This window comes from Rhinoderma darwinii, chromosome 3 (genome assembly GCF_050947455.1).
Source record: "Rhinoderma darwinii isolate aRhiDar2 chromosome 3, aRhiDar2.hap1, whole genome shotgun sequence".
Lineage (NCBI taxonomy): Eukaryota > Metazoa > Chordata > Amphibia > Anura > Rhinodermatidae > Rhinoderma > Rhinoderma darwinii.
The window spans coordinates 377,996,855-378,068,943 of NC_134689.1; the positions used below are offsets into that span (position 1 = coordinate 377,996,855).

Consider the following 72,089-nt stretch of genomic DNA (forward strand, 5'->3'; position numbering starts at 1 on the left):
TGGAAAGTTTTATAAGCTGTATTCCCATGTTGATAGATGTCTTTGGCATAACTTAGAACATAAGTAGTTCTGTCATGGAGATTGGTGGGAAAGACACTTTGTATCCAGTCTTACTATAAGGGTATGTTCACACAGAGCTGAGCTTTTTGCAGGCAGAAAATTCTGCCTGTAAAAATCAGCTCCGTTTTTTTTAAGTGGTTTTGCGCCACAGGCGCTTGACACGTTTTTTTTGTTTGTTTTTTTATTTCTTTCTTCAATAGGCAAAGGAAAAAAACTTGAGCGGTTTCTGCCATAAAACGCTTAAAAAAATGCGTCGGTCGTTCGAGGCGTTTTTCTCCGTCTCCCATTGATTTGAGTGGGGTTTTTGAGGCTGAAAACGCCTCAAGATAGGGCATTTCTTTTTTTACCTGCGAGCGATTTTTTCCGCTTGCGGGAAAAAAAACACCTCTACCTCCCATTGAAATCAATGGGAGGCAATTTCTGCCCCGTGTTTTTTGCCGTGGTTTCCGCATTATAAAACGTGTCAAAAAGCTCTGTGTGAACAGGATGTTTTTTGACCATCTTGTATCCTTTTTAAGCTACAGTGGAACAATTCCCAATCGTACCCAAAGCTTAACAGAAAGATAATGGGATAATATCTAAGCCATCTGTAAAAACTTCTATTTGAAACACATAAGCGGTCACCTGTGAATTGATGGTTGTTCAGAAAAGACTACGGTGGGAGATTTATTATGTGATTTGTGCCAAATTTGCAGCAAAATAAAGGTCAATTTTGCCACACAAGTTTTGCAATTAATTTTTTTTTCAATTTTATGACAGTCTTGCCAATTTGCAGATTGATTTTTAGTTTGAGGAGCATAAACAGCCCAAATGCATCAAATGTATTTAATTCCCTTCTAAGCTTTTACCGCATGTTGGAGAAGCGAAACTTCGGGGTGCCCAGATGGTGTTTTGGGCACCCACTGAGCTTTGGGTGAATGCCAATTATTCATACCCAAGTAGCAAAAGTAGGCTATGGGGCTACGCATTGCATGTTGTTAAACCATATAATCCTCGAACCTAGACTCGATTTTTAAAAAATGAGATGTATATTGGGTACATGGCGAACACATACATGGGGTTAATAGCCCAGTGGTAGTTGCTTCATCTTTGCCTTGATGTGTTGTATCAGCGCTTAATCATCGCTGACATACTTGGCAGCTCTCGTCCTTGCTCCCGCTGGCCTCCAGTAAATGATGTTGTGTTCTTATCTGTGTCATTACAGCAAGCATCCTTCAGAGCAGAGGATTTAAACAGCGTTCTGGATCCTGCCCAACCATACATATCCGATATTCACAGCGAAAACAGATCCAGTCTACCTAACTGATCACTGGTAATACAAAGAGCCTGACCAACAGAAGTGGACTTTGGAAATCTTGACCATCAACAGACCATATCAAGATTAGAAAACCTCAGCTACAGAATCTAGAGAGTAACTTCACCTATATTGACCAGCAACCCAATTCTCTTCTAAGACATGTTACCTGCCACCTTCAAACTCTGTGCTGGGATATCATACAGACATCTTCGTAACATGACAGGTGAGCTTTTATAGTAACCTATGGATGGGTTTAGGGGATCTATGTTTTTATTTGTGACAGATCTACATATTAGGGTATGGTACAAAGTTTTAAGGGGTACATCTACATCCACATGTAAAAATAACGTAATAAATAACATTGCTGAGTAAACACATTTTTGGGAACTCTTGACAATACTTAAAATATTAAGAGTAAAAAAAAAAAAAGGTAAAAAATATATAAAAAAAGTACAACTTCTTGTCCTGTTATCGTTCTACACTAAGGCAAAAATTTTGACAACCACCTCATATAAGGAAGAAGTCTATAATGTAATAAAACTGAGGATGGTGATGGAGGGGCAGTCTACATAATCTGTTTCTGCACGTATGTCCTTTATTAGAATGATCCCCTAGTTGTGTGTTTAGATTTACCTTTACATATTTCTTAGATAGATTTTGTTACCCAAAATTTGGACATTTTTTAGGGTACTGTGTATTTTTTTTTTTATTTAGAGGTGTTTTCGCAGCTTTATAGAAAATTATAAATCTTTACAATTGCGAAAATGGTTTATTGTGTTGCTTGTAGTTAGCACATACTTTAAAGTAGGGGTTCCCTAGGATGAAAAAAATCAGGGGTTTACTCATGGCAAAAAGGTCTACCAGCACGTCATAAATTAAAGTTTTTAAAGTAGAAAACGAGAACCGTATGTATAATACAAATAACTGTCCATAAATTACAATTCTCCGCTTAAATTTATGTTGTTTTCTAGTTATTTACGCTGTTTTATCTATAACTCAATATCTTATTTGAATGGATTTTTACAAGGCAAAAGCAGTGATTACCACTGTCCTACCAGGGGATCCTCCAGAAGGCCCTGATACATAAATGGGACTCTGGATCTAGTCAGTTGCATTGAAGAGTTAAATTATTTATGGGTTAATTCACAACTAATCCCTTTGTCCCCATAGGTATATTGTGCGTGTATAATAACAGCAGATCTTGCGAGACAGTTAGGGCCCCAAGCACACGAACGTGTTTTTGCGGCCACAATTCACCTGCAAATCTGCGGGTGAATTGCGGTCCCATTGCTTTCTATTGACCCATGCATAAGACCGTGGTTTCCACAGTCCGTGCATTTCCCGGGAGCCTGGACCGCAAAAAGATAGGACAAGTCTTATTACCGCATTTTGCGGTCCAGGCTTATTGAAATAAATGTACACGTCCATGTTCACGGCCCGTGATTTACGGGCGTCCCGCAGGTGATACTCCAACCGAGCAGCAAATCACGGATCATGCACACCACTACGGTTGTGTGATTGACCCCTTTAAGTGGACATGCTCTGGTTCCGTATAGCTGGAGACTAATCTCCTCTGGTGGGTTTAAAGGAACCCAGTTCGACACTGATGACAATGATTCAGCCCCCCTTTAAATGTATACAGTGGGCCACTCATATGTACATTTTCTTTATGCCGAGATGCATAGCTCTGTCTACTTGGAGCGGTATTATATAAGTTTATTTTCCAGATTATTGTAGATTATTGTGCGGAATTATAATATTAGGTGATGGAATCGTAAAAATAATCTGAAAAGTGACAACCATTTTTCTCAACCAGTTGACACTTTACTCCCCCCACACTCTTCTTGGTATCTTATCTATAGTAGATTACCCAGCAGGGGAGATGATGGGCACAGGACGACTCCTCTCAGAGTAAAAACAAATATCTGTGCCCCATACTAGGGTATGATGGAAGTGACATTCAGATGAAAAACAAAATCATTTTAGCAATACCATTATATCTGTACCACGTAATTGTGGAAAGGTTACCGTGTCCTTTAAGGGTTTAGTCTGCATTAAAAATAGATTTTGTAATAAATATAATTCTCGGTGTAGAAAAAATATATGATAACTTCTCATAGAGTCCCAGATACAAGCAAGACTATCTTTCATAATGCGAGAACATCTAAGTTACGAAATTGCATTTCAGGCTCAAGTACATTAACGCATTACGTCCGAGTCATAATAGAGCACCCATAGAAGTCTATATGACCCTACCCTGCCGTACCTCCGAACGGCTGATTTCCTATGGATCAGAAAATTGTGGCATGCCCCTTCAGATGCCGTATTACGGAGATATTCTCCCATAGTAAGCAGGGAGTCTGTGCGCCTCCGGTACAGGGTTATGTTGTGTGTATGAGGCCTAAGACTGCAGTCTGCTACTTTGTATACTATATATTTTATTTTCGGTATATATTTAAATTTCTAGGTTATTTTATTAAGACTGAATGGATACATATCTAGTACAGCTCTGTGGAATATAAGGGCGCTATACATATAATGGGAACTAAATATGTTCTGCAGACTTTGGACTATGCGTGCACTAAGAGTCCTTTAGGCTACATGAACACATTGCGTATTTTGTTGTGGAAAATACGCACCAAAACCGCAATACGCAGGAAATTTGCAGGTAAAAACCGCACCCAATCGTGCGCTTTTCGGTGCGTTTTTATGCTGTGGATTTTAGTGCGATTTTCCTCAGCAGTAGGCATATACAATTCGCAAGCGGAATCGTAAAATAAATTGACATGCTGTGGATTTTAAAACACGCACCGCAAGTCAATGTATGTGCGGAAAAATACTGCAGCGTGTACATGAGATTACCTGGAATCTCATCGACTAGGCTGGTACTGTATTACGCTGCGGTTTTGCCACACGTAATACGCATCGTGTTCATTGACACTCAAAGGTCCAACAAGTGTGGGTGGACATACTATATGTGCAGAGGGGCCCAGCAGGAGGATTCTTTAAAATAATAATAGCACTCCCTACCGTCCATTAGATAACATGGAAGGGGCTACACTAATGACTTCCATCCATAGCTCGCAATTACGGTTTTAGAGAACCATGATGGAAGCGCTCTATGACTAAGGGTATATTCAGATGGTGCAGTTGTCGCTACGTGGCAAAAAAAACACCACAAATTGCTGCATTTCTGCAGTTAGCACAGATGAAGCTCATTAAAATCAAAAAATGTTCCTTCACTGTTCTTTGCTGCACGGCCACAATTGCACCATCTGAATATACACGAACACTCCGCTCTCGTCAAGTTGTCACTTGAAAAGATAAGGACCCAAACGCTGCAGAGGGCCCTGTGTGGTCAGCATCTGCCCCTGGCTACTTGGTTTAATTTTTTTATCTGCATCACAAAATAAAATAAGTGTGTATTCAGACATTGAGGTGCATGCGTTTTATGCGCGATCTGATACACCTTTTTATGCGGTTGCGTTTTTTTACGCATGCAGTTTTCGGATCATTTTTTTGTGATTATAACTGCAACATCTGAATTAATCCTCACACAACACTAGACCCAATAGTCTTATCTCCATTTGCTGCGCAGTTTATTGTTCCCTGTTATCACCCACTGCAGCCTAGGCAGAGGATGACTAGAAATCTGTATAGGGATTCTACAAAACCCTCCAGTGCTGAGAACCTTGAGAGACATTTACCTACAAATATATAATTCAATGCTGTATCTAACGGATAGAACTTGATGGCTTTCACAGAGGCCCATTTTGCTTTCCGTACTGCCACTGCAATCTACTCTTTCTGCTGTTTTACAGTGGATGCTTCGTGACATTTGCAGTTCATTGAGCCAGCAGCAGTACTGGGATCATTTGGAGCCATGACTGAGCCTAGACCAGTTTTACACATTAAAAACCCCCACTCCCCATAGGCAGCCTCCTTATATAAAGGCTGCTCAGCTGCAGCTTGTTACTAAGGTGGATGAAAAACCTGGGGCGGCTCTATGTGCGGCCATCTTTCTTTCCCATGTCAATATCTCATCACTGAATACTTTCCAGGTTTTAGTTGAGGAGCACTAGACCCGTTCAGTACCAAGACAGATGGTGTGAAGATTTTAATGAAACCTCTTCCAGCAATTCAGAGCTCTCCAGATACTAGACTGCTGACTGTTTGCTAAAACCGTGTATTTATAGGAGTCAGGTTTTTTTTTACACAGTTTACGTTGCTTTCTTTTGCAGCAAAAAAAATAAACATGTGATTTTTAATAGAAAGTTACGAAAAACGTGATGAAAGCCACAACTAAAAATGACTCATATAAATACTAAATAAGATTAGGTCACATCTTTTCACAGCAATTTTACACCGGCATTATGGCGCTTTGTAGTCATATGTTATCGATACTAATGTTGACCTACAGCTGGGTTCACACTGTGCATTTTTGTTTCATGTTTAGCCTGATTTTTTTTTGTTTTAATTGTTGAACTCTCATTGAGAGACATCAGGGTTTATCTACCAAAACAAAAAAAAATGCATGCAAAAATAAACGCACATGTGTTTCCGGGCTATGGGCGTTCCGTGAAATTCCATTTATTGGATTATTTAGTAAACATTTACGCTTTCACATACCCCAATAGAAGAATATTAGCAGCTATAACGTCATGCAATCTACTACGATCACAAAGGGCACTAATCGGCACACGTAAAATTGTGGTTAGGCCCTGTCCATAATAATAATCTTTATATATATATATTCCAAATGAGTTATTACATAGGGACAAACTAATAGTTCAAACAAACGAGGTGAGGGCCCTGCTCGCACGAGCTTACAATCGATATGTCCTTAGACTGAGGGCTTATTCACACGAACGTGTTATACATCCGTGATACACACGTGATTTTCCCGCACGTCGCATGGACCTATGTTAGCGAATGGGGCCGTTCAGACTGTCAGTGATTTTCACGCAGCGCATGTGCGCTGCGTAAAACTCACGACATGTCCTATACTTCTGTGTTTTTGGCGCATCACGCACCCATTGAAGTCAATGGGTGCGTGAAAATAACGCGCAGCACACAGAAGCACTTAAGTGGGCCGCGCGTGATTCGCGCTACAGTAGTAAAATAAATGAATGAAACAAGAAAAGCACCTCCTGCTTTTATGTTTGTAAACATAAAAACAGTGTCTTCACGCTGCCATATGCGCGGAAATCACGCAGGCACGCACCAAATACTCATGCCACACGGAACTTTTGCGTGAGCAAAATGCAGCGTTTTTTTGCGCGCACAAAACGGACACGTTCGTGTGAATAAGGCCTAAGGCTAGAGCTGCATGGCGACTTTGGCCGCGATATCACATTGCATCTAATGATTGTCAATGTGGTTGCATTGCGACATGACGGTCGCAAACATCCAAATCTGATGGATTTTGGGTCGCAAGTGCCTATACGACTGTGACTGGCTTGTGACATGTCTGTAATTTATTTTTATTAAGCCAAGTCGCAAGCAAGTGGCAGACAAATCACACATATTTTTCGGTTGCGCGACTTATATGAGACTTGACGTTGTGCGACGAAAGTCGCCGTGTAGCCCTAGCCTTATCTGAACAAATGAAGTGATGCCTAAAGTTATGAGTTTGATTTGGTTTTTCAATCTTTTTTTTTTTATGTAGAGGAGTTAAAAACATGGGTACAGTCAAAGAAACATTTCCTGAAAAGTTTCTTTAACAAAAATCGTAATCCTATTCCCAGCAAGACCACGACAAAATACTTATAACAACATACGTTTTTTTCGGCTTCCTTTACACATAGTCTTTCTTGCAAAAAAAGCATTAAAAAAATTGCAGCATTTTTTTTAATGTGTGTTCTTTTTTTTAATCATTACATTCATAACACATTTTTTCAGGCATTTTTCAGGGGTCTGAGACCCCCACCGATCCCTAAAACAAAGCGGAAGAAGCCACTTTGTTTCTGATCGGCTTTTTACGGAAAGCCGAGCAGTTGGTGTAATGGTCCATAGACTTTCTATTGAGTCCATACATCGTTACCTCGGCTTTCCCAGAAGAGCCGATCAGAAACCAAGCGGCTCAGCACTCACCCGAGCTCATCTGTGATCCGTGGGGATCTCTGTGTTCAGCCCCTGATCAAAACTTCTGAAATGTCACAATGACATGTCAGAAGTTTTCTGAAAGTTTAGTTACCCCTTAAGGAAGAAGTTTTTTACAGTGACTGTTTCTATGTGTAAGAATTTAAAGGGGCTGTGCACTTTGAACAATACTGTTTTGTTAAAAGAGCGCCCTGATGATAACCTGATGATAGGGTGTCTTGCTTCTGAAACCCCCAATGATCAGAATTAATCTGTGGGGGAACCAGCAAGTGTTGATTTTCCCTGCGGCACCATCACAGGAGAAATGAAGCATTACACAGTTCCCATTGAAATCAACTGACTGTCTGTACTGCATGGACAAGCCGGGTCCTTCAGACTGAGAGATGCTCTGTGTTGACCCTCTCCACTTTGGCAATTAAAGTCCTGAATAGTGGATTTAGTGAAGAAGTGTAGGACTTTGGGGAGATATGCGTGTTGTATTAATTGGAAACTCTGGCTGGCACATGTGTATACACACTGCTCTGTGTGGGCAATTCTCTTGCTGGCTCATTTGTATGACCACTATTGTAGCAGTAATTTGTATGTGGGCCTAGCTATGCGCTTGGAAGTATTTTATGGACAGTGTTATATGGCTAGCACAATATTATGGGTAAATCTGTGTTGATCTTATTATTATACTGACAGTAATATTTGGCCAACACTTCTTCATGGGCACAAGAATGGGGAATAACTCCAAGAGGGCCTCACTATGCAGGTACTATGTTGTCTTGGTGTGAAGACATTCTGCAATTTTGAAAAAAATGTGTTTTGTTATATATGTGCCACTCTGGGCTGAGAACTCAAGATAGTCTTGAGGTCATAATTCGGGTTGATATTGGAACCGAGGCAGGGATAATAAAAGGTGGGTTTAGGGTGGGAATATATCTAAATAAAGAATTGTCAAAAAAAAAAAATACGTTTAACTGATCCGTTTTTTTGTGCACGTGCGCAGACTAAAAATGAAAGGAAGAAAGATACAAAGATAAAAACTGATCCGTTAAAAACGGAGTATAACTGATGACAAACTGAAAGAAAAGTGTACGTTTTTTTGACGGATCCGGTAAACTGATCCATCAAAAACAAACATATTTTACCTTCCGTTGCATTCAGTCTGGCATCAGTCAGTCCGTCTGTTTTTTATTTTTTTATTTCAACGGATCCGCTAAAACGTATGCCTTGTGAATTGAAGGTTTTCTAAGATACACTATCCTGAATTATCTCAATGAGATTAAACATATTACTCCATATCAGCATGGGTTTATAAGGGATTCAGTCCTGCCAAACTACTCTGATCAGGTTAGTTCTAGACTGGACTGGGGTGAGTCATTGGATGTCATATATGTTGATTTTTCCACAGCATTTGATACTCTCCCGCATAGGGTTGGTTCATAAAATGAGAATGCTGGGACTGGGAGAAAATGTGTGTAAGTAACTGGCTTAGTGATAGAAAACAGAGGGTAGTTATTAACAGCACATACTCAGATTGGGTCACCGTTACTACTCGGGCACCACTAGGGTCAGTATTGGGCCCTATTCTGTTTGTTATATTTATTAATGACCTTGTAGAGGAATTGCACAGAAATATTTACATTTTTTTAAGATGATACTAAACTGTGTAAGATAATTGACAGAAAAGAGGATAGTATTATATTACAAATGGATCAGGAGAAGTTGGAGGCTTTGGCAGAGAAGTTGCAAATGAGGTTTAACACTGATAAATATAAGGTTACTGTATTCACTTTTCTCATTACTTACTAAATGGGAAAACACTGGGTAAAACAGACATGGAAAAGTTCTTAAATTGACAATAAACTTAACTGTAGTGTCAGGTAGCTGCTGCCAAGGCCAATAAGACCATTGGATGCATCAAAAAGGAAAAACATGCACAGGACGAGAACATACTTCTACCACTTTATAAATCACTAGTAAGAACGCTTATGGAATATTGTGTACATTTTTGGGCCCCAGTGCACAAGAAAGACATAGTAGAGCTTGAGCCAGTTTAAAGGTGGGCAACCAAAGTAATAAATCGAATGGGTGTACTACAGTACCCAGAAAGATTATCACAATTCGGGTTATTTAGTTGAGAAAATAGCTGCCTGATGGGTGATGTAATAACTATGTATAAATATATCAGACGTCAATATAGAGATCACTCTCATGATCTATTTATACCCAGGACTGTAACTATAACAAGGGGGCCTCCTCTAGAGCAGACGTCCCCAACCTTTTGGATCTTGTGAGCCACATTAAATAAAGTGATGGTCGCGAGCCACATTCCAAATATAGAGAAACATGTAGCGGAAGTGAAGAAAGTGGTACAAGTGGTATTGCATGTATCAAATTGTACATACAGAAGAAAATAAGTATTATATCATTCAACTTGGCACAGTTAAGAGGTTAGGATATGTCTTCAATATAGTCAATTTAGAAATCTTATTGTAGGCAATGCATATGGTCACAACTCAGGGATCCTATCGCGAGCCACACAACCGGTGGTCTTAAGTTACTGGTTCGGGACCACCGTTCTAGAGGAAAGAAGGTTTGTACACAAACATAGAAGGGGATTATTTCCTGTAAGAGCAGTGAGACTATGGAAATCTCTGGCAGAGGAATTTGTTTTGGTGAATTCAGTTCAAAAGGGGCCTGGATGTCTTTCTTGAGTGTAATAGTATTACAAGTTATGGTTACTAGATTACTGGTTACTATGAAGGAATTTTTACCTAAAATGAGGAAAATTGGCTTTTGCCTCATGGGGGTATTGCCTTCCCCTGGATTAACATTGCAGGATAATAGGCTGAACTGGATAAACATATGTATTTTTGTTGGCCTTACAAACTATTGTTAAGGGACCCTTACAGCAAGTAGTAGTGGAGAACCTCATTAACTGGTTGCCGACACAGGACGAGTATGCTCGTCCTGAGCGGCGAGCACTTCGCGCATTAGGACGAGCATACTCGTCCTGTGTGACAGCAGTCTCTGCCGTCTCTGTGTGTGCGATCGAGAGCGGGGCAACGGCTGTAATACACAGCCACTGCCCCGCTCTGACAGCGCAGAGGATAGAAACATCTTCTCTCCGCTGTTAACCCTTTGAACGCCGCGATGACAGCTGATCGCGGCGTTCAAAGAGAGGGGGCTGCACATTGATCGCGTCACAGAAAATAACTGTGACGCGATCAAAGCCCACAACTCGTATGGCCAGACAGCCCAGGGTCCAGTGAAGGACCCCAGGGCTGTCTGAACATATTTCCTGTTGTTAGGGCATACTGAGGTATGCCCTAACAACTGCCTGTGTACAATCAGTACACAGGCTAATGTACTGGCATATAGATCTATGCCAGTACATTACAGTTACAAAATAAAAATCAAAATGATAAATCCCTTTATGGGATTTAAAAAAAAAGTTAAATGAATGTAAAAAAAAAATAATGGTAAATAAATAAATAAAAAGTAAATAAAATACACAGAAACACAAATTTTTTATAATAAATAAACTTTTTAAAATATAAGTCCCAAAACATGAAATAATATAGACATATTTGGTATCGCCACGACCGTAACAACCTGTACAACAAATGTATAACATTATTTATGATGATTGGTGTATGGTGTAAAAAAAAAAATATTAAAACTGCTGCGCAACTGCTTTTTTTTCTGCATTTTAATCTAATTAAAAATGTATAGAAATTAAACGATAATGTATTTGTACCAAAAAATGGTACGTACATAAAGTACAACTCGTCCCGCAAAAAACAAAGTCTCATACAACTACGTTATGAGCGTCGGGATGCAAAGAGGGAAATGTAAAAAAAATTGCTCTGTCCTCAAGGCTAAAATTGGCCGTGTCCTTAAGGGGTTAAGCTCATGTTTATTGTACTTTTATTTATTGTCTCATGTTATGTACTTAAACCTTTTTTTCAAATGTACATTGCCCTGGAATTAATGGCGCTATAAAAATTTTTTTTAATAATACACATATATAATTTTTTATATATATGTTTGTAGGTCTCCGGAGAACGGCTGCAGTGGCTCTTTCACATGAACTGGAAAAGTTGGCTCTAGTTGGACCAGGACCTAGTCGATGGATAAACCAAGTTAGAAGAAGAAGCTCTTTACTGAGTAAGTCACCATACTAGTTCCCAGAATATCATTCCTACAATTTTGCTATATCAAATGTCTATCTCATCCAATGGGCAAATCCAAGAATGGTAGACATATATTGTTCATAAATCTTTTACTTAGGTTCAAGGCTTGATGAGAAACCCTACAATGAAGTTGAGATGTCTTACATCAAGCAAGGAGAAGAAGCACTAAAGAAGTCAATGAGCATCTTGGGAGAACAAGATGGGTGGAAAGTAGAAATTGTGGCGGTACGATCATTTCGTATTTTCTATCATACTTTACATTAGTGTAGAATTACATAAACTCATCCTTGCCAACAAATGTTAGCAGTCAAGGAGACTTGATATATTTCATCTTGTGCAGGGACAAGAGGCACGGGGTCATTTGCACTTATCTGGTCTTCATCTTGTCAGAAATGTATTTATAATTTAGGTAAACTAGAGATTTGCCTACTTGAGCATGGTTTAAGATCAGTACAGAGGAATGTCTTAGATTTATAAATTTCAATATACTTTTTTGTGATTTAATGTTAACGGGACTTTTTGTGATTTTCTATTGATGGCCTATACTTAAGATATGCGTTAACCCCTTCCCGACATTTGCCGTATAGGTACGTCATGGAAAGCATTGACTTCCCTCATCTTGCCGTACCTATACGCCAAATGCAGAAGGGGTTACCGTATCAAAAATAAAAGTTTTAAAGTAAAGATGGCTGCTGTTCATAACAGCAGGCCATCTGTACACGATGCCCAGGGGGGTGTCGCCTCCCCCCCGCATCGGCGATCGCCGCCTTTGGCCGGTCAATTCAGACCGGCCAATTGCGGCTGTTTGTGGCTTTTGCCAATCACTGTGCCACAGGGCACTGTGATATGGTGGTGATTGGTGCTGTCTGGGACAGCACCAATGACTACCATGTTCCATATAAAAAATGGCGATGATGCCAGCCTCCAGATCGCTATGGTTGGTCGGTCAGCACCGACCGACCAATCGCAGCCATGGCGGGTGTTTGAAACACCCTACACCAGCCCTGCCCACCTCATTCCGGTTAGGAACGGTGAGCAGAGCTGGTGTGACCATCTGTGAAGCCAACTTACCGAATCTGAGGCCTTCTGTGCTGCGATCCTGCTGTGACGTCTTCATCCGACTGCTTCCTGCAGAAGAGTGAACCGTCATCATCATCATCTGTGCTGCTGCTGATTATTCTTTTTTTTTTGCAGCAGCAGCACTTGTTTTTTTCCTAAACTTCTTATCCCTGTACCCTCCCCCCCCCCTCCCCCTCTTTCCCTTTTTACGTCCTGCGGCCGCCGAGTGCGGATCAGTGACCGCCATCACTGACCGCCAATTTTTGGCACAGGACTTTCTTTTTTTTTTGTATTTTTGCACCTCCCTGTGTGCGCCCTGCGGCCACTGAGTGCTGATCAGTGACCGCCATCAGTGATCAGCATCCGTGGTAATTTTTTTTATTTTTTGGCCTTTTTTATTACTGCCCCTTTTTTTTGCGTGCGCCCTGCGGCTACTGAGTGCTGAGTCTAATAATCAGCCTCAGTGGTAATTTGTTTACGCAGGTTTTTTTTTGGCCTTTTTTTCTTCATTTTATAAAACTGTAAAAAAAAAAGTGTAGCATTAGAGTAGCGGACGTTTACTGACGTCCGTTTTGTAAAAAAGATATATAGCAGAAGTTCTAGCTATATATTTTTTTATACAGTTTGAATAAATTTACTTCTTATAGTCAGCGTCCATTTAGTGACGGACATTTAGTTCGTTCACTAAATTTTTGATAGCGTAGCGACAGTTTTAGTATAAATTTACATCTTATAGTCAGCGTCCGTTTAGTGACGGGCATTCAGGTTTTTTTTAACTGAAGTTCATTCACTAAATTTTTGATAGCGTAGCGACATTAGTATAAATTTATAGCGTTATAGTCAGCGTCCGTTTAGTGACATACATTCAGTTTTTTTTAACTGAAATTTGTTCACTAAATTTTTGATAGCGTAGCGACAGTTAGTATAAATTTATAGCGTTATAGTCAGCGTCCGTTTAGTGACGGGCATTCAGTTTTTTTTAACTGAAATTTGTTCTCAGGAATACTGCCTGTGCCATGCGCATCACAGGAAAGACAGCGGGAGCTCAGGGAGTTAAATGCATGGCTGAAGTCTTGGTGTAGAGGAGAAGGATTTGGGTTCCTAGAGCACTGGGCTGACTTTTCATTGGGGTACAAACTGTATTCTGCAGATGATTTGCACCTAAATGGAAGGCGGTCCGCTGTGCTGGGGGAGAGAATTCTAGCTGGGGTGGCGGAGTATTTAAACTAGGGCTGAGGAGGGAGGTCAATGTAGAAAAAAAAGGGGTAGCCAGGTTAGAGAGGGGTCAGACTATATTGGTGGGGGGAGAAACAGAATGTGGGGAGAGGACTAGACAACAAGATAAGGAGATCCTTTCGTTACAAAACATCAGTGTAAATAAAAAGGCCCGATTAATGTCAAATCACATTTCTGATAATAAAAGTGAAAAACTGACAGGCAAGTTAAAGTGTATGTTCACAAATGCCAGAAGTCTAGCAAGCAAAATGGGGGAGCTGGAGGCCTTGATACTGGAAGAAAATATAGATATAGTTGGTGTTGCTGAAACATGGCTGGACTCTTCACATGACTGGGCTGTAAATCTACAGGGTTTTACACTTTTTCGGAAAGACAGGACAAATAGGAAAGGTGGTGGTGTATGTCTGTATGTGAGAAATGATATGAAGGCGAGTGTGAAAGAGACAATAGTGGGTGAATACTGTGAGGAGGTTGAAACCTTGTGGGTGGAACTAGAAAGGGAGGTAAACACTGAAAAAATTACTTTTGGTGTAATCTATAGACCCCCCAATATAACTGAGGAGATGGATGTTCAGCTATATAAACAGATGGAGCGGGCTGCACAGGCGGGTACTGTAGTGATAATGGGAGATTTTAATTTCCGGGATATTAATTGGTGTCATGGTTCGGCTTCAACTGCAAAGGGGAGACATTTCCTCAACCTGCTGCAGGAAAATTTTATGGGCCAGTTTGTGGAAGACCCGACTAGAGGTGAAGCTCTGTTGGATCTGGTCATTTCTAATAATGCAGATCTTGTTGGGAATGTCAATGTTCGTGAAAACCTCGGTAACAGTGATCATAATATAGTTACATTTTACCTATACTGTAAAAAACAAACGCAGGCTGGGAGGGCAAAAACATTTAATTTTAAGAAAGCCAATTTCCCCAGGATGAGGGCTGCAATTCAGGATATGGACTGGGAAGAACTAATGTCAAATAATGGAACAAATGATAAATGGGAGATTTTCAAATCTACTTTGATTTATTATAGTGCAAAATTTATTCCTATAGGTAACAAGTATAAACGACTCAAATTAAACCCCACATGGCTTACACCTTCTGTGAAAGGGGCAATACATGACAAAAAAAGGGCATTTAAAAAATACAAATCTGAGGGTACAGCTGTAGCCTTTGTAAAATATAAAGAGCTTAATAAAATCTGTAAAAATGTAATAAAATTAGCAAAAATACAAAATGAAAGGCAGGTGGCCAAGGATAGTAAAACAAATCCCAAAAAATTCTTCAAGTATATAAATGCAAAAAAGCCCAGGTCTGAACATGTAGGACCCCTAGATAATGGTAATGGGGAGTTGATCACAGGGGATCAAGAGAAGGCAGAGTTACTAAATGGGTTCTTTAGCTCTGTATATACAACAGAAGAAAGAGCAGCTGATGTAGCCGCTGCCAGTGCTGTTACTATATCAGTTGATATACTGAATTGGATGAATGTAGAGATGGTCCAAGCTAAATTAAATAAAATAAATGTGCACAAGGCCCCGGGACCAGATGGGTTACACCCTAGATTTCTTAAAGAGCTTAGTTCAGTTATTTCTGTCCCCCTTTTCATAATATTCAGAGAATCTCTAGTGACTGGTATAGTGCTAAGGGACTGGCGCAGCGCAAATGTGGTGCCTATTTTCAAAAAGGGCTCTAGGTCTTCCCCAGGTAATTATAGACCAGTAAGCTTAACATCCATCGTGGGGAAAATGTTTGAGGGGCTATTGAGGGACTATATACAGGATTATGTGACAATAAATAGCATTATAAGTGACAGCCAGCACGGTTTTACTAAGGACAGAAGTTGTCAAACTAACCTGATCTGTTTTATGAAGAGGTGAGCAGAAGTCTAGACAGAGGGGCCGCTGTGGATTTAGTGTTTTTGGACTTTGCAAAGGCATTTGACACTGTCCCCCATAGACGCCTAATGGGTAAATTAAGGACTATAGGTTTAGAAAATATAGTTTGTAATTGGATTGAGAATTGGCTCAAGGACCGTATCCAGAGAGTTGTGGTCAATGATTCCTTCTCTGAATGGTCACCGGTTATAAGTGGTGTACCCCAGGGTTCAGTGCTGGGACCCCTATTATTCAACTTATTTATTAATGATATAGAGGATGGGATTAATAGCACTATTTCTATTTTTGCAGATGACACCAAGCTATGTAATATAGTTCAGACTATGGAAGATGTTCATGAATTACAGGCAGATTTAAACAAACTAAGTGTTTGGGCGTCCACTTGGCAGATGAAGTTTAATGTAGATAAATGTAAAGTTATGCATCTGGGTACCAACAACCTGCATGCATCATATGTCCTAGGGGAGCTACACTGGCGGATTCACTTGTTGAGAAGGATCTGGGTGTACTTGTAAATCATAAACTCAATAACAGCATGCAGTGTCAATCAGCTGCTTCAAAGGCCAGCAGGATATTGTCGTGTATTAAAAGAGGCATGGACTCGCGGGACAGGGATGTAATATTACCACTTTACAAAGCATTAGTGAGGCCTCATCTAGAATATGCAGTTCAGTTCTGGGCTCCAGTTCATAGAAAGGATGCCCTGGAGTTGGAAAAAATACAAAGAAGAGCAACGAAGCTAATTAGGGGCATGGAGAATTTAAGTTATGAGGAAAGATTGAAAGAATTAAACCTATTTAGCCTTGAAAAAAGACGACTAAGGGGGGACATGATTAACTTATATAAATATATTAATGGCACATACAAAAAATATGGTGAAATCCTGTTCCTTGTAAAACCCCCTCAAAAAACAAGGGGGCACTCCCTCCGTCTGGAGAAAAAAAGGTTCAAGCTGCAGAGGCGACAAGCCTTCTTTACAGTGAGAACTGTGAATCTATGGAATAGTCACCGCAGGAGCTGTCACAGCAGGGACAGTAGATGGCTTTAAAAAAGGGTTAGATAATTTCCTAGAACAAAAAAATATTAGCTCCTATGTGTAGAAATTTTTCCTTCCCTTTTCCCTTCCCTTGGTTGAACTTGATGGACATGTGTCTTTTTTCAGCCGTACTAACTATGTAACTATGTCACTATGTATGTAACATTTTTGATAGCGTAGCGACGCAGTTGTAGCTCAGTTTTTTTTACAGTTCTATATTGAACGTTCAATAAATTTCTTTCTCCTACATTTTTCTTATTCTTCTCTTCTTTTTTTTTTTCCTATAAATTTCATATTACACGTGTAAAAGCACAACTTACAAAACCACCTCTATAAAGAGTATTACACATGTTGAAGCACTACATACCCCCCTAATAAAAATGGCCCAATCATCTCAAAGGCTCTACTCCGCTGAGGAGGCATACGCCATCCTGGCCTCTGACACTGAATTGGCCAGCGAGGGAGAAGAGGAAATTGCCCCATTCATCTTGACCTCATCATCCTCATCCAGTGATGAGGAACCCCCGCAAAGACGCCCCAGGACATCAGCTGAGGCAACCCCACAAATGAGTGATACCCTGTGGAACCCACCCCCTGATAATTATGAGCCTCACATTCCAGATTTCACAGGGAGCTCAGGAATTCGATTTGAGACTGTAGGCCTCGCAGAAATTCACTATTTAAAGCTGTTTTTCACTGAGGATTTTGTTAATGTAATGGCGGCCCAAACAAATTTATATGCCCAACAATTTTTAGCCCAAAACCCCACGTCATCATTTGCTAGGTGGACCCCCATAGAGGCAGCGGAGATGATGAAATATTGGGGCCTTGTCCTACATATGGGCCTAGTAAAAAAAACAGAGATTAGGCAATACTGGAGTGTGGACATTTTATACAGCACCCCATTATACCGCATGGCAATGACCCGGGCACGATTTGAAATTATTCTGAAATTTTTGCATTATAATGATAATGCACAGTGCCCGCCCCGTGATGACCCCACATACGACCGCCTATTCAAAATCAGGCCAATGATTGATTATTTCTGCACCAAATTTCAGGAAGTGTACACCCCCGAAAAGAACATAGCAATAGACGAGTCCCTTGTACATTTTAAGGGGAGACTAAAATTCCGCCAATACCTGCCAAGCAAGAGGGCGAGGTATGGAATTAAAATGTACAAGCTGTGCGAGAGCCGCTAAGGGGACACCTACAGGTTTCGGGTTTATGAAGGGAAGGACACCAGGATAGAAGCTCCAGAATGCCCCCCTATCCTAGGAGTTAGTGGGAAAAATAGTGTGGGATTTGATGCACCCACTGCTGGACCAGGGTTATCACTTTTACGTGGATAACTTCTATACCAGCATCCCACTATTTAAATGCCTCTCCACCAGAAGTACTGTAGCATGCGGCACCGTGCGCAAAAATCAGAGAGGCCTCTCTAAAAATCTGATTGGGCAACCCCTAAGAAAAGGAGAAAGCAGGGCACTACACAGCGATAACTTGTTGCTGGTCAAGTATAAGGACAAGAGGGACGTCCTTATGTTGACCACAATACACGGTAGTGGCAGCACCCCTGTCCCTGTCCGAGGTAGCACCACAATGACCCCCAAGCCAGACTGCATCCTCGGCTAAAATAATTTACATGGTAGGTGTTGATCTCTCTGATCAAGTACTGAAGCCGTACAGTGCCATGCGTAAAACAAAGGCGTGGTACAAAAAGCTGGCCGTGCACGTGGTACAGATGGCATTGTATAACGCTTACGTGCTATACCGATGTGCAGGCCGGACAGGGACATTCCTTCAGTTTCAAGAAGCGGTTATCAAGGCCCTTGTATTTGGGAACCAGGAAGGGGAGGGCCCCAGTACTTCTAGATGCGATGGTCCACGTATTGTACCAGGGCAACACTTTCCTGGCGAAATCCCCTCCACTGGTAAAAAGGGAAGGAGCCAAAAAAGGTGTAAAGTGTGTTACAACAGAGGGAGAAGACGAGACACAACTTATCATTGTGAAACCTGTCCCGACAAACCTGGCCTGTGTATAAAAGAGTGCTTCAAAGTTTATCACACATCCATGGATTTTAATTGAAACATTTTTTTAAATGCTCACTATACCCCTAGATAAATTCCTTGAGGGGTGTAGTTTCCCACATGGAGTCACTCTTGGGGGGTTTCCACTGTTTTGACCCCTCAGGGGCTTTGCAAATGCGACATGGCCACCGCAAACCATTCCAGTTACATTTGAACTCCAAATGGTGTTCTTTCCCTTCTGAGCCCTGCCGTGTGTCCAAACAGCCGTTTATGACCACATGTGGGGTACTGTTTTACTCGGGACAAACTGCTCTACAAATGTTGTGGTGATTTTTCTCCTTTAGTCCTTGTGGGAATGAAAAAAAAATTTGCTAAGCCTACGTTTTATTGGTTACAATTTAAATTTCCATTTTCACGGCCTACTTCCATTAAATTCTGCAAAAAGCCTGTGGGGTCAAAATGCTCACTATACCCCTAGATAATTTACTCAAGGGGTGTAGTTTCCAAAATGGGGTCACTTGTGGGGGGTTTTCACTGTTTTGTCCCCTCAGGGGCTTTGCAAATGCGACATGGCCACCACAAACCATTCCAGTTACATTTGAACTCCAAATGGTGTTCTTTCTCTTCTGAGCCCTGCCGTGTGTCCAAACAGCCGTTTATGACCACATGTGGTGTACTGTTTTACTCGGGACAAACTGCTCTACAAATGTTGTGGTGCTTTTTCTCTTTTAGTCCTTGTGGAAATGAAAAAAAAATTAGCTAAACCTACGTTTTATTGGGAAAAATATAGATTTTCATGTTCACATCCTACTTCCAATAATTTCTGCAAAAAACCTGTGGGGTCAAAATGCTCACTATACCCCTAGATAATTTCCTCAAGGGGTGTAGTTTCCAAAATGGGGTCACTTGTGGGGGGTTTCCACTGTTTTGTCCCCTCAGGGGCTTTGCAAATGCGACATGGCCTCCGCAAACCATTCCTGCTAAATTTGAGCTCCAAAAGCCAAATGGCGTTCCTTCCCTTCTGAGCCCTGCCGTGTGTCCAAACAGCCGTTTATGACCACATGTGGGGTACTGTTTTACTCGGGACAAACTGCTCTACAAATGTTGTGGTGCTTTTTCTCTTTTAGTTCTTGTGGAAATGAAAAAAAAAATTTGCTAAGCCTACGTTTTATTGGTTAAAATTTAAATTTCCATTTTCACGGCCTACTTCCAATAAATTCTGCAAAAAGCCTGTGGGGTCAAAATGCTCACTATACCCCTAGATAATTTACTCAAGGGGTGTAGTTTCCAAAATGGGGTCACTTGTGGGGGGTTTCCACTGTTTTGTCCCCTCAGGGGCTTTGCAAATGCGACATGGCCTCCGCAAACCATTCCTGCTAAATTTGAGCTCAAAAGCCAAATGGCGTTCCTTCCCTTCTAAGCCCTGCCGTGTGTCCAAACAGCAGTCTATGACCACATGTGGGGTACTGTTTTACTCGGGACAAACTGCTCTACAAATGTTGTGGTGCTTTTTCTCTTTTAGTCCTTGTGGAAATGAAAAAAAAAAATTAGCTAAACCTACGTTTTATTGGGAAAAATGTAGATTTTCATTTTCACATCCTACTTCCAATAATTTCTGCAAAAAAATGTGGGGTCAAAATGCTCACTATACCCCTAGATAATTTCCTCAAGGGGTGTAGTTTCCAAAATGGGGTCACTTGTGGGGGGTTTCCACTGTTTTGTCCCCTTAGGGGCTTTGCAAATGCGACATGGCCTCCGCAAACCATTCCTGCTAAATTTGAGCTCCAAAAGCCAAATGGCGTTCCTTCCCTTCTAAGCCCTGCCGTGTGTCCAAACAGCAGTCTATGACCACATGTGGGGTATTGTTTTACTCGGGACAAACTGCTCTACAAATGTTGTGGTGCTTTTTCTCTTTTCGTCCTTGTGGAAATGAAAAACAATTAGCTAAACCTACGTTTTATTGGGAAAAATATAGATTTTCATTTTCACATCCTACTTCCAATAATTTCTGCAAAAAACCTGTGGGGTCAAAATGCTCACTATACCCCTAGATAATTTCCTTAAGGGGTGTAGTTTCCAAAATGGGGTCACTTGTGGGGGGTTTCCACTGTTTTGTCCCCTCAGGGGCTTTGCAAATGCGACATGGCCTCCGCAAACCATTCCTGCTAAATTTGAGCTCCAAAAGCCAAATGGCGTTCCTTCCCTTCTAAGTTCTGCCGTGTGTCCAAACAGCAGTCTATGACCACATGTGGGGTACTGTTTTACTCGGGACAAACTGCTCTACAAATGTTGTGGTGCTTTTTCTCTTTTAGTCCTTGTGGAAATGAAAAAAAATTAGCTAAACCTACGTTTTATTGGGAAAAATGAAGATTTTCATTTTCACATCCTACTTCCAATAATTTCTGCAAAAAACCTGTGGGGTCAAAATACTCACTATACCCCTAGATAATTTCCTCAAGGGGTGTAGTTTCCAAAATGGGGTCACTTGTGGGGGGTTTCCACTGTTTTGGCACCGCAAGAGTCCTTCAAACCTGATATGGTGCCTAAAATATATTGTAATAAAAACAAGGCCCCAAAATCCTCTAGGTGCTTCCTTTGCTTCTGAGGCCGGTGCTTCAGTCCATAAGCACGCTAGGGCCACATGTGGGATATTTCTAAAAACTGCAGAATCTGGGCAATAAATATTGAGTTGCGTTTTTCTGGTGAAACTTTCTGTGTTACACAAAAAATGGATTCAAAATGAATTTCTGCAAAAAAAAACGAAATTTGTAAATTTCACCTCTATATTGCTTTAATTCCTGTGAAACGTCTAAAGGGTTAAAACACTTTCTGAATGCTGTTTTGAATACTTTGAGGGGTGCAGTTTTTAAAATGAGGTGACTTTTTGGGGGTTTCTAATATATAAGGCCCTCAAAGCCACTTCAGAACTGAACTGGCCCCTGTAAAAATAGCCTTTTTAAATTTTCTTGAAAATGTGAGAAATTTCTGCTAAAGTTCTAAGCCTTGTAACGTCCTAGGAAAATAAAAGGATGTTCAAAAAACGATGGCAAACTAAAGTAGACATATGGGGGATGTTAATTAGCAACAATTTTGTGTGTTATAACTGCCTGTCTTACAAGCAGATACATTTAAATTGATAAAAATTCTATTTTTTGCAATTTTTCACTATATTTTGGTGTTTTTCACAATTAAATACTGAATGTATCGACCAAATTTTACCACTATCTTAAAGTCCAATGTGTCACGAGAAAACAATCTCAGAATCGCTTGGATAGGTACAAGCATTCCGACGTTATTACCACATAAAGTGAAACATGTCAGATTTGAAAAATGAGGCTCGGTCAGGAAGGTCAAAAGTAGCTAAAGAGGGAAGGGGTTAATGTATTATGAGGGTCCAATCTCGAGACCTCCACTGAACAAGACAACAAAGGGGTTGCAGTACTCGCTGGATGTCCGCTGCCTAGATTTGCAGCTCAGCCCAACTCAGCCCTGTTCACATGATCGTTATAACCAGGGGTTATACAGCTTGCATGGGCTGTGGCCTCTACATTCTGCTGTTCAGTGGTGATGCAAGGGGTGGATCATTCACTGATGGCCTATCCTAAGCCTAAGCGCTTGGGTCCTGGGTTCAAATCCAACCAAGGACAACATCTGCATGGAGTTTGTATGTTCTCCCTGTGTTTGTGTGGGTTTCCTCCTACACCCCAAAAACATACTGATAGAGAACTTAGATTGTGAGCCCCAATGGGGACAGTAAGTGTGGACCTTTGTACAGTGCTGTGGAATATGTTGGCACTATATAAGTAACAGAAATAATAATAATAAGCACAAATTAAGCAGAATTTCCTGGGTTACCAGGTGGATAATAATTTCCAGCCCTACACTATTTATCAAAGGTATTTTCCAGCCTAAAAAAAATTGATGGCTAATCCTTAAAATACGCCATCGAAGAGTGATTAGCGGGGTCCGATCATTGGGACTGTAGCCAATCACAAATTGATAGCCTATCTTTAGCATGGCGATGTGGTAGATGCTGCAGGATGTTGAGCTCACTGATCACTAATTTCTGGCCTATCTTAATGTTATGTCATCAATGTTATATACCAGAAAATCCTGTTGGGTTGGCACACAATATACACATAAGAAAACTCTTGGCCCTATAGATTGTTTAGCTGAAAGCTGTCTTGTGAATGGGCTTATATATTTTTAAAAGGTGGATAAGCCGATGTTAGACACCTCTAGTGCCACTTTTCTCCAATGGAGACAAAGAAAAGGATGGGTTGAGATCCAACCACCGACAAATGCTTGGTGGATAGATCGTAAGGTAAAACAGATATCTCCCTTCTATTATTTTTGAACCATAGAATAATCAAAATTTTTTATGACCTGTAAAGGAAAACGGAGATAAAGTTCTCAGTAAAGTCCTCCCAGACATCGGAAAGGTCTTTAAGCTGGAAGCAGTTGTGGAGAAGCCTCTGGATAATGTATATGGAGAACTGGTGGACAATATGGAGAAGATGGGAGAGTGGAATCCTAATGTCAAAGAAGTTAAGGTAAGAAAGTTGTATTGACTGTGGTGAAATATCTGGGCATGAAGGTTGCGTTTAAGATTGCTCCTATTACAAAATGTCACAACACTGAACAAGTCAGGGATAGATCTGTCTTTGAACCACTGATCAGCTTAAAGAGGACCTGTCATCTCTCCTGACATGTGTTTTAGTGAATAATTGTATTCCCCAGGTAATAACAATTCGGGAGCATCTTCTCTTAGAACTCTACGTTGTGCCGTTCCTTTGTTATTCCTCCTAGAAATGTATGAATAAATTGACACCAAGGTGATACGGTTGGGGGCGGGTGTCAATGACAATGTCCAATCAGTGCTGGCAAAGTGGGACTGTGTAGGTACATGCCCCTTTGAAAAGGAAAATGTCAATTTATTCATAAATTTTGTCTTCAGCCCTTGTACCAGAACAGGGGAAACAATTAGATGACACCAGCAGATCTCTATCCTCCTATGTGATCTCCAGGCTGCTTCCCATCCCCTGAAGATGTATAGCTATTCTCCTACACTCATGTATCTCCCTCCACATAGGGGACCAGACCCTAGAATACATACAGACTGCAGACCTTCTAAACTATTGCAGTCCCCAGACCAGACCCCCCTAAACAAATACAGAGCTGTGGCTGGGCACTAGGATACGGCCAATTGCTCCACGCTATAGGAAGCCATAATGGTCACTGCAAGCAATATGGCAGCTGGAATCTGGCCTAGAATATCCATAGAAACTGGTTGGACAGTATTATGATGGGGATCAGATTAACCCTTTAGTGACGAGCCTATTTTGGGCCTTAATGACAGAGCGATTTATTCCCCTTTTTCGATCGTCGCAAAAAATTGCACCATTCTTTTTTGCATCTTAAATTGACACCGTTTACCGTGTAGTATAAATAACATAATACTTTTAATAACAGCGATACGAAATGTATATATATTTTTTTGTTTTACTTCTTTTGCACAATAAAACCACATTTTATTTTTTTTAAAAGTAACTTCTTTTACCGATGTAGCTCTATGAGAGCTATTTTTTTTGTGAGGTGACCTGTAGTTTTTATTAGAACCATTTTGGGGTATCTATGACTTTCTAATTGCTTTTTATTGCATTTTTGGAAGGAAGGATGAACAGAAAACAACTAAAACAGAAAACAACAACTTTGGCCTTGTCTTTTATTTTATACAACGTTCACCATGCGGGTTAAATAACATAATAGTTTGTTTTGTTATGGATACGGCGTTACCAATAATGTGTAGCTTTTAACATTTTTAGCTTCTTTATAATAAAGCATTTTGTAAGGAGGAAAAGTGGAATTTTTTTTTTTTTTTTACTTGTGATTTTTTTAAATTTATTAGTAACTTTATGAAACAATATTTAACTTTTTTTCTTTTAGTCCCACTATGGGACTTTACTATGTGCTCATATGATCGCTTTTATAAAATACTGCAATGCTTCTTCTGAGCCTGGTATTGCAGCACATTCCCATTCAAATAATTGTACGTTTTGCCAAGTAACTTTTCATGATTGATATCTCAGACCTGATCACTGATGCAGTTGTTTTGAAAATATATTTATGTGCTGCCACCTAATGGTTTGTATGTATATTTTTATAAGAAAATTGCCTTTGGACATGGAATCCGTCCTGAAAATCCTCTAAAACTCTAAATTAAATTAATTTGTGGATATTATATGCCATAATGAGGCTCTCAGATTAGTGTTGCTGTTTTGGCATGAAGAGGTCTCCTATCATGTATTTCCTTGGTCCATTATCAAAACGACCTTGGTGTCTGCTCTACGCTTTGTGAAAACACATTCCTACTGTCTGATATGTTCTAATCTCAGTCGCATGGGCTCCGGGCTTCTTTGCTGGAGTTTATTTTGAGCTTATAAGTGACCACATGCAAGAATATTTAGAGGGGCAGTGGACGATGTAATTTTCAAACTATTAAGACATTAGATGTTTAGAATGGTTTTCTAAAGCTGCTCATGCATAGTCCCTTTTAGTTGATTTTTATTTTACAATCCAGGAGCGCAATCTCAGGCACAGCCACTACGGATGTATACAGAGTTGTGCCTGTAAACTGGGAAAACGCCATGACCTTATCAATTAGCTGATTGGTGGGGGTGCCGGGAGTTGGACCCCCCACCGATCTGATATTTTTACCTAAGAATAGGCCATCAGTAAAATGCCTGGAGAACCCCTTTAACATACAGGAGTATTTTACAGTGATAGTAATTTCAGACAGAATACAATCGTTGCACCTAATCATTTGGCCATTATAGACAGTGGACATCCAAAAGTGGCAATTTGGATTTAAAGCGTGCCTAATGTTACAAAAGAAAAATCCAAGTCACTCCTAGGCAATGTTGTGTGTAAACTGTATACAGTGGCGGATTAAGTAGACCATATGCCCTGGGCAGTTCCCCTAACTTGGGCCCCCCTTTCCTACCGTCAATCTGCCGTGCCTATAGTGAACACCACCTTTCTGTGTGAGCATTGACAAATGTGTGGTAAGATTCCATATGTCAAAGGGCTGTGTCCCTACATACTGACAGCCTCCAGCCATCGCTGACAGTATCACACTGTGTAGGGACACATCCTCCTGGACAAGGGTATGCTAACATATGGATAGGTTATCAGTATAAAAAAACGATCCGTGCCTGGACAACCCCTTTTACTCGGACTAATATATTCAGACCCCAGACCTGAACCTAGAATACATACAGACCCCAGACCTGACCCGCCTAAACAAATACAGACCCCACAACAAGCACCCTAAGTAAATAAAGACCCTTGACACGGACCTCTAAATACAGACCTCAGACCAGATCCCTAAATACAAACCTCAGACCTGACCCACTAAACTAATACAGACCCCAGACCTAGCTTCCTAAACTAATACAGACCCAGCCCAGACCCCCTAAACTAATACAGACCCCAGACCTCCTAAATACAGACCACTAAATAAAGATCCCCTAAATACAGACCCCAGACCTGACTCCCTAAACGAATAGACTCCAGACTCCTAAATACAGATCTCAGACCAGACCCCCTAAACTAATACAGACCCCAGACTCACTAAATACAAACCCCTAAATACAGACCCCAGACTAGACCCCTTAATCTAATAATGACCCCAGACCTGATTCCCTAAACGAATACAGACCCAAGACCAGACCCTCCTAATTACAGACCTCAGACCTACCCCCTAAACTAATACAGACCCCAGACCAGACCCCTAAATACAGACCCCTTAAACCATACCTCCCAACCGTTCCGGATTCAGCGGGACAGTCCCGGATTCCGGGCAGTGTCCCACTGTCCCGGGCGGCCCGGGGTATGTCCCGCTGTCAACCTAATTCGGAAGCAGGGAACCATCAGCTCCCTGCGCCAGAATTAGTTCAGAAGGAAGGAGCAGAGGAAGCTCTTCCGGTTTGCGGAGGACTCCCCGGACACAGAGCTACTTTAAGCACTATGCTTGGGGAAGCCCTTGACATTACTGTTCATATATGGACAGTGACATCAGTGGCTACTCCTGGAGCGGAATCCCCGGCCAGAGTCGGCAAGGGGGATTCCGCTCAAGGAGTAGTCACTGACGTCACTGTCCATATATGGACAGTACAGTCAAGGGCTTTCCCGAGCACCGCGCTTAAAGTAAGGCTGTGCACAGGGAGTCCTTGGCGAGCGGAGGAGCTTCCTCTGCTCCTCCACTCTGAACTAATTCTCAAGCAGGGAACAGAATGTTCCCTGCTTCAGAATTAGTGGCTACTCCTTGAGCAGAATCCCCGTTGCCGATGATCTGGCCAGGGATTCCGCTCCTAGAGGAAAGCGCAATATATGGACATTGACATCAGGAGCAGGGAATCCCCGGCAATGGGGATTCCGCTCAAGGGAGTAGAGACAAAAACAAAGCCACTGTACTAATTCTATTAAATCGTTGAACACTCTCTGCTCACCTTATTATTTATCTTCACGTCCCTATATTTACCTTAAGTGTAGCAGCGCCCTCAAGGATCCATTCTTTTTCTACTAGCCTTCACCGCTCAAGGGAGTAGCCACTGATGTCACTGTCCATATATGGACAGTACCGTCAAGGGCTTCCTCGAGCACAGCGCTTAAAGCGCACAGCGCAATATGTACATGGGCACTATCTACATGGGCAGTGTCACTGTCTACAAGCCCACTGGCACTAGGGGCAGCTAAGGGGGCATTATAATTTATGGTGCAGATATGGAGGCATTATGCTGTATGGGAGAATTTGTTTGGGCATTATATTGCATGGGGCACCTGTATGGGCATTATACTGCATGGGGGCATCTGTGTTAGCTTTATATTGTGTAGGCTGAATCGGGTGTGTATGGGCACGGATTGGGTGGGATTAGAAACGTGGCTTAAAAGAAAAAATGCAAGTGACACGCTGCGCGCGCCGCATCGGTTGTCCCTCTTTGTGATATTTGAGACTTGGGAGGTATGCTTAAACTAATACAAACCCCAGACCAGACCCCCTACATACAGACCCCAGAACAGACCCAACCTAAATGCAGAGCCCTTAAACTAATCAATACCCTTATACTTACATAGCAGCTCATTCTTCCCTCTTGCTGCTGTTCTAGGACTTGCGGTCATGTCACCTGCAGGTCTCCAAACAGTAACAAGAACTGCAGACATAAGGTCATGTGACCTTATGTCTGCAGGTCCTTTTGCAGGACATACACAATGCATTTCTGTTACGTTTTTTGCCGTGATTCGCAGCAAAAATACAACAAAACTGCAGCGTATTTTGGGCGGCCATGGGTCCCTCGGGCTGCCGCCCAAAGCGCCTCTATTATAATCCGCCATTGCCTGTATATTTTTGGGTCTTTCTCCTACCGTCCGCTGGTTTTTGTAAATGTACACTTTCTCTCTCCATGCTTGCTGAGTTGGGTCTCTTTCTGATGTGATGTAAAAGCTGCTGTGTGCTCTGAGACAGATCTCTCCCCCTTTCCTCCCCCTTTCCCTTCCCAACCAGTCTTCTATGTGCTGTTTTATACTAGATGGGTTTTCTGGTGACTGAGGGGGTCTCTGAACATTAAGGCCCTGTTCACACAGCGTATATTGCGCTGAAAATATCTGCATTCTATTTCCAAAAACAGCGCCGCTCCGTCCATTATTGTCTGGTATTGCAGCTCATCCTCTTTCAAGTAATCGAGATGAGATGCAATTTCAGGCACCGCCCATAAACACGAGTGGCGCTGTTTCTTGGGGGAAAATACCCTCTTTTCTTATCTCTTACAATCCCTTTAATGAAACGTAGATTCCCCCAACAATAACATGATCATCGGGGTGATCTAAACAAGCATGCTCCTTCTATAGAGGAGGTAAAGTTTAGTTGGGTGTCATGGCACATACATTAAATGGCTCTCTTTTTTTATGCAGATACTCCAAAAGATTGGAAAGGACACAGTGATAACACACGAGAAAGCGGCAGAAACCCCTGGAAATATTGTAGGACCTAGGGATTTCGTGAGTGTGCGATGCAGCAAGAGGAGAGGCTCCACCTGTATTCTTGCCGGAATGTCAACGAGATTTGGTGGAATGCCAGAACAGAAAGGATATGTAAGGTAAAAAAGATTGCTACTAGGATATATAGACCTGCTACAGCTGGAGATTATATTCATTGGCAATAGGGGTTACAATAGCAAACTGGGCCTATGTGCCCGGGGGTCCCTTTGTCATTAGATAACTGCAGTGCTATAAGCGGGAAATACAAAGGTGCAATAACTAATAACTATGCTAGCTGGAACATTCTATATAATTACTTCATTTTTTTTTTTTTGAGTGCATATAGATTCTAAATGAGTGATGTCAGAGGTATAGCTTGAAGTTCAATGACATCAAAAGTGGATGATGTCATTGTATATGGTAGAATACAATGTGTGTTTTAGGTTTTTCCTCTATAATGTTCATATGCACTAAAAGAGAATATAGGAATGGATTGTCTTGATGAGACTACCCCTTTAAATAAAACGAAATTACTAAATATTATCCAAACATTGTATTGTTGTACGCTATGGTATTAATATATATTTGTGCTTATTCTTTTTTTTCCAGGGCAGAGAACGGCCCAACTTGTATGGTTCTTCACCCAGTGCTTGAAGACCCATCAAAAACTAAACTAACCTGGCTTCTCAGCATTGATCTAAAGGTATGTGTCGATATTAATAAGCGCCTTCATTATAAAGTACATTTATTAGAATAACATCCCATTCCAATTGTGGGTCTGTCATCGCTGCTTACACGCAAGAGTTTTTATTACTTGTTCTCTTAAATGCATTTTTTTCAAATAAAAATCTGATTAAGAATACCAGATGGGCAATTTGTTTTCACTTTAGCCCCCCTCCTAATTCCATAAACGACTTCTTCAAAAAACATGACAGTCACATCTATATAAAGAATTGCATACAGTACCTTCATAATACTGCCATACAGCATTATGGCCCCCGGGGGCAACTAAGATGTAGGAAAGAGGGGGGCGCCGCAGTGCAGCCGTATTAAAACAGCTGATCGCTGTTGATAGGCGCTCTGTATGGTGGCATACAGGGCGCCTATCAGCAGTGATCAGCTCTTTTTATATGGCTGCTCTCTGGCGCTCCCCTTCCCTAAATCTTAGTTGCTCCCGGGGCACATGCCCGCCTGCCCCCCCCCCCCCCTAGCTACGCCCCTGCACTCACCTCTGAGAATCCTGGCCCACTGAGTTGCCAGGCCCCACCGTACCTGCTATGCCTGCTTCCTACATTGGCATAGTTCCTTGCCATCAATGCATGAAATGTGGTGCCCCCACTTTAATCCGACTAGATTTTTTAGGTCTCATTTGTGTTTGAAATATAATAATTTTCTTTCTTTTTTTTACTCTTTTATCTAGGGCTGGCTGCCAAAATCAATCATAAACCAAGTTTTGTCCCAGACGCAAGTGGATTTTGCTAGACATCTCCGCAACAGAGTCGCTATGTCTACTGCCAGCCTGTCCCTCTTCTAACCCTTCACCCTCATAGTCACACTCTTCCTGCTCCCTGGCAGAAAACCTCATAACATTATGGCCAATGTATTAAGTATTATCAAGCACCAGATGTTATTTATAAATCTATCAGTCATATAGACCTCTCGATCCAAACACATTTTCAGGAGATTTTCCCCATGCTGAAAAAAGGCCTGAGCATTTGGAAGATCATTTGAACCTCTTTGGTCTGGTCAGAGAATTATGTAGCTAAAGAATTTCAGACATTACAATTCTTTAATGGAGACATTTTAAGAATTACAGCCGTTTCCGACCAGTGCTGAATGGGTTGTGTTGCTCCACTGAAAGTTGTCCCCTTCATTCTGGGATTGGTGGAGGCCAGAGACGTAACTATAGGGGTGCAGAGAACAAAGTTGCACTCAGGCCCTGAAGCCTCAGTGGGCCCAAAAGATTCTTGCCCCATATGAATAATGTGTACTATAAATGAGATTTGGGGACCCTAATACAGATTTTGCATTAGGGCCCAGGAGCTTTAAGTTTCCCCTTTGGTAATGGCTCCAACTCATGGATTCCCATAAATCTTCTGACATTTTAGTAAATACTTAAAAGTTGAAATTACTTTTTAAGGAGGGTCTAGAAAAACAATGGAGGCGGCCATTTTGTGGGCTGAAATATCATGGGAAACTAGTGAAATCGGTGAGATACTGCCTAAAGCTGGCCATACACATTAGATATGTAACTAAAAAGATCTCCAACTCTGCCATAAAAAAAGAACTCTAAGCCTAGTAGTGAGCATGTTACATGTATTTCAATAGGGAGGGTGAGATCAGCGGCTACCAGACAATTCTGTAGCAGCTTATCTCCAGAAAAATTTTAGTTCAAACCCTGTTTCCTCCAATGTTCCCCATACAAATTAGATTGACTGTAGATCCCATTCACATCATTAAGATCAACCAATTAAAATATAAATTGGGGGACTAATTCATATTCATAAATAATATCCCATCTACAAAATGGCCGCCATTCGTTATATGATAAGCATTTTGTAGTAATTCTCTCAATAGCATTATTCCATTCCATTTTGACTACATTTCTTCGATGTAGATATTAGTAAGACTCATTGTAGCTATGAAGACGATTAGATACCTAAATTCTGTAATGAATGTTCACTAAATTAATCGGGTTCATGATGTCATTTGGTTAAACTCTAAACACTTGCGCAATGCAAACAGTGGAGGCAGCCATTTTGAAAATTAAGTCGCGTAAATTGACCAGATGTATGTATATGATATGAATTGGTTTAGAAATGACATGGTCTCTGACTTGTTTGAGAGAGAACTCTGACACACCTCTGTTAGATGGCTGTAACCCATGAATGTTTCTATTCAATGACAGCAAGCAGAGACTCTGTAACTAAAACTAGAAAATCCCTTTGGGCAAATTTCATACCTTTTAATTACCTACATTTACTTGAGATGTTCCCATTTCTTGGACCCTGAAAGGGCAACTTTACATGTACCGAATTGCACCATCTTTTTGCCGTGCGGCTTATTAACACTTTGTAAAACCACACAAATTGCTGCAGTTTTGCCAAGAACTTGTTTCACCTAGAAGAAGCAGTACAGAAAAAAAAGACATTGCCATTCACCAAGTGTAAAGTTATCCAGAGGGAGCTAGGGTGGGAGATATGCTTATTTGTCATTACTTAATACTGTTATAATTATTATTAATTATGGAAATATTAATGTACATTTAGTGTATCCATTGGATCCATTTACAGTTAGTTCCAAGGTATTTATGAAGCACGTCTAATTATACATGTCACTCTCCGAAGGCGTGAAGTCTCCAAAGTAACATCTGTAACAGGGCAGTACAGTTTCAATGTCAATGACACATGGTAAGGTGATAGCTGCTGACTCTGCTTATTCAAGGAATATTTACCCCCCTCCCACCCAAAAAAAAACAATTATAACAATATAATCCTTAGCCCAGAGACGTACATAATTCAAAATGAAAACTTCCTCACAAGTTTACATCACAACAAACTATGGCCTAGTTCACACAGAGTATTTTGCAGGCAGAAAAAAATCTGCATCAAAATTCCATTAAGAATTTTAAGGCAGATTATGACCGGCCTATGCTTTATTGCTGCCTTTTTTGTGGCATTTTTCATCCACAGCCATTGAGAATTGCGGGCAAAAAAACGCCACGAAAAATGCTTTTTCTGCCTCCCATTGATTTCAATGGAAGGTCAGAGGCCGAACCGCGGTAAGAAAGGACATGCTGCTTTTTTCCCCGCGAACGGCTTAAAGCCACTTGGGAAAAAAACACCTCCGCCTCCCTTTTAAATTTAATGGGAGGCGATTTTGGACGTTTTCTGGCGATTCTGATGCAGTTTCCACGTCAAAATCAGCGCCAAAAAACTCTGTGTAAACTAACTCTAAGAGTATAAAGGGCCCAAAACTTGTTTGGTCTTTACCCCTTTTTATTCCATAGCAGTGAAGGGCAGCATGACCCACTATTTACTAATATTGACATTCCTGTGGAGAGGGTGTAACTTTCTTGCCTTTCTTCCAATGGGTGTTAAGATACAACTAACTGAAGCTAGCTCCACCCCCTAGGAGCTAAATGTTCTGCCTGTATGATAAGTTCACTCTTGCCTTTAGTCCTCCTCGTCTGTCAAGTCTTTAAAAATTATATTCAGCCATTTCTTTGGTATAATCTGTTTCTGGGAAATGTGGGTAACAACTAGTATGACTGCTAGTACAACTCCTACAAAAGGGACCACCCAACTTTCCAAGAAAACGGTATAGCCAATATGCCAAGTTACAAAGCAAGTGAAGAAGTCTAAATAAAAAACACATAACAGGGACGACGTTGCACAAGTACAAGGAAAATTACTTGTCATAATATCAGCCACATGAAGTTCCACATACAAAGATTCCTATATTTAATTGTATTATTGTTTATTGTGATCGCTAAGAACTTGTACTTTAGTACTATATACAGTACGATTCCTTTAATCTAGTACCCGATAGTCTAACATACATAAGAGAAAAACAATGTGATATTCATGGTAAAATTTTTGCAAAAAATTTCTTTCCCTGTAGTTTTTAAGGCTTTTCTCCAACCATCCAATAATACAGAATATCTGAAGGGGTTGTGTACTTTCGACAATTCCAATCTATAAGCCCTATGGATGTAACAGAGAGGAGTCCCCTTCTCGGGACCCCCGCTATTAACCAGAGTGGAGAGCAGCTCTCACTGGAGAACCCATCTCATTCCCCCATGAGAAGCTCCATGACACGGGACATATTATGTTTTAAAAACCTGTCCAAAACAAAAAAGCCTTTAATAATCCGGCACGCCTTAGGTACCATTAAAGGGATTTACCCATATATGGTTATTTAGGAATGTGTAATCTAGGAATATTACTATTATTCCATTAAATGAAGGGTTGTATGTTTCATACCTGTCTGAGAAGAATGGTGCCCCCAAATACCCTCCATAGCAAGAGTTCAGCCTCCACATGTACTGGATTGGTTAAAGTGTAACTAAACGTTCGACAAACTTCTGACATGTCATAGTGACATGTCAGAAGTTTTGATTGGTGGGAGTCCGAGCACTGAGACCCCCACCAATCGCTAAAACAAAGCAGCAGAAGTGCTCGTGTGGGCGCTCAGCCGCTTCGTTTCTGTTCGGCTTTTTCCGGAAAGCCGATGTATCAGAGTAAGGGCTCATATACTTTCTATTGAGCCCGTACTTCCGATACATTGATTTCCGGAAAAGGCCGAACAGAAACGAAGCGGCTGAGCGCTCACACGTACCGCTTCACTTTAGCGATCAGTGGGGGTCTCAGTGCTCGGACTCCCACCAATCAAAACTTCTGACATGTCAGAGGTTTGTCGAACGTTTAGTTACACTTTAAGGTCACATTTTCTCTCAGATTGTCTACAAATACAGGATTTGATGGGCACTGAGATGGTGCGCTACTTTTAAGCGTATTTTATGTGTATTTGCATAATTTGTATGAGCTATTGATCTCCTTATTACAGCCCTCGTGGCTTTTTCTTCTTACTTTATTTTGTTCAAATTATATCTTAGCATCTAGAAACATTAATGGAGGCCATTTTGTAAGGCTGGACCAATATTTATGGACATGCACGCTACCACAGCCCTAGCAACCAACGATGTCATTGAGGCATAATGAATAAATTCCCGTAAAAATCAAATGATGACATTTTGCAGATTAAATCTATAAAAAATATTTAGTAACTTTGTAAATACTTTACTTATCTTTCTTTTGCTGTTTACATTATGCTTGTCCTTCATGTCTAAGAATATCTGCACACAGCGTATTCTGTCAAGCAGAAAAAAATCTGCCTCAAAACTATTTCCGGACTCTTGAGGAAGATTTTGAAATGCAGGAGGTTTTTTATGCATTTTTTTTTACGCGTTTTTGACCCCTTTCTTTTAGTATTTTTTTCAATTTGGCAAATGGATAAACCGAGGGCTGTTTTTGGTCAAATCCACATCAGAAAACACTCCAAACAAACGGCCACTCCAAGATAGGTCATGACGTTTTTTTTTCTGCAAGCAGAACAAAAAAAGCCCACATAAAAGAAATGCCTCTACCTCCCATTGAAATCGACGGAGGGAGATTTAGAGCATCAAAAAATATTGTGGGAAAAGGGCTTTAAGATAATTTTTTCTGGTTTCCTGTTACCAGAGAGCAGTGCACCGTAGAAACAGAAATGACTGTTAAACAGTCAGGCTAGGGCTACATGGCGACTTTGGCCACGACACAGGTCGCACGACCATAAATCGCTAAGTCGCACTGCTTGCATCGCAGATAATGACAACACAGTCGCTAAAAATCCAGCAGGTTTGGTATTTTTGCGACTGTCATGTTGCGGTGGCGGCAACGCGCCCACATTCCCTTTCATTACCTGTGATGCAGGCAGAATGATACAGCGATCTTTGGTCGTGCCACCTGTGTCGCTGTGTAGCTTTAGCCTTAAGCCGAGCTGTTATGTCACATGACTAACTGTGGGGGTCAAGCAGGTTGCTGTCTGTATCCGAGGGCAACCCGTTAAATTCTGAAAGTAATAATGGTGAAAACTACAAGTAAAAACTCAAAATTGGGTAAAAAACAGGAAGGCTGGGTTCACACGACCTATTTTCAGACGTAAACGAGGCGTATTATGCCTCGTTTTACGACTGAAAATAAGGCTACAATACGTCGGCAAACATCTGCCCATTCATTTGAATGGGTTTGCCGACGTACTGTGCAGACGACCTTTCATTTACGCGTCGTCGTTTGACAGCTGTCAAACGACGACGCGTAAGTTGACTGCCTCGGCAAAGAAGTGCAGGGCACTTCTTTGCAACGTAATTTGAGCCATTCTTCATTGAAGTCAATGAAGAGCAGCTCAAGATTTACGAGCGTCACAGACGCCTCGCATAATGCGAGGAGGAGCTTTTACGTCTGAAACGACACAGCTGTTTTCTCCTGAAAACAGTCTGTCTTTTCAGACGTAAAAGGTAGCTAGCGTGTGCACATACCCTAAAGCATTTACAAAGTTGGTCCACATTCAGACAGATGTAATAATATTCAGTATAGGACCTATATGGGAAAACTACTGTATTATTAAACAAAACCTATGGTACAAGTTTTCCTGTGTTTTTGTGACGGTGGCCGATCACTCCCTTGGCATAACATACATGGCTCCAGTACAGAACCGTATTATGGTCGCACTCAACTTTTTATGTAGACTAAACATGTGAAATGTTGTTAAAAGTGGAATTATACAATTAACAATTATATAAGTGTGGTCATAGACGGACAGATATCTCCTCCGGTTTTTGAGGCATGAGTCCGTCTTTGAACCTTCAAATTCTGCCCTTTTGTTTCCTTGTACGATATTGAGTCCTTATCATTGGGATCACATATTGTCTCCCCCCCTTCATGGTTTTGTTGGTGTAAGATCAAGCAGTTCATGTACATGTCACCAGTTCCTACAGAATTGTCAGTATACTCATGAATATTTTGGTACATTATACAAAATTGATCGGGAAATCGTTTAGGGCCTCAGCTACAAGGACAATTTTTGATAGCGGGATAAAGTTATCAAAATCACCAACTTAAATCTAAAGGAGATGGCAAGTTCAAACCTGGATCATGATTGTGGGTCCAACAGATACTGTATGTCTCATCTGGACCACCCTAGTCCATATACCCTCCCAGGACATATTGCTGTCATAGAGAATGCTTTCCCGCTTAGGCCTCGTTCACATCTGTGTTGGTCTTTTCGTTGTTCTGCTCCATCAGAACAGAATAATGGAAATAGTGGGACCGCCAATTCCGTTGCACGATGGACACCACGGCACCCGTTGACTTTTATGAGTTTCCGTCGGGGTGTCCGTGGTTTTACCAGAAACAATAGTGCAGCATGCTGTGCTATTGTTTCCGGGATTTTTGGTCCCCGAACTGCGACGGAGACCCCTAACAGAGCATCCAACGCAGATGTGAATCGGGCCTTAGGACCTTACCATAGAGATAACAGCAAATCTTTTAGTATTTAAGCAGTTGGACAATTTACCAATCAGTTTAGTCCATAAAAACATCAAGCACATAAAACTAACATTAGGCATGGACTCAGCACTTTGTTTTTCCTCATTATATTTTTATATCATTGTTATTTATTACTACCCTTTAATATTTTATTTTATTTAATATTTATGAACCAGCTGCGTAATTTATTTATATATTTAATTATATGGTTGAGCTTTTATTTGCTTAATAACCAAGTGTAACTTTAATAAAATGTGGTAATAGTAAAAAATATATATATATGGTCCTCTCTAAGAAGAACTGCACCCATAAAGTCAGGTAGTCAGGAGTGTTTGATATTCTTTATGTAAATCCCTACATTGTATTTCTGAAACTTGGACCAATCGCCTCCATGAAAGGCAGCCATTTTGTGAATGTTTGCCATTTCTGACTCCCAAAATGGCTGCTCAAACATTATTTAAATGATGCAATAATAGCACTACTACAAAATTATTCAGAGTCAGCAGCTATAACATTATAAATGTCAGGCTACTTATAAGAACATCGGGTTCATTCATATATATAATGCCCAGAATACTTAATAATAGCTGTGATAATGTTGTGTACAATCATTGCGCTGTCTGATAATAAAAGTTGTTACACTCATCGGTCTGCCTCTATGTGGTGTATTCCAATAAGTATCTTTGTAATTGTCAAGTGCATAAAATGCAATAAAGTGTAAGCTTCGCAAGATTTTCACCCCTAGGGGGAGTTTTTTCATAGATTATCCCCCTAAAGCTGGCCATACATGTAGATTGACACCATAAATGACTGAAAAATTTCCACTATGTCTAATAAATTTTCTGATAGAACGAATCTTATTTCAATAGTTGGATGCAATCGTTCTAGTACCATAAATCATTAAGAATAACCACAATGTTTATTAGTAAAGATGATCATTATGATCAGATAGATAAATATTGCTGACCATCATAATAAGGTGTTTATGACCCTATATAAGGCTTCTGCAGGGTCAGATCAAAGTTGGTTGGGGACGCTGGATTAAGCTGGTCATATACACCATTCAACCAGAACATTAAGGCAATGGCTACATGGTGACTTGTGGCCGCGTGACAGAAGATCACAATATTGCACTGCTACATCGCTAATGATAGTAAATGTTGTCGCGTAGTGACCCGCAAATTACTGCAACTCGATAGTTGGCAGAAATCTAAACCTGTAGGATTTCAGCGCAACCACATTCACTATTTTAGCAGCGCAACATTTAAATTTTATGATGCGCCGCCACAAGTCGCCATGTAGCCCTAGCCTTAGGCTGGGTACACACGCTGCGGTCAAAAATTGTTTTTGACTGTGACGTGTGAAATCACCCTCAAATTATTGACAGGTGAAGTGAATAACATTGAATATCAGGTTACAATGGCGCCTGTCAGGGCGTGGGATATATTATACAGCAAGTGGTCAGTCAGTTCTTGAAGTTGATGTGTTGGTAAGAGGAAAAATGGACAAGTGTAAGAATCGGAGTGACTCCGACAAGGGCCAAATTGCAATGTCTAGACGACTGGGTCAAAACGGCAGGTCTTGTGGGGTGTTCTCTGTATTCAGTGGTTAGTACCTACTAAAAGTAGTCCAAGGAAGGACAACTGATGAATCAACAACAGGCTAAGGTATGCCCAAGGCTCATTGATGCACGTGGGGAGCGAAAGCTAGACCGTCTGGTCCGATGCCACAGAAGAGCTACTGTAGCATAAACTGATTGAAAAATTACTGCTGGTAATGATGAAGGTGTCAGAACACGCAGAGCATCGCAACTTGATGCATAGCCACAGACTGGTCAGAGTGCCCATGCTGACGCCCGTCCACCACCGAAAGTGCCTACAAAAGGCACGCGAGCATCAGAACTGAACCATGCAGCATTGGAACTAGGTAGCCTTGTCCGATGAACTACGTTTTCTTTTACATCATGTGGATAGCCGGGTGCGTCGCTTACCAGGGGAAGAGATGGCACCAGGATGCATTATTAGAAGACAAGTGGGTGAAGGCAGTGCGATGCTCTCAGCAATGTTCTGTGGGAGTCCTTGGGACCTGGCATGGATATTACACGTTCCACCTGCACAAACATAGTCGCAGACTAAGTACACTCATTTATGGCAACGGTATTCCCTAATGGCAGCGGCCTCTGGCAGTGGAAATGTATAAATAAACATTGACAACTGGGTCTTACCATTCTTCTTGCCATAAGGCTGTTTCCCAACTATGACTGATGTGGTCAGCACCGATAAGACGGCGTCATAATGGAGTGTGTCCCTACCATCTGACAAGGGGGATGATAACACCCAGTTGTCAATCTATTTATATATTTCCAGGAGGAATAACAGCACAATGCAGGGTTCTAAGTAATAGAGGGAAAGTAGTGTGATTGTGTTGAATTGAAAAAATAATAAATACTTTATTAATAAATGGTTAAAAAATGGCAAAGTTAGGCCGGATTCACACGAGTGTGTGCGTTTTGCGCACGCAAAAAACGCGGAGTTTTGCGTGCGCAAAAGGCACTTAACAGCTCCGTGTATCATGACCATATGATGCGCGGCTGTGTGCTTTTTCGCGCAGCCGCCATCATTATGATACTGGATGTTTGTAGCACGAGGTGATTTTCTGTTTTCATTCATACTTTTTACTGCTGTTGCGCGAATCACGCGCGTCCCACGGAAGTGCTTCCGTGTGCTGCGCGTGATTTTCACTCACGCATTGACTTCAATGGGTGCGTGATGCGCGAAAAACGCACAAATATAGGACATGTCGTGAGTTTTACGCAGCGGACACACGCGGAGTGAAAAATCACGGACTGTCTGCAATGCCCCATAGACTAACATAGGTCCGTGCGAGGCGCGTGAAAATGACGCGTGTTGCACGGACCTATATCACGTTCGTCTGAATAAGCCCTTAGATGTTGAATTGACAGTGACAATGACCCCTCACTTGACACTGTAGACAAATTAATGTCTTAAGTGAACATACTCCGTTGTGCATAAAATTACTGTCCTTCAACCTGTATGGGACAATTAGCCTCAATCTGGGATGTATATATGTTTGATACACAACAGTAAGGCCGGATTCAGACGAGCGTGTGCGTTTTGCGCGCGCAAAAGGCACTTGACAACTCCGTGCGTCAGCCCCGTATGATGCGCGGCTGCGTGCTTTTCGCACAGCCGCCATCATTATGACACCCCGTTTGGATGTTTCATTCTTTTACTGCTGTTGCGCGAATCACGCGCGTCCGACGGGTGCGTGATGCGTGAAAAACCCAGAAATATAGAACAGGTCATGAGTTTTACGCAGCGGATACACGCTGCGCAAAACTCACGGACAGTCTGCACTGCCCCATAGATTTGCATAGGTCCGTGCGACCCGCGTGAAAACCACGCGGGCTGCACGGACGCAAATCATGTTAGTGTGAATCACCCCTAAGGCCGGGTTCACACGAGCATGCAAGACAACTGTCCCGTACTGAAAACATGATTACAGTACGGGACAGTTGTCCGGCAGCGAGGCAGGGACTCCTAGCGTCGTACATAACTATGATGCTAGGAGCCCGGCTCCCTGCACTGTGTTCGGTCCGGGACTTGCGGCCGAAATACGTTCCGTCAATTACGGACGTAACATTCTCGTGTGAATCCAGCCTTAGCCTGCACCAATTAGATTTGAAACCGAGGATGTTAAACTTCCTCTGAAAAATCAATGACTTTATAATCAGTCAGAATGACGTGTCTCACATGCTGGGCTATGAATATACCCTTCTTATTGATGTGCCTATGATCAGGTTATAATCAAAACCCTGAAGTGAAGGATCCTGCTGAAGTGACATTCACTGCCTGTAACAGAGGAGATTTACAGCCTGTGATCCAGGATCAGCTGTCTGGGAGCTTGTCAGCACATCTTCTTTCTAACTGTAATGCTAATATCTCCTGCTGTTAGTGAATTGCAGAGGCACGTAGGTGTCTGATAACACCATGCTTAAAGCGCTCTGTCACAACATTATACGTGGCCTATATTGTACATGATGTGATCGGCGCTGTAATGTAGATTACAGCAGTGTTTTTTAATTAGAAATACGATAATTTTTGACGGAATTATGACCTATATTAGCTTTATGCTAATGAGTTTCTCAATGGACAACTGGGCGTGTTTTACTATATGACCAAGTGGGCGTTGCACAGAGGAGTGTATGACGCTGACCAATCACCGTCATACACTTCTCCCCATTCATTTACACTGCAGATAGCGACATATCTATATCGCTATTTACAGTCACATAAACACACTATAACGCTACTCATGTGTCATGACAATGAATATACATTACCTCCAGCCAGGACGTGACGTGTATTCATTCTCCTGACCACTTCTGTAGCGTCTCTGTGAGCTACAGCATAGCAGGCGTAGTCTCGCGGGATTACGCTGTAAACGGTCATTCACAGCGAGATCTCGCTGTGCTGTGAATCAGAGACGCTACAGAAGTGGTCAGGAGAATGAAAACACGTCACGTCCTGGCTGGAGGTAATGTATATTCATAATCATGACACATGAGTAGCGTTATAGTGTGTTTATGTGACTGCAAATAGCGATATAGATATATCGCTATCTGCAGTGTAAATGAATGGGGAGAAGTGTATGACGGTGATTGTACAACCAGGAACAGACGGATGACATCCTATCCCAGGTAACAATATCCAGGGACTTCTTACAAGTACCACCATCAGAGGTCCGCACCAGGGATCTGGAAAAAACCTCCAAACGACTGATTAACCAGGAACTACACAGCGCAACTTTAGCTGAGTATGTGAAGGTACAACGGATACCGAGGCGCCTAAGGGTACCCATTAGACCAACAATGTTTCAAGAAGAACAAGAATATTGCAAACAGTTCGAACATATACTAAACAAATGCCCACTGGACCTGATGACGCTGACAATATCGCACCTGCAAAAAAACATCGTGGAGTTAAAAAAGCAGATTACAGCGGCTGAACAACAAATGAGGGCCACTATGCCTGTTGCAGAGTACAATACCTTCAATGAAAAATTAAGAACAACCCTCAACATTCATAGAATTGAAATTGAACAACAAAAGAGGAAGAAGTTCCAGAGGGATTTGGACGACTACAACAACCAGAGGGTATACAGGTGGCACGAAGGTTATCCAGGCAGCAGACAAGCACGAAGAGGGGCATACATCTCATCAGGATCCTCATATTCAGGGTCAGGAGGCGAAGGACAGGAATATCATCAACAAAGATCCTATGGAAACTGTTTTTTAGGCCAACGACGGGGCAGACGCCCAAGAAGAGGACGAGGAGAGGCGGAAAGCAATCAAGAAGAATTGAATCGGGTGATGGAGACGAGATCACAGGTATGACCTCGACATCGCAATCACTAATAGTCAATATCTCGTCTAAAACCTTGAGTCCAGCTCAACTACTCCTCCTCCAGAAGGGCCTTTCCTTCTGCCCAACATACAGGTACGATTTGTTCCAGCTAGACATGGATCTCAATCGTTTTTTCAGATCCCTACGCCTACGGGTTTACTTCTCCAACATGGAGGAGCCCCGGAGGAACGAAGGGTCAATTGTCAACCCTTCAGAGGGCCCTGTGATCACCTCTCGAGACTTTGGATTGAGGAACAAGAGTTTCTTCAACCCTCCAAAGAACTCGCCTGCGTTGGAGACATTCATCAATCTGATCCACAGAGATGTGGACAGATTTAATCACGACTTTAGACTAGGCCAGTTTAAAAGTCAGGCCAACTTGAGCAATTTGGACAGACAAGCATTAGCTTCCCTTATCGGGGATAAGGATCTGATCATAAAACCTGCAGATAAGGGGGGAGCTATTGTAGTGATGGACAGCTCCTCTTATTTCAGGGAGGTACATAGACAGTTACAAGACACTTCGGTTTATCAACCCATAAGCCAAGACCCTACGAGTAAAGTCGCATAAAAAATAAAGAATGCCCTAGCAAAACACATGGCCCTAGGGACAATAGACCAGGAAACGGTTTCTTATCTGACCAACAGACATCCGGTCATACCTGTGTTCTATATACTCCCCAAAATACACAAAGGTCTAGACAATCCTCCTGGACGGCCGATAGTGGCCTCCACAGATTCAGTATTCACACCTCTCTCGAAATTTATGGAGAAACTCCTGACCCCACTTATTAAGAACACAAGATCATTTTTGTTGGATACATCTAGCTTTCTAGAGATCATTCACACATTCGAGATTTTGACTCCAGATGTCATCCTGGTGACATTGGATGTTTGCAGCCTATATACCTCGATCATACACACAAAAGGGCAGACTGCGGTCAAAGAGATACTCACTAAAGCTGGGAAAGAGAGTAAGATCATAGACTTAGGCCTTGACCTGCTGACAATTATCTTAACCGATAATTATTTCTTATTTGAAGACACATATTTTATTCAAAAGAGGGGCACGGCCATGGGTTCCAATGTGGCACCACCATATGCTAACTGCTATATGGCTCACTTTGAGGAAAACTACGTATACCCCACAACTATGTTTGAAGAACACATACTGTTATGGACCAGATATATAGACAATATATTCTGCCTGTGGCAGGGCACCGAAAAAGCGTTGGTAGAATTCATTGAATACCTTAATAGCATCTGGCCAGAGCTGCAGTTCACATTAAACTTTGACAGATCCCGGATCAGTTTCTTGGACACTATGGTCATCAAGGATGGTGGTGGCCACCTTAGCACTGATCTATTTACGAAAGAAACAGACAGAAATGGCCTCCTACATTACAATAGCTGCCACCCAATAGCCACCAAGAGAGCTCTTCCTAAATCCCAATACACACGCATATCCAGGATAGTGGACGATACCGACAATAGGGCAATACGCATGGCCAGCATGACTCAAAAATGTAGGGATAGAGGCTATCCAAGCCAAACACTAAGGGAAGCACAATTAATATCAACTTCCGACAGAAACAGGGACAAACCCAAAAGTATACCCTTTGTGCATACATACCACCCTTGTGCCTACAAGGTGCATCATATCATTAGAAAACACTGGTCGCTTCTCAAAGAAGCGTATCCAAAGGTTGTAGAGTTTCAGACTCCATTCCTTCCATGCTCCAAGAGACCCCAGAACCTCAGGGATAGGTTAATTAGAGCAGATGTAGGATCAATAAAGAAACCATTAAGACAAACCTTTCTGAATACCCCAAGAAAAGGGACATTCCCTTGTCGATCCTGTCTACAGTGCTCCCATATCATAAAAGGTGACATACTACGACATCCCCAGACTGGTGAACGTATACCGATAAAGGAATATTTTACATGCAACACGAATTATGTCATCTACCTGATAAAATGCCCATGTGGGCTAGCGTATGTGGGAGAAACGACGCAGCGCATACGGGACAGAATAGGCCAACATAAGAGCAACATTCTATGCAACAAGACCCTATTACCAATTCCGCCACATTTTTTATCCAGAACACACAACGTCTCGCAGTTACAGTTCCAGGTAATTGAACACATTCCAGCCCCACGAAGAGGAGGAGCTGGGATTAAGATACTTAAGCGCAGAGAGGCGTACTGGATTCATAGGTTGCAAACATTGGAGCCCAAAGGCCTGAACAGGGAGTATGAAGTGAGCAGCTTTTTGTAAACATGCAACAAATAACCACCATTAAATATGACTAATATCTCTTTTGCAGACACGCTGACCCAACACGGGGCATAATACCTGCCTACATGCCGAACAAGGTATCCTTTAGAGTATTGGTTCTCCTGCACAACAGGGGATGTAATAACCTATATTAACCCCTTCAAGACACAGCCTGTTTTGGCCTTCAGGACACAGCCAATTTTTTCAAATCTGACATGTTTCACTTTATGTGGTAATAACTCCGGAATGCTTTTACCTATCCAAGCGATTCTGAGATTGTTTTCTCGTGACACATTGGACTTTATGTTACTGGCAAAATTTGCTCGATACATTAAGTATTTAATTGTGAAAAACACCAAAATTTTCTAAATTTATATGTATCAGCTTGTAAGACAGATGGTAATACCACACAAAATTGTTGCTAATTAACATCACCCATATGTCTACTTTAGATTGGCATCGTTTTTTGAACATCCTTTTATTTTTCTATGACATCACAAGGCTTAGAACTTTAGCAGCAATTTCTCACATTTTCAAGAAAATTTCAAAAGGCTATTTTTACAGGGGCCAGTTCAGTTGTGAAGTGGATTTTAGGGCCTTATATATTAGAAACCCTCGATAAGTCACCCCATTTTAAAAACTTCACCCCTCAAAGTATACAAAACAGCATTTAGAAAGTTTCTTAACCCTTTAGATGTTTCGCAGGAATTAAGGCAAAGTAGATGTGAAATGTTCAAATTTCTTTTTTTTTTTGCAGAAATTCATTTTTCATCTATTTTTTTTGTAACACAGAAAGTTTTACCAGAGAAACGCAACTCAATATCTATTGCCCAGATTCTGCAGTTTTTAGAAATACCCCACATGTGGCCCTAGTGCACTTATTGACTGAAGCACCGGCCTCAGAAGCAAAGGAGCACCTAGAGGATTTTGGGGCCTCCTTTTTATTACAAAATATTTTAGGCTCCATGTTGGGTTTGAAAGGCTCTTGCGGCACCAAAACAGTGGAAATCCCCCAAAAGTGACACCATTTTGGAAACTATACCCCTTGAGGAAATTATCTAGGGGTATAGTGAGCATTTTGACCCCGCAGGTTTTTTGCAGAAATTATTGGAAGTCGGCCGTGAAAATGAAAATCTACATTCTTTCAAAGAAAATGTAGGTTTAGCTAATTTTTTCTAATTTCCACAAGGACTAAAAGGATAAAATGCACCACTACTTTTGTAAAGCAATTTCTCCCGAGTAAAACAATACCCCGCATGTAGTCATAAACGGCTTTTTGGACACACGGCGGAGCTTAGAAGGGAAAGAGAGCCATTTGGCTTTTGGAGCTCAAATTTAGCAGGAATGGTTTGCGGAGGCCATGTCACATTTGCAAAGCCCCTAAGGGACCAAAACAGTGAAAACACCAAAAAAGTGACTCCATTTAGGAAACTACACCCCTTGAAGAATCCATCTAGGGGTGTAGTGAGCATTTTGAACCCACAGGGGTTTCATAGATTTTATTAGAATTGGGCAGTGAAGATAAAAAAAAATCATTTTTTTCCAATAAGACGTAGCTTTAGCTCAACATTTTTCATTTTCTCAACAAATAAAGGAATAAAAGAACCCCAACATTTGTAAAGCAACTTCTCTGGAGTACGGCAATACCCCATTTGTGGTCATAAACTGCTGTTTGGGCATACGGCAAGGATCAGAAGAGAAGGAGTGCCGTTTGGCTTTTGGAGCACAGATTTTGCTGGATTGGTTTCTTGACACCATGTCACTTTTGCAAAGCTCCTAAGGTACCAGTACAGTGGAAACTCCCCAAAAGTGACTCGATTCACGAAACTACACCCCTAGAGGAATTCATCTAGGGGTGTAGTGAGCATTTTGACCCCACAGGTGTTTCATAGATTTTATTAGAATTGGGCAGTGAAAATAAAAAAAATCCTTTTTCTTCAATAAGACGTAGTTTTAGCTGAAAATGTTTCATATGCTCAACAAATAAATGTAAAAGAGCACCACAACACTTGTAAAGCAACTTCTCCTGTGTACGGCAATACCACATATGTGGTCATAAACTGCTGTTTAGGCACAGAGTAGGTCACAGAAGGGAAGGAGCGCCATTTGGCTTTTGGAGTACAGATTTTGCTGGATTGGTTTCTGGGCGCTATGTCGCATTTGCAAAGTCCCTGTGGGATCAAAACAGTGGATCCCCCCCAGAAGTGACCCCATTTTGGAAACTACACCCCTCAAGGTATTCACCTAGGGGTGTAGTGAGCATATTAACCCCACAGGTGATTGGCAGAAATTGGTGTGCACGTGATGTTGCAGAGTGAAAATGGTTTTTCAATAGATATGACAATATATGGCACCCAGCTTGTGCCACTGGAGACACACACCCCAAAAATTGTTAAAAGGGTTCTCCCGGGTATGGCGATGCCATATATGTGGAAGTAAACTGCTGTTTGGGCACACTGTAGGGTTCAGAAGGGAGGTAGCGCCATTTGGCTTTTGGAGCGTGGATTTTGCTTGTAGTAGTTTTGTTTGGAGTCTTACTGGTGTTTCCGTTTATAATGTGGGGGCACATGTAAGGCGGGCGGAGTATATAAAGGGCATAGTCAGGTGGTATAGTAAGGTAAAAAAAAAACAATAAAATAATCCATAGATGTGTGTTACGCTGTGACACAATCCTTTCTGCACAGGCCGGTGTCACACTGATAAATGGTCTTTACTTATTCCCCTTTTGGTCCACACTCTGCACCTTTGAATTTTGCTGGGAAAGTGTTGTCCTGGTATAATACGGGCGCCCTCACTTCCAGCAGATATGTTTGGGCCCTCCCTTTCCTGGTTCCCTAATTTTAGGGGCCTTGATAATTCGCCACTTGAAACAGAAGAGACGTTCCCCTCGGGCCGGCACAACTGCATATTTTTATTTCCTGACTTATTGGTGCGTTGACTCATTTTATTTTTTCATAGATGTAGTGGTATGAGGGCTGGTTTGTTGTGGGACGAGCTGTAGTTTTTATTGGTACCATTTTGGGGTACATGCGACTTTTTGATCACTTGTTATCCTTTTGTTTTGGGAGGCAAGGTGACCAAAAAACCGCAATTCTGGCATATTGTTTTAGTTTTTTTTATACAGCGTTCACCACGCATTATAAATTACATGTTACCTTTATTCTGCGGGTCAGTCCGTTTCCGGTGATACCTAATTTATGGCACTTTTTATGTTTTACAACTTTTTGCACAATAAAATAACTTTTGTAAAGAGAATGGATTTTTTCTGTCGCCAAGTTGTGAGAGCCATAACGGTTTTAAAGTATTCGTCGACGGAGCTGTATGAGGGCTTGTTTTTAGCGAGACGAGTTATAGTTTTTATAGACACCATTTTTAGGTACATGCGACTTTTTGATCACTTTTTATTTCAATTTTTGGAAGACAAAGTGACCAAAAAATAGCAATTATGTCAGTATTTTTTAGTTATTTTTTTTACGGCGTTCACTGTGCGGAATAAATAACATAATATTTTTATAGTTCGTTACGGTCGCAGCGATACCAAATATGTATGGCTTTATTATTTTTTTCAATAATAAATGACTTGATAAGGGAAAAAGGGCGATTGTGTTTTGTGTTATTATTTGAAACTTTTATTGTATTTTTTACAACTTTTATTTTTACTTTTTTTACACTTTTTTTTTACACTTTTCTTTAGTCCCACTAGGGGACTTGAAGGTCCAACAGTTTGTTTGATGTTCTAATACATTGCACTACCTATGTAGTGCAATGTATTAGAACTGTCAGTTGTTCACTGACAGCAAGCCGATCAGGCTCCGCCTCTGGGCGGGGCCTAATCAGCTTACGTAATGGCAGACAAGAGTCCATTGTTAGGGATCCTGTTGCCATGGTAGCAGTGGCAAGGCTGCCGATTTGCTACAAACCTCTAGGATGCAGCGATCACAATGGATCGCTGCATCGAAGGGGTTAATGCCAGGAATCGGAGCTAGCCCCGGTTCCTGGCGATAGATCGGGGTGTCCACTGTAACATACAGCGGACACCCACTGCTGATGACGCCGGCTCAGCTTCTGAGTCGGAAGCTGAGCCGGCGCCATCTTGCCGATGGTACCGGAAGCCTCCTGGGCCCCGCCGATGACGGGGCATAGGAGGATTCCGTTACAGGCTGATCGGGAGGTAAGTATTAGCCCTCCGATCGCCTTTGCAGCCACCGGCAACCCAGCGATCACGTTGCTGGGGTGCCGATGGCTATAAACTCCTCACATGCTGCGATCGCTATTGAACGCAGCATGTGAGGGGTTAATCGGTCGGATCGGAGGCTAGCTCCGGTCCTGGCCGATACCTCAGGGTGCCAACTGTAACATACAGCTGTCACCCGGCGGTGATGTCGCTGGCTCAGCTCCTGAGCCAGCTTCATCTCCATGACGTACAGTTACGTGGAGATGCGCGAAAAGGCCATCTCCCATGACGTAACTGTACGTGAAATTGCGGGAAGGTGTTAAGGTATTTTGACAGAGATATTAATCAAATGTCTGTACACAGACTTTTTCGCATCCTACCTAATTGCAACAGACAGATAACTACGTACCATCTTATAGATATACTATTGCCCATTGTTTCATCATTACTGCACTTATACTCTTTCTCCCAATTTTTGAGATTTAGAACATAGAAACGTTTGTCTGTATACACAGACAACATACACAACCAGTAACTGTGGTTCCCTTACTATTTACTTGTACCTGCCTAGGTGATTGACAAGTCTTTAAAACTACAATTATGACAAACTATCACTAGTTACCTCTTCTAATATATTACATCCGAGATATGCTGTCCCTCTAATATATGCTCTCCAAAGATGTTACCTAATCATAATAGCATGTACATCATCTGTTTCCCTACAACTTAACATGTCTCTGGCACAGCACAAAGTGTATTTAACTACGAGACTAGCCGAGAGCCGACAGCAGGGATTCCCCTGAGCCACCACACGCTCGATAATATGTAGGCGTTACTAGGGACGGCACTGACCAACCAGATGCAGGGGAGGCAGGGTTTGACAGGAGAGGACACGAGCGTCCTCTGACCAGCAGAACGCCCATAGCGTGACGTCTACAATCAGACGCGCGCTGAGACACGCCCACTGCCTGCCCCGCTCAGGGATATTTAAACCTGTGGTGTATCCCCCAATTTAGCGCCAAAAAGGAGTGGAAACCCGCCATTCGTATCTACAGCGCCGATCTTCTGGACATACCAGAAACCAGGGTAACAAAGTATGCCTGACAACGATTCTGCACCCAATATATTACAATTGTGGTCTTATGTTATGCTAGCTAGCACTAAACTGATAGTCTCTGCAGACCATAGATGCTTGCCATACTATGCTATTATGTTATTGTGTTGCCCTTAGGGATGTGCCTATTTGACAGCAAGAGATACTGCTTTACCCTTCTCTTTTCCTTAACGATCTATGTATAGATATCTCTATTTGTTAACACAGTCTCTGTAGAACTGTCCATGCTGCCTATATGAGGAACTCGCTATATTATCACATACCTGATTATATTATTGTACCTGGGATGAGGATGTCGTCCGTACACACATACTGTTCTTGCTTGATTATTTATCCTGTGATATTTCACAGCACAATTCTGTTCTTTGATTTATTTCATTTTATTTTCTATATTTTATTTATTTTACTTACGTCATGTTTTACTTTATTCTAAATCTTTGACCAATGTACGTATATGATGCAAATATACCAATGTATAAATATTCTGTATACTTATAGTGCCTGACGAAGGTCCTTTGACCGAAACGTTGCACCTAACCCTTGGCATCAAACATAATAAAAATGTCAAGAATCCATTACTTACGACTCAGTGTGCCGAATACTTTTTCACAATACGATTGGGTTGGGACACTATTCGTGCACCTACCCGGATCTAGTGCATTCCGAACCAATTTCTACTGGTGATTGGTCAGCGTCATACACTCCTCTGTACAACGCCCACTTGGCCATATAGTATAAACGCCCAGTTGTTCATTAAGATACTCATTAGCATAAAGCTAATATAGGTCATAACTCCATCAAAAATGATCGTTTTTCTAAATAAAAAACACTGCTGTAATCTACATTACAGCGCCGATCACATCATGTACAAGATAGGGCACCTATAATGTGGTGACAGAGCCTCTTTAAGGTTCCTTCATCGGGCTGTAATGTAAACCCAGCAATTAAAGAACCTATTGTGGGGGGGCGTGGCCTAGCGGCGTATGTGAGAAGACGCAGGAACCGGAGCTCCCGCTGCCGATATCCTGGAAATCATCCTGAGACTCCACTATACTAACGCGGACATACCTGTGGTGAAAGAGGAGACAGCGGTGATCCTGCAGGCATAATTCTGGATCTGACGGAGGCTGTTATGACCCGGTCCAGGAAATCTAAGGCGGCAGAGGACGGTGAGCTGGGGCTGCAAGATGGCGCCGACATGTGCTCGCATGCAGAGAGCAGGGATGTGAGAGGGGCGGCGGCATCCAGGCTGGAACGCTTTGCCAGGAAGGCCCCTATGAAACCTGAGGCAGATGGAGGGATGTCGGATGGAGGGAAGGAGCAGGCTCGAGATATGAGCCGCTGCGAGCGCAGATGGAGTCAGAGGAGGAGGAGGAAAATGGAGGAGACGCTTCAAGCAGTTCAGGAGGATTAGATGGCGGCACGCAGAGATTGGACAAGCCTGGCCCCACGCTGGCAGATGTTTTTTCGGCGGTAAGCCTGAGTAATACTACGCTGGCTAAGCTTACCTGCCAGGTGGGGGGAATTAAGGAGGATTTGTCTATCATACGCCATGATTTACAGAAGGTGTCAGAGCGCACAACAGCGGTGGAGGGTCGAGTCAGCGACTTAGAGGATGGAATGCTGCCCATGAGAAGAGATATAAATGCGGTGGCAGAGGATGTTAAGTATCTCTTATCAAAAGCTGATGATTTGGAGAATCGTTTAAGACTAAATAATGTGAGGATGGTGGGAATCCCTGAAAAAGTGGAAGGGTCCAATCCGGATTCCTTTTTTGAAAAATGGCTTTTGGAGGTTTTTGGAAAAGAGTCGCTGACCCCATTATTTGCAGTGGAAAGAGCTCATAGAATACCCACGCGTCCTGGTCCACCTGGGCGGCCACCGCGACCTGTTTTGGTAAAGCTGCTCCATTATAAAGATAGAGATATAATTCTTCGACAGGCCCGAGAAAAAAGAGATATTCGGGTGAACGGTGTGAAGGTGTCATTTTATCCGGATTTCTCTGCAGAAGTTCAGAAGCGGAGGATGCAATTTCTGGACATAAAAAGGCGGCTGAGGAACCATCGGGTTCAGTATTCCATGCTGTATCCTGCAAAGCTTCGGGTGGCTGCGTTGGGATCCGTGCAATTCTTTGAGAATCCGAAAGATGCACTAAGATGGCTGGACAGTCATGAAGATCGCTTACGGCAGGATCGAAAGGAAGCGGCGGCGTGATCAACAGGCGGATGGTTGAAGAGGGGACTCTGCTATGAAAGGAGGAAGATGAGTTACATGAGGGCATAAGGCCTTGTTTTTATGCATTTATATGTTGGTCTAAGGTTGGGCTGAAGTCCATATGTCATTGATGGTTGGAGGGGTGGAAAGTGCTGTCAGTTCAAGGGCTGAATGGGATATTGGAGTCATAAAAATACTAATTGTTTATTGCGGAGGAGGTAGCGGGAGGTTCTTGGTTCCGAAGGTTAAAACTGTAGGGAAACAGAATGTGTCTCTACGAAGTGAGTGGGAAGCTGTATGGTCAAAGTGGTGAAGTTTTCTTCGCCAGCCTGAGCCCTCTTAGGAGGGTATGTTTATGGAAAGTTGGGGGGATTAGGGTGGGGGGAGGGGAAAGGTTTTGGAGGGAAAGGGAGTTTGAAACGCAGTACGCTCTGATGACCACTGGAGGTAATGGGAACAGCCACTGTCAAAAGCAAGAAATGTCCAGATGGGGGGTAGGGTAAATTTGTTGTCCTGGAATGTGAGAGGTATGGGGGAGGTAGCTAAAAGGCGAGCTATATTTGATTACCTGAAAGGACAGTCCGCTGGAGTGATGGGCTTGCAGGAAACCCATCTTACTGCTGATACGGTGCAACAGGTGCATAGGGTGTGGATACGGCACAGCTTCCATTCCTTTCATTCTACATACTCGAGGGGGGTTAGCCTCCTAATTCATAGAGATGTGCCGTTTAGCTGTTTGGATTCCTTTAAGGATAGGGAAGGTAGATATGTCGGGGTGCATTGTAAATTGTTTAACTGGGAATGTATAATTGTGGTGATGTATGTGCCTCCCCCGTACTCTGTGGTCCCAATACGAGAGGTGTTGGAGAAACTGGCTGGATGGCCTATGATACCGACCATATTGATGGGAGACTTTAACAACATAATGGATAAAGGGTGGGATAAATTTCCAAATGGGGGGGGGGGCGGAAGAGATGTTTGTCTGACGAGGTTTGGTAAATACATGATGGAAGTTGGGCTCACGGATATCTGGCGGGCAAAATGGCCTTCTACTACACAATACTCGTGTGTATCATCTACATATGGATCACTGTCCCGAATAGACCTAATGTTTAATAATGGAATGGGGATGGAATGTGTGGAAGGGGTGGAATATTTACCGCGATCGCTGTCTGATCACTCTCCAATGTTGTTGAAGCTCCGAACAGGTTTACAGACAGGGGGGTTGAGAATGCACTGGAGGCTCAACCCGTTTTGGATACGCTTGGTGGGAGAGGAGACCATAACTATGAGCCTGAGAGAATACTTCGAATTTAATAAGGATACGGTCCGTACAGATATTCTATGGGATGCTATGAAAGCGAATATAAGAGGGGTGTATATAAGGGAGATCACACACATAAAAACTAAGACAAGGCAGGTGGGTCAACATTTGACAGACCGGGTGACAATAACAGAGCTAAGTCACATTACCAATAACACTCCGGAAACCTTAGCCCAATGGAAGGCGGCTCAAAAATTGCTTAAGGAACACCAGCTGGAGCAGGCAGCTAATAAAAGATTGTTTTTGCAACAAAAATATTATGAGGAGGGTGAAATGACGGGCAGATTATTATCAAATATCGCACGGCCGGAGCAGGAGAGTGCGTTCATCCATCAGTTACAGACAGCAAATGGGACTATGGTGGGGGAAACAGGGGATATATTAGGTGTGCTGACATCATTTTATAAGGAACTATATCGCACTAAGGTGGACTATCCGGAGGACCTTCTGTCAGAATATCTGGCAGAAATGACATGGGTTACCTTGGGGGAGGAAGAGAGGGAGGGGTTGGAGGAGTCAATTACTTTAGAGGAAATGCAGGAAGCGGTGAGTTCTATGGCAAATGAAAAGGCTCCAGGGATAGATGGTATACCCACTGAATTGTATAAAACATATGGAGATATGGTTCTGCCAGAGTTGCTGGAGGTGTTCAAGGATAGTTTCGCCAGAGGGCGCTTACCGCAGACAATGTATGAAACTGCTATAGTTGTAATTCCTAAAGAAGGGAAAGATCGGACGCAACCTGACTCTTACAGACCGATATCTCTGTTAACCGCGGACGTTAAAATTTTAGCCAAAATACTAGCTAACAGGTTGTCGCGAGTAGTGACTAAAATAGTAGGGACGGACCAATCGGGATTTATGCCATCAAGTTCTACAGCAGTTAACTTACGTAGACTTTTCTTAAATTTGCAGACAGACGCTCCGGAGGCGCGGTGTAGAGCAGTGTTGTCTTTGGACGCCGCCAAGGCGTTTGATGGTGTGGAATGGGGCTACTTGTGGGCTGTATTGGAGCGGATTGGCTTTGGAAGGAACTTTATAAAATGGGTACAACTATTATATAGGGTACAACTATTATATAGGGAGCCGGTAGCTAGGGTCAGAGCAAATGGAAGAATGTCGGACTCTTTTAGGCTGGAGAGGGGGACGCGACAGGGATGCCCGCTTTCCCCGTTGCTGTTTGCACTAGCGATTGAACCCCTAGCAAATATGGTAAGACAACATCCGGGGATAGAAGGGTTTCGTTGTGGGGAGCTGGAGGAGCGTATAGCACTATACGCGGACGATATACTGTTGTTCCTGGGGGAGATAGATCATTCATTGCCAGTGATAATGACAATATTGGAGAGGTTTGGCAGATTCTCAGGGTTAAAAATTAATTGGAGCAAGTCGGTGTTGTTACCACTCCAGCCAGTAGATACGCCATTGATGGTTGGAGGAATTGAAGTTCCGTGTGTACGGAAGTTTAAATATCTGGGAATTACGGTATCAGCAAGGGTGCAGGACTTTGTCGAGTTGAACATGATACCATTAATGAATAAGTTAACAGATAGGACCAAAGTATGGCTTGGGTTACCGCTGTCAGCACTGGGACGAGCAAATCTCATCAAAATGATTCTGATGCCCCAGGTTCTCTATATTGTGCACAATGCCCCAGTGTGGTTGCCTAAATATTGGTTTAGGAGAATACATAATTTGTTTAGGGACTTGGTGTGGAAAAGGGGGATCCCCAGGATTAAAATGGAAAAGCTACAGTTACCAGCTGAACAGGGGGGGTTAGCCATTCCAAATGCGTGGATATATTATTTAGCAGCTCAAATACAACACTTTAAAGGATGGAAGAATAGGGAGGAGTGAAACTCTAGTGGGAAATTGGTGTACTATATGGGCCAGAGAACGGATTTATTAGAGGCCATGGAGTCGCATAAATTACGGAGGGAGGCGAGAGGGAAACCGACTCTACTATTACTACATAAAGTTTGGTGGGAAAGTAAGAAGATATTGGGGTTTACAGGATGCTCCAATTATATGCCCTTATGGGGTAATGCATATCTATGGGAATTTAATATTTTGGAAGGATTTCAGGATTGGGAACAAGCAGGGATCAGATATGTGCACCAGTTATACGAGGGAGGTACTTTCAAGCTTTTTGCACAATTACAGGAAGAGTATGGACTCTCACATTGGCGGTTTTACCAATATCTTCAGCTAAGGCATGCGACGCAGGCACAAGAGAGGCTGGTGGACTTGAGTTGCTCCACTATGGGAGGGATGGAAAGGGTGCTGGGGGCACAGGAAACTAAGGGGATTATTTCGGTGCTATATAGTATGCTACTCGCCAAATTCCTGGGAGATCCGCTGGTGGAGATTAGACGTAAATGGGAAGAGGACGTAGGGACTATAGCGGATGAAGAATGGGAGGAAATACTTGGATCGCCCAAAATAATCTCTATTAGTGTAGCGCACAGAAGGTCACAACTCTTTCTGCTGCATAGGGTGTATAGGACACCTAAGGTGTTATGGCAAATGCGAATTAGAACAACAAAAGAGTGTCCCAGATGTATGTTTGATGGGGCGGACATAAAACATATGTTTTGGAGCTGTCCGATGCTAAATGTATATTGGAAAGCAGTTCAAGGAATGGTATCTAGAGTATATGGTAGAGATTTCCCACTGGAACCTAAGATCTTTTTATTGGGTTGTATGGGGGAGGAAGGAGGGGATGGAGTGGAATTATTTGCTATCAAAAAAGTTATGTATCACGCTAGGAAATTAATTGCAAAATATTGGCTGCAGGCGGATCCCCCGGAGGTGTCTGAGCTGGTTGGATATGTTAACCACACGGTATCACTGGAACACCGAATATATTTGAAAAGAGGGGCAATCCATAAGTATGAGAAGCAATGGAGTAAATGGGTAAACACCTATAGTAATGTGACACATTAGATGAGATTTGAAGGTGGGCTGACGCATTTACATGTTCAAAGTATGGCGGGATCGCTGTTTGGAATACAGGAAGGATGGAGGAGGTGGAGGGGTTTGGCAAATCAGGGAACAGAGGAGGTACTGCGAGGAGGGGGGGAGTTTGGTTGTTAGGGTTAGGGAGGGGGAGGTATATGAAGGTACAATTAATAAATGATGAAATGCAAAGTGTAATGTAATTGCAGGAACTTTGTACTAAACACACGATGTTATGATGTTGCTTTGTTTATCTCCAGTTGAGTGCTTCCTTTGTACTTTATCAGAAATGCAAAAGATGTATAATACCTGTTGTATTCTCAATAAAAACTTGTCTGATTTAAAAAAAAAAAAAAAGAACCTATTGTGGCAACAGTCTCAGCGTGTCTAGCAATTTGCACGGAGAAAGAGACGGCATGCACTGTACACTGCCGTGCGTAGCCTGATAACCTGAAGGATTGCAGGAGATGGACATGAGAGCTGTTTGGGTGCTTGTCAGCACATCAAGTACAGCTCAGCACGGTGCCTTCGTTTGTAATAGCTCACTGAGCGCACATACATTGTGCAGACTCAGCGCTAGAGGTGGATGAAAGTCCCTAATCCTGGCAGATATTCTGCCACAATTGGAGGTTGAGAGCGGATATCTCGGTGAACGGAGTGTATATATATGGACAAGTCACATTGATTGTGATTAAAACACCGACGCCCTTTTCGCCGGTATTTCCAGCTTCTTCCCTAGCACCAGGGAGACCGCAAACCATTCGGTTGATATTGCTATCTGTTTTACAAGTAGATACATTTACATTTAGAAAAATGCTAATTTTTGCAAATTTTCTCTAAAGTTTGGTGTTTTTCACAAATACTGAACTTATTGATCAAATTTTTCCACTAACATAAAGTACAGTATGTCACGAGAAAATAATCTCAGAATCGCTTGGCTAGGTAAAAGTATTCCCAAGTTATTACCACATAAAGTGACACGTCAGATTTGAAAAAAAAAAAAATCGGCTGCGTCCACAAGGCCAAAACAGGCTCAGTCCTGACGTGGTTAATCATGATTTTAATTTAGGTCATAATTGCCCAGCCCAACAATGAACTCACCCATTTAAATGAATGGTAAACCATGTAATAAACGGCGATGTTGCGTCGACACGGCATATTTCTTAGCATATTTCTCAGCTATGTACAGAACAGTTCATTCTACATTACACGTGCTGGCAGGTCCTTTCCCAACACGTTGCAAATGAACATACCAACAGGTTTGTAAATAATAATAAAAAAAACTTTATTTAAAAGAAAAAACAAGTAATATTTTTACATCTGAGTGAACCACAAGATTCAGCGACATAGAAGGCAACCCTCGGTGACCAGGAAGCATATAATACTTTGCTGAAGATTGGTGAATGGTTGGTTGCGGTCCTTATTCTCCTTATTCTAGGGTACGACTTGATCAAGAATATTAAAATATGAGCAGATGAGAATACCTCGGTGTGGCATTGCACAAAACCTTCTTAAAATAAAATATCTCCCAGCTATTTGTAACCCTAAAAACAACCCAGGGCACAGTGAGGAATTAATGAGTTGGATTAATGATATAAATTCAATTAAAAGGAGTTTTCCCATATACTTCTCAGGATCAGTCCGGCCCCCACCTATGATATAAATATGGTATGTCCCATTAATATATGTCATAAGTGTCAATGGTGTCCTTTAATGCTACAGAACACCTAGAAAAATACAGAACGGTACCTTCTTCCACTGATGTTCCTGTCTTCAATCTGTTTTATCAACTTTGCCTAACATTAACCAAATCCTGGAAATTAAACGGAGTCTTACGATATCAGCAAATAAAACTTATTGATTGAATAATGAAAACAGAATTTTCCAATACATTTTCTGTATTAATTCCTCAAGGTTTTCAAGATCTCTGCTTGCTACAGTACAGCTCGTTACAATACAGTTATCAGAGTTGGGTCTTGTAATGAGCTGTGCACCTGGGTGTCCATCACATGACCAGAACTGATTTTTATCCACTGGAAGAGAACAATGAAGATTTCTATTGAATTACAGCAAGCAGAGCTCTTGAAAGCCATGAGGAACTTGTACAGAAATTAAACAAAATAATATTTTATTTGCGGAAACAAACTTTTAACATGTCAGAAGTTTTTAAAAATCGATGGGGGTCTGAGCACCGAGACCCCTACAGATTGCTAAAGCGAAGTGGCAGAAGCGCTTGGGTGAGCACTATGCCACTTTGTTTCGGATTTCCTCGGAACGATGCACGGGCTCGCTCGGCTTTCCGACAAAAGTCGATCAGAAACTATGCAGGCACAGCGCTCACCCGCACGGTTTTGTTTTAACCATAGGTGTCGGTCTCAATCCCCCACCATTCAAAACGTCTGACATGTCAAAAAGTTGTTTTTTTATAGTTTAGTTACCCTTTAAATTAGGATTTGAAAACTGGATTCAACCTTCTTGAAACAAAATATCCCCCAAGGTTATCTGGGAGGTCACAGAACCTCCAACATTTTAGAAATCGGTTACGTGGTCTAATATTTTAGGCGGGGCACAAAGAAAACACAAATATAAAAATGGACGTTAAGGTTCCCACGGAGGACTCTTTCTGCCATCAACTTCAGTTTCTACATGGTAAAGAACGTCTGCTAACGTGTGCTCAACAACCGCCTTCCAGGCCATGTCGCTCATCTGTAGGGATTTAATGGCAAATGTTTATTACTTTGCAGCCAACACATTATAAAGCCAAGAAAAAAAAATACATTAACATTTCTTAAATCCAGAATATTTGATGTCTCCATTTAACGGTTTTCCCTGAAACCCATCCCTTTATATGCTCATAAAATGGCCATTGATGGTAATGGCAGGAAATGTGATTTCTTGGAATCATTTGGCCCTGTATATAAAAACAGTCTTCTCCTGGGAGACCGTGACGTTTCCTGAGCATATCGCCCTCTTCCGCACAGGCAGCTGCTTCTCTGCAGACATACACAAGAAGGACAAAAAAAATTGACAGGTCCCCTTTAAATATTTGGCATGAAAAAAAAAAAATATCTTACTGGACGGAAAGACAGATTCTTCGGTGGATACTTGAAATGAGGTCCAAAATTGATAGAAACCTATGAAAAAAATAAAAAAGGAGCATTTTACAATGATGCACATTAAAAAAAAAAAAAAAAAAAATATAGCTGGGTATGAAATATTATTTGGAGTTTAGCTTCATGAATGTTGCCCATGTATATTATATAGAGACAGAATATACACTTACCGTGCAGCCTTTGTAGAGGGATATAGCTGGGTAATATACACCTTCAAAGACCTCTTTATAGGCAACTCCTTGACTGGCTCCATTTTTATAAAATATGATCTACAATGGGGGGGAATTAAAAGCAAAAGAAAAATCACACGGCCACATTAAAGAGAACAATAATGCTATAAAGGGGTCGTGCCATTGATTTAATTGAGAACCCGGCAGCATCGCTGGCTTCGTAGTAACGATCGCTCGTCTCCATACATAACCGATCAACGCTCCTTGTGAAAGTAGCGAGCCAGCACCGAGAACGAGCGGTCTCATTGATCGACGCTTGTTTTTACGGCCCATGTCGGGCTGCATAAATGGGCCTGTAGTCTAAGAAGGAGAACAAGGTGGAGCGAAAAAACACGTTTTCTATCTATTTTAGAAATAGGAACCTTAAATAAATACAACTTATATACTTTACACTTCAAAACGTTCCTAAACCCTTAAGTAAATATGCAACAAGCTATGCATTAAACACAATGTTATTTAGATCATATTTTTATTTTGAAGCTGGAGTTGGTACATTTCTACCAACCCAAAACTGCCCCCGACTCCACAGCCCGGATTGCCAGGGGAACTGGATTAGGAAAAGACAAGCCCTTTAAGCTTAGGTAAAATGTCCATTGTGAACTTAAAGGAAGACATATAGGACTCACCTCGCTGCCTGTGGCTTGCTTCAAGTTCTTTTCTGCTTTATCTACAAAGTCCTTCTCTTCAAAGTACAGATAACTCTTAAATTTAATCAAGGCCTGACAGGGAAGACAGAACAGCAGATATAAGATGTAGGATTTACAAGTGAGGCACCGCTCTATCCTAGAAGAGGTCTCCCTTTACCTTGTCCTTGTAAGTGTCAGGTAGAGCCAGTGCCGTCTCAGTCTCATCTGGGAGGCTGATATAAAACCCAAGTGTGTCCCCCTGTCCATAGGAATCAGAATAGTGTTTTCCTATGGACTGATGGAATTTGGTTCCTTTCTTGCTGCGCCAGGAATAGCTGAACTTGTCATAACCTAATGGGGCCTGGAGATTCCCTAAATACACAAACATAAAAAGAGGTTTATCATCGCAGTCTAACACTTTACCTTACAAGCTTCTATCATCAGGTTACTAGTAAAACAAAGCTTTAGTCATATCTGTGCATCTCTGTGAATGGAGGAAGATGCTACTTTTTAAAGAGGACCGGTCAACTCTCCTGAAATGTCAACAGCAGTTCTGGACCATCTTTTCTGAGAACCCTAAATTATTCCTCCTGGAAATGTATGCATAAATGCACTACTGAGCAACACCATTCCGCTTGACAATTGGGTATATCCCTATACAGTCTGACACTGTTCAATCAGTGCAAGACTGTATTGTCAAGGGGAATGGTAACACCCAGTTGTCATTTATTCATACATTTCCAAGAGGAGTAACAGAAGAACATAATGATGCAAAGTTCTAGGAAACAATGTTATAGCACTTATTTACTAAAACAGATGTCAGGAGAGTTCACAGGTCATCTCTAAAGAGAAATTCTGTTTCTCCCAAAACTGCACCATCTGCTTAATAAAGTACTCGTATAGTTTAAGAGAAAGTTACAAACAGCCTGGCCCTACATATGATGGCACTAGAGGGTTGTAAGTTCCCTTCCCCAACCCAGGCGTGATGAGGGTCTTCATCAAAGAATTTATGGACCTGGATCAGGGACAACAACATATAAAAAAATGTAAGGCCTCATGCACACGACGGTTGAATTAGTCCGTAATCACAGACCCATAAATTTCTATTGACCACGGACACCTTACTGTATATTTACGGGAAGGGGTCCGGGCCGTAGAAAGCCTACGCAAAAGATAGGACATGTTCTATCTTTTGCTTTTTATGGACCGTGTGCCCATACTTTGTATGGGAGCACGAGCCCAAAAATGCGGGTGGCTGGTCATGCCCATAATCACGGACCAGGATTACGGGCACGGCCGTGTGCACGGGGCCTAAAGAATAACTCAATGAGGTGTCAAAAATTAAAGATTTAAGAATGGTTTTATGTGGCATGATTCCCCAGATAATACCAAATCCCTCCTTTTAAAAAGACACACAACCACACCTAGAGCCTGAGACCAGCCCAGCCGGGCAGCTGTATCCGGCGGCATCTCATCAATAAGTATTTCAAAATACCAGGCTCCTTTTCTCACGCCGTGGGATGCCCTCACCATGGAATATCCCTTCTCTCCCAAAACAGTAAGGCGGTCATCAGAGATCTTTAATTGAGGAGCTGACAAAATAAATGAATAAAAATAATTACAATCATCCATAAACAACATATCAAGAGACTTGAATAGAACAGTAAATCAGTACAACTGTACTTTTTTTTTAATGAAATATGAAACATGAATATATTTTATAGCAATGTTTTATGGCGATACTTCAGTTCTCACCTCTGTCGTGCAAGGCGAGCAGCACCCTCTCATATAGACAGGCTCTATACAAATCTCCTGGAATAGGTTTACCAGCCCAACAGTCCAACTCTAGTTTCTCTGGGTCGGGTGCATGTGGGTCAGGCTCTGCCAAGATGTATCTGTATCCGTCTTTATTGAATGGGTGCTCTAATGGGTACCCGTGAGGAGGCAGACGTTGCGTGGCAAGCAGTGGATCACTGAAAACAAGGAATGCCAACACATTATGCACATTAAAATACACAGATTATAGGAGGCTTACTGCCACCCCTGGAGGGCCTGGACTCTAATAGTCAAATCGCTTTCTACTGAACTCACATGTGTACGGTTAGATCTATAAAAAGAAAACAAGCGCCGATAACTTGGGAACACTAGTTACGATCACAGGTAACGGAATCCGACCCCAAAAAGTTTTGCTTTTGTTGGCAGATAAGCTAAAAACCTATAATTTACATCACAAAATACATTTCTGAAATCAGCTGCCCGTTGATTTCAATGGTAAAATGCTGTTTAGTTCACCCGAGGTGTAATTTTATGCCGTGTGAACATGCCCTTCCAATGCAGAGCTAAAGCTTGAAAATCACCAAATGCATAAGACAAGTCCAGAGACATTACCTTCTGGTTCTTTTGGTTGCACTTGAGGAACTGCCATCTTGCTGCTTGCGCTTCGCTCCTCTTCCTTTTGCAGAGCTGGCTGCTGCAGACCCTAAATACAACCAAAGTCAGTAGCTTTTATTACAGTTCATTTCCACCATTCTGTTTTTACGGCCAAAATGCTGTGCGGATTAATTTCTTAAATGGTAACTAAACGTTCAAACTTCGGACATGTCATAGTGACACGTTAGAAGTTTTGATTGGTGGGGGTCCGAGCACCGAGACCCCCCACCAAATCGCTAATATGAAGCAGAAAAGCGCATGTGTGAGCGCTCAGTCGCTTCGTCCCTGTTTGGCTTTTCCCGGAAAGCCGATGTAGCGGAGTATGGGCTCATAGACTTTCTATTGAGTCCGTACACCGCTAAGTCCGGAAAAAGCCGAACAGAAACGACTGACATGCCACCATGACATGTCTGAAGTTTGTTGAACATTTAGTTACCCTTTAATAACACGAAGCCTCTTTTTTTTTTTTAACACAGAGATCCAAATTCTGATGTTTCCCTTTTACAGTTACAGGAGTTAAATACCATTTCAGCTGCATGCAGCCAACACTAGGGGACGCTAATTGAATATTGATTTACAGAGCTAGTATTGAACTCAATGGGAGCAGTATAAATCTATATGCAGTCAACTCCCCCTAGTGGTGGCTGCAGAAAAACGCTATGACTGTGTGATGGGAAGCAGTTCAGTGCCAGGCCCTCTCACCAATAGCCAAGAAATGCTCGGTCCTGAAGACCCAAAGTAGTCCAGTCGTTAAGGTGTTAAATACAAGACAATATGAGTTCTCCTACCATTTAAACCGCTTCCACTGGACACTGCGCTGCTCTGCCTCTGGTTATCATAAGCTGGGCCAATATTTCCCAAGTCCTAAAATAAAAACAGAGCAAACAGGAAAAAAAAAGACCTGATGAATACCTCTGTGGCAGATGTGAGCATGTTGTTCACCTGGAAGCTCGCATTAGACTGGAGGAGCAAAATACAACACTGAGGGTGATAGACAATCTTGAGCTGAGCTTGCTGCTCACGGAGCATGCAGTTAGTGGGGTAGAACTGGAAGGTGAAGACATAGGTCAGCAGGATCAGGCAAGTAGTTGGGTTAATTTAGTTAGGGGCAGTAGAAAGGGGTCAAAGAAAAGGAAGGCCAATCCTGTTTCTGATATTCCAAGCAAAATTGCCAGTTGGGTGATGATGCGAGGGTGTCAGTCTCAGAAATGGCAGCCCTAGTGGATACTGATCTCCCTAACAGCCGGGAGAACAGCCCAGCTAGTAGACAGCGGGATGGTAATGCAGGTAATTCTATTATCAGGAAGACGGATAGAATAATTTGTCGCCAAGACCGCCTCAACCGAATGGATTGCGGTCTCCCTGGTGCCAGGGTTTGGCATGTGGTGGAACGGGGTGGATAAATTGCTGGGAGGGGCTGGTGATGATCCAGCTATTGTGGTCCATGTCGGTACCAACTACAGAATACATGGTCGGTGGAGGAGCCTTAAGAATAATTTAAAAGAACTAGGCTACAAGCTGAAGGGAAGGACCTCCAAAGTAGTATTCTCAGGAATACTGCCTGTGCCATGCGCATCACAGAAAAGACAGCGGGAGCTCAGGGAGTTAAATGCATGGCTTAAGTCTTGGTGTAGAGGAGAAGGATTTGGGTTCCTAGAGCACTGGGCTGACTTTTCATTGGGGTACAAACTGTATTCTGCAGATGATTTGCACCTAAATGGAAGGGGGTCCGCTGTGCTGGGGGAGAGAATTCTAGCTGGGTTGGCGGAGTGTTTAAACTAGGGCTGAGGAGGGAGGTCATCGTAGAAAATAAAGGGGTAGCCAGGTTAGAGAGGGGTCAGACTATATTGGTGGGGGGAGAAACAGACAGTGGGGAGAGGACTATACAACAGGATAAGGAGATCCTTTTGTTACAAAACAGCAATGAAAATGAAAATAAAAATGCCCAAATAATCACATTTCTGATAATGAAAGTGAAAAACTGAAACGCATGTTAAAGTGTATGTTCACAAATGCCAGAAGTCTAGCAAGCAAAATGGGGGAGCTGGAGGCCGTGATACTGGAAGAAAATATAGATATAGTTGGTGTTGCTGAAACACGGCTAGACTCTGCTCATGACTGGGCTGTAAATCTACAGGGTTTGACACTTTTTCGGAAAGACAGGACAAATAGGAAAGGTGGTGGTGTATGTCTGTATGCGAGAAGCGATATGAAGGCGGTGGTGTATGTCTGTATGTGAGAAGTGATATGAAGGCGGTGGTGTATGTCTGTATGTGAGAAGTGATATGAAGGCGGTGGTGTATGTCTGTATGTGAGAAGTGATATGAAGGCGGTGGTGTATGTCTGTATGTGAGAAGCGATATGAAGGCGAGTGTGAAAGAGACATTAGAGCGTGAAGACTGTGAGGAGGTTGAAACCTTGTGGGTGGAACAAGAAAGGGAGGTAAACAGTGAAAAAATTAATTTTGGTGTAATCTATAGACCCCCCAATATAACTGAGGCGATGGAAGGTCAGCTATATAAACAGATGGGGTGGGCTGCACAGGCGGGTACTGTAGTGATAATGGGAGATTTTAATTACCGGGATATTAATTGGTGTCATGGTTCAGCTTTAACTGCAAAAGGGAGACATTTCCTCAACCTGTTGCAGGAAAATTTTATGGGCCAGTTTGTGGAAGACCCGACTAGAGGTGAAGCTCTGTTGGATCTGGTCATTTCTAATAATGCAGAGCTTGTTGGGAATGTCAATGTTCGTGAAAACCTCGGTAACCGTGATCATAATATAGTTACATTTTACCTATACTGTAAAAAACAAACACAGGCTGGGAGGGCAAAAACATTTAATTTTAAGAAGGCCAATTTCCACAGATGAGGGCGGCAATTCAGGACATAGACTGGGAAGAACTAATGTTAAATAATGGGACAAATGATAAATGGGAGATTTTCAAATCTACTTTGAGTTATTATAGTGCAAAATTTATTCCTATAGGTAACAAGTATAAACGACTAAAATTAAACCCCACATGGCTTACACCTTCTGTAAAAAGGGCAATACATGACAAAAAAAGGGCATTTGAAAAATACAAATCTGAGGGTACATCTGCAGCCTTTGTAAATTATGAAAAGGGTAATAAAATCTGTAAAAATGTAATAAAATTAGCAAAAATACAAAAATGAAAAGGCAGGTGGCCAAGGATAGTAAAACAAATCCCAAAAAATTCTTCAAGCATATAAATGCAAAAAAGCTAAGCTCTGAGCATGTAGGACCCCTAGATAGTGGTAATGGGGAGTTGGTCACAGAGGAACAAGAAAAGGCAGTTACTAAATGGGTTCTTTAGCTCTGTATATACAACAGAAGAAAGAGCAGCTGATGTAGCCGGGGCCAGTGCTGTTAATATATCAGTTGAAATACTGAATTGGATGAATGTAGAGATGGTCCAAGCTAAATTAAATAAATGAACAAAACCCTGGGACCAGATGGGATACACCCTAGAGTTCTTAAAGAGCTTAGTTCAGTTATTTCTGTCCCCCTCTCCATAATATTCAGAGATTCTCTTGTGACTGGTATAGTGCCAAGGGACTGGCGCAGGGCGTGGTGCCTATTTTCAAAAAAGGGCTCTAGGTCTTCGCCGGGTAATTATAGACCAGTAAGCTTAACATCCAACGTGGGGAAAATGTTTGAGGGGCTATTGAGGGACTATATACAGAATTATGTGACAAAAAATAGTATTATAAAAGTGACAGCCAGCACGGTTTTACTAAGGACAGAAGTTGTCAAACTAACCTGATCTGTTTTTATGAAGAGGTGAGCAGAAGTCTAGACAGAGGGGCCGCTGTGGATTTAGTGTTTTTGGACTTTGCAACGGCATTTGACACTGTCCCTCATAGACGTCTAATGGGTAAATTAAGGACTATAAGTTTAGAAAGTATAGTTTGTAATTGGATTGAGAATTGGCTCAAGGACCGTATCCAGAGAGTTGTGGTCAATGATTCCTACTCTGAATGGTCCCCGGTTATAAGTGGTGTACCCCAGGGTTCAGTGCTGGGACCACTATTATTCAACTTATTTATTAATGATATAGAGGATGGGATTAATAGCACTATTTCTATTTTTGCAGATTACACCAAGCTATGTAATATAGTTCAGTCTATGGAAGATGTTCATGAATTGCAGGCAGATTTAAACAAACTAAGTGTTTGGGCGTCCACTTGGCAAATGAAGTTTAATGTAGATAAATGTAAAGATATGCACCTGGGTGCGAACAACCTGCAGGCATCATATGTCCTAGGGGAGCTACACTGGGGGAGTCTCTTGTTGAGAAGGATCTGGGTGTACTTGTAAATCATAAACTAAATTTCAGCATGCAGTGTCAATCAGCTGCTTCAAAGGCCAGCAGGATATTGTTGTGTATTAACAGAGTCATGGACTCGCGGGACAGGGATATAATATGACCACTTTACAAAGCATTAGTGAGGCCTCATCTAGAATCTGCAGTTCAGTTCTGGGCTCCAGTTCATAGAAAGGATGCCCTGGAGTTGGAAAAAGTACAAAGAAAAGAAACTAAGCTAATAAGGGGCATGGAGAATCTAAGTTATGAGGAAAGATTAAAAGAATTAAACCTATTTAGCATTAAAAAAAAGACGACTAAGGGGGGACATGATTAACTTATATAAATATATTAATGGCACATACAAAAAATATGGTGAAATCCTGTTCCTTGTAAAACCCCCTCAAAAAACAAGGGGGCACTCCCTCCGTCTGGAGAAAAAAAGGTTCAAGCTGCAGAGGCGACAAGCCTTCTTTACTGTGAGAACGGTGAATCTATGGAATAGTCACCGCAGGAGCTGGTCACAGCAGGGACAGTGGATGGCTTTAAAAAAGACTTAGATAATTTCCTAGAACTAAAAAGTATCAGCTCCTATGTGTAGACATTTTTACCTTCCCTTTTCCCGTCCCTTGGTTGAACGTGATGGACATGTGTCTTTTTTCAGCCGTACTAATTATGTAATCCAATGTGAAAAGGAGACTTTATTAACCCTGTTTCTAAGTGCAAAATCGGCGGAAGCTCAAATCACCAACGATCATCGGATCTCAGCGTGGAGAGCTGTGGCAGCCACAGTATTAAGAGTGCAGTCACATATGGCAGATTTTGTTGCAGAGATTTCTTCCATTCATCAGAACGAATTTTGCAGAAATCCATGGATTTTCAGTCACAGGGCATTGCCTTCATGGGATAACCCCCTTTAATAGACAAATGGGGAAAATGACAGATGTTAACTTTAGTCACCTGGTCGAGTAGCCCAAATTTTGGATAATCCTCCTCTGGATCCTTGCTGCCTGGATCTGGATGTTCTTTCACTAAAAACACGTCCCGTTCTTTAGTCTTAAATTAAATTAAAAATAAATTGCCACATAAAATAATGACTAGTCAATACATTAGAAGTTGTAGGTAATGTACATAGAAACAACCCCTATCCATCCCTCCCATATACACAGCATCAGTGACTGATCGGCCCTGTTCACACAGTTTTTTTTTGCAGGCAGCAAATTCTGCCTGGAAAAATCATCTCTGGCTTTTTTGAAGTGGTTTTGCAAAACACGCGATTTTTGCTGCGATTTTTTTAAGCTCTCTCTCGACAGAGGAAATAACCGCTAGCATTTTATTGCCAAAAGCCGCATAAAAAATAAAAATAAATAAATAAAAAAAAAGCTGTTTATATCCATCTCCCATTGATTTCAATTGGGTTTTTGAGGCGGAAAATGCCTCAAGATAGGGCATGTCACTTCTTTTTCAAGAAAAAACGCTCGCAGGAAAAAAAAAAAGGCCCCCCATCTCCCATTGACATCACTAGGGGAGCCGTTTTTCATTGACTCTATAGAAAACAGCTCCAAAAACGGCCGTAAAAACGCAGTGAAAATTGCGAGTGGCTTAAAAAACTTCTGAAAGTCAGGAGCCGTTTTCCCTTGAAAAGAGCTCCGTATTTTCAGAAGTTTTTGAGTTTGTGTGTGAACATACCCCGACAGAAGATTGATGGGACTGTATTCTTTATAGTGCACAGGATTGACACTTACCATAGTCTTCACTATACTGTTCGGCCAGGACATTTTCCCAGGCCGTTGTCGAGTAGTCAGACTCTCCCAGTACTTATCAATAAATGGTATTATATCCTGCAGCAGACAGGAAGCAGGAGGAAAATTAAGACACAAATCAGTATGTAAACTTATATAGCTGGGAATCATGTACCAGAAGAGTTAATGAATATCTTCTCCATTCACACGCAAAGATTCTCCCCTTGAAATCTATATGTACTTTATCTGTCATCTGATCTAACAGCTGATTGCCGCGCAACTGTTATCGGAGCTCTCACAATGCACTGCTCTCCGGACAAGATCAGATTATACTCCAATAGACTGGAGAAGGAAACAGAATAGACTAAAACAAAAGAAGTAAAGCAAAGGTGGTGTAAAGATATTAAACATGGCCCTAAATCACGGGATGGGGAGTGGGGATATAGACCAATGCTGATACCAGCAATAGCTGTGGGGATGGCGATGTAAAGGGATCAGTAAAAACATAAAATACAACATAATCCTCCATCATACATGAGTCTTTTCAACAGAGGAGATTAACCCTACATAGGGAAAAAGAACATTCAGAAATGTAAATGTCACCTTGTCTTTGGAAAACATAGTCTTAGGATGTTCATCCTGGTTTCGGGAATGCCACGTTAAGTTAGCCAAAGTGGTAAGACACATTTCCTTCAAGTCTACAATACAAGAACGTGATGAATATAATTATTAATTCTCCTTGTGACTTCTTGTTGCAAAATAAAACAAACAAGAGGTTTAAAAAATGTTGCGACAACCTAAAAAACAAGGGGGGGGGGTGGGGGGGGGTGGAGATTGAACAATGTTTCAATGCGAGTTTTCCGGCGTAGAAATTTTGCAAACTGCCCAAAACCTGCAAAAATAGTGACTTTTTGAGTCGTTTCCACCGCTCACTTTCCATAGAAGTGGGCAGAGCTTAGAAAAAGGGGCATGGCCACCCGTGGCCTGACACATTTACTATAATTTCCAGCAGAAGCTGGCGTAAAATTACAACGGAAACCTATGCCAGCTCTTGGCTGTTGTAGATTTCAGTTAGTGGCGCATGAGCATCTAAAAATGCCGCAAATTTTTTGTGAGGTGTGTGCCTCTTAATAAACTTGTCGCATCTTACTCCAGCTTGTTTGACAGTCCTAATAAATCTCCCCAATAGGACTCTTCTATGTGGATGTCTGCAATCCGGAGAAACAGGTCGTAGAGTCAGAAATAACCCGTATGATCCTACTGTTCCCTGGGATGAGCGGCACCTAGCTGACATTTATTACCATTTCCAATTTGAGCAGCCAGCACAGGCATGTTTTTAGTGGATTTGAGTGAAGAAAATGGAATGTCTATGGCCAGCCCAAACCTTGTGCAGGTGATCTGAAACAAATGTTCAGTAGGAGGACGCAACATGTCCGCACATCACAAAGAGAGCCCAATTCTATCAATGGCCACATTGTAAGGCTTCATTTCTCCAGTGGTCACGCTGCAGGGAAAATGAACACTTGCTGCCCTCATAATTTACACCTGAACGATGGAAATTCCAGCAACGGGACACCCCTGTGACAGCTTATTGTAAGTTGACAAAAATAATTTATTTTTTTCTGAGCACAAAACATCTCCCTGTACGGTACTTCCCCATCCCCCACACAGTTCGACAGTCGGGATCACACATGATAAGATTAATGAAGATGGATGCCCTTTGGCGTCCGTTTTAAGAATGAGCAGGATCCATCATAGTGACCTAGCTCAATATTCGTCAAGTCGTGGAGAGTCTTGAATTCTTCTTAGATTACATTTTGGCCTGCGTTATTTATTTCTGTTACTTATGTAGCGCCAACATATATCGCAGCACTTACTGTCAGCATTGGGGCTCACAATCTAAATTCCCTTTCGGTATGTTTTTGGGGTGTGGGAGGAAACCGGAGTACCTGGAGGAAACCCACGCAAACACGGGGAGAACACACAAACTGCATGCAGATGTGGTCTTTGGTTGGATTTGAACCTAGGACCCCAGCGCTGCAATGTCTAGAAAGCAGAGATCCTATAGATCTGTATGCCCTAATGCAGCATATGTGACATTTTACAGGGTGATGGATGGATGCATTTATTATTTCGGACTTACTGGCTTGCTTTCTCAGAAAGTATGTGTTTCCGCTGTGATGGCACACGTTACAATGGAAGCTGTAATTGGTCATAAATGGAAGACATAGCCTGAAAAAAAAAAAAGAGAAAAAGAAGTGATGGTCCATAATACATGTATCCATAGTACTCAGTCATCCTAGATATAAATTGGCTTAAAGTGACATACGTGGAATCTATGCCAAATGTTTCTGCTCCAAACCACTTCAGACAGATGCCGCACTGTAGCTCAATCTCACCAAGCTGGCGGCCATTTTCTTCATCCACCGAGCCGGTTTGGTTGTCCATCGCTTCGCCTTCTGCTGTGGAGTCCTAGAAGAGGCATGTACAATCTCAACTAGGAAATATGGTCTGTTCAAATTGTCCATGGCATGGTCACCTTCCATATAAGAGGCCCGCCAGCACCTCCGCTCTGCACAGTGCTGAAGATGATAGAGGAGGACTGGTAGGAGAGACAATATAGGAGATTCACCAAAACAAGTGCAAATCAAAAGTGGAATGGTTATCCATAGCAACCAATCAGGTTGCTGCTTTCAATTGCCAAAAGGGCCTCTGAAAAATGAGAGATGTAATTTGATTGGTTGCTATAGACAACTGCTTCACTTTTTTTGAGAAATCTCCCCCAATTTTTGCATCAAACTCTAACTCCACCCAAATGTCCATATAAGGTGTATATGGACATAATAGAGGTAGGTGGACGGGCCCCTGCTAAGGACCCCCTCTATTAGCCAGAGCGAGAGAATAAGTCTGGGGCTACACGACCAAAGATCACTTTCACACTGCCTGCATCACAGTACTAAAAGTGAATGTGGTCGCTGCTTGACATCACAGTTGCAGCAATATAGGAAAGGGTTCTTTACAGTTAGAGTAGTTAAACTATGAAATGCCCTTGTCAGGGATCATTACAATGTATATTGTTTGCAAAAATATTATCCTCACATATATGTGTAT

General features: G+C 41.9%; 2 protein-coding genes across 3 annotated transcripts in view; one reads left to right on the top strand and one right to left on the bottom strand.

Moving 5' to 3' along the window:
• Positions 1-1,331: 1,331 nt before the first annotated feature.
• STAR (steroidogenic acute regulatory protein) lies at positions 1,332-33,991 on the top strand. The gene is made up of 7 exons (XM_075855398.1): positions 1,332-1,580; positions 11,504-11,617; positions 11,741-11,868; positions 23,295-23,453; positions 28,870-29,054; positions 29,545-29,638; positions 30,356-33,991. Exons 1-7 carry the CDS (start codon positions 1,517-1,519, stop codon positions 30,467-30,469), a joined length of 858 nt encoding a protein of 285 aa, XP_075711513.1. The 5' UTR covers positions 1,332-1,516; the 3' UTR covers positions 30,470-33,991.
• A 23,779-nt stretch (positions 33,992-57,770) lies between these two features.
• ASH2L (ASH2 like, histone lysine methyltransferase complex subunit) overlaps positions 57,771-72,089 on the bottom strand; it is a 23,596-nt gene continuing 9,277 nt past the window's right edge. For both annotated transcript variants that reach the window (XM_075858809.1, XM_075858810.1), the window contains exons 3-16: positions 71,308-71,450; positions 71,122-71,210; positions 69,582-69,676; positions 68,982-69,077; positions 68,197-68,292; positions 63,698-63,773; positions 62,868-62,958; positions 62,235-62,452; positions 61,904-62,071; positions 60,658-60,851; positions 60,480-60,572; positions 59,794-59,892; positions 59,585-59,644; positions 57,771-59,216 (exon numbers count right to left, since the gene is read on the bottom strand). In XM_075858809.1, coding sequence (XP_075714924.1) covers positions 59,109-59,216; positions 59,585-59,644; positions 59,794-59,892; positions 60,480-60,572; positions 60,658-60,851; positions 61,904-62,071; positions 62,235-62,452; positions 62,868-62,958; positions 63,698-63,773; positions 68,197-68,292; positions 68,982-69,077; positions 69,582-69,676; positions 71,122-71,210; positions 71,308-71,450 — 1,626 coding nt within the window. In that variant the 3' untranslated portion in view covers positions 57,771-59,108. The remainder of the gene's footprint in view (positions 59,217-59,584; positions 59,645-59,793; positions 59,893-60,479; positions 60,573-60,657; positions 60,852-61,903; positions 62,072-62,234; positions 62,453-62,867; positions 62,959-63,697; positions 63,774-68,196; positions 68,293-68,981; positions 69,078-69,581; positions 69,677-71,121; positions 71,211-71,307; positions 71,451-72,089) is intronic.

Excerpts from the sequence above, each read along its gene's own strand:
- STAR (XM_075855398.1), top strand. The coding sequence starts at position 1,517 with ATGTTACCTGCCACCTTCAAACTCTGTGCTGGGATATCATACAGACAT. Across the intron at positions 1,581-11,503 it reads ACATCTTCGTAACATGACAG|GTCTCCGGAGAACGGCTGCA; the intron begins GTGAGCTTTTAT and ends ATATGTTTGTAG. Across the intron at positions 11,869-23,294 it reads GGAAAGTAGAAATTGTGGCG|GAAAACGGAGATAAAGTTCT; the intron begins GTACGATCATTT and ends TGACCTGTAAAG.